This window comes from Salvelinus namaycush, chromosome 1 (assembly GCF_016432855.1).
Source record: "Salvelinus namaycush isolate Seneca chromosome 1, SaNama_1.0, whole genome shotgun sequence".
In the NCBI taxonomy this organism is placed as follows: Eukaryota; Metazoa; Chordata; class Actinopteri; order Salmoniformes; family Salmonidae; genus Salvelinus; species Salvelinus namaycush.
In genome coordinates this window covers 27,458,713-27,524,505 of record NC_052307.1, presented here as the reverse complement: position 1 = coordinate 27,524,505, position 65,793 = coordinate 27,458,713, and the positions used below count along the sequence as shown (strand labels likewise).

At 42.2% G+C, this 65,793-nt stretch overlaps 3 protein-coding genes and 1 long non-coding RNA gene across 5 annotated transcripts; 2 read left to right on the top strand and 2 right to left on the bottom strand.

Annotated features, from left to right (window-relative positions):
• The first annotated feature begins 35,417 nt into the window (after positions 1-35,417).
• LOC120023513 lies at positions 35,418-42,555 on the top strand. Its single transcript, XR_005472701.1, has 3 exons — positions 35,418-35,495; positions 35,763-36,388; positions 42,215-42,555. It is a non-coding gene; the product is annotated as an uncharacterized LOC120023513 (long non-coding RNA).
• A 272-nt stretch (positions 42,556-42,827) lies between these two features.
• On the bottom strand, positions 42,828-51,476 carry LOC120023419 (cyclin-dependent kinase 2-associated protein 1-like). The gene is made up of 4 exons (XM_038967472.1): positions 51,311-51,476; positions 50,527-50,624; positions 49,284-49,410; positions 42,828-43,725 (listed from the first exon to the last, which is right to left on the bottom strand). The coding sequence occupies exons 1-4, from the start codon at positions 51,375-51,377 to the stop codon at positions 43,658-43,660; spliced, it is 360 nt and encodes a 119-aa protein (XP_038823400.1). The 5' UTR covers positions 51,378-51,476; the 3' UTR covers positions 42,828-43,657.
• A 987-nt stretch (positions 51,477-52,463) lies between these two features.
• Positions 52,464-60,963, top strand: kmt5ab (lysine methyltransferase 5Ab). Of its 2 annotated transcripts, XM_038967217.1 has the most exons (8): positions 52,466-52,618; positions 53,155-53,255; positions 53,396-53,546; positions 56,676-56,874; positions 57,021-57,108; positions 58,032-58,091; positions 58,177-58,367; positions 58,830-60,963. In XM_038967217.1, exons 1-8 carry the CDS (start codon positions 52,609-52,611, stop codon positions 59,038-59,040), a joined length of 1,011 nt encoding a protein of 336 aa, XP_038823145.1. In that variant the 5' UTR covers positions 52,466-52,608; the 3' UTR covers positions 59,041-60,963. The 2 variants fall into 2 exon arrangements, with proteins under 2 accessions (XP_038823221.1, XP_038823145.1); XM_038967293.1 differs by lacking the exon at positions 58,177-58,367 and having other exon boundaries at positions 52,464-52,618; positions 59,810-60,963.
• On the bottom strand, positions 60,511-63,931 carry LOC120023322 (RILP-like protein 2). Its single transcript, XM_038967368.1, has 4 exons — positions 63,450-63,931; positions 63,074-63,225; positions 61,393-61,518; positions 60,511-60,942 (listed from the first exon to the last, which is right to left on the bottom strand). Exons 1-4 carry the CDS (start codon positions 63,852-63,854, stop codon positions 60,921-60,923), a joined length of 705 nt encoding a protein of 234 aa, XP_038823296.1. The 5' UTR covers positions 63,855-63,931; the 3' UTR covers positions 60,511-60,920.
• Between the last annotated feature and the right edge of the window lie 1,862 nt (positions 63,932-65,793).

Genomic DNA, 65,793 nt, shown 5'->3' with positions numbered 1-65,793 from the left:
TGTGTTACAGGATTCATCCGACATGCATGCTGGGCTAAAGGCTACAGCTTACAATGAATGGGACACGGACATGGACGCATACAAGAAATCCCGCTATAACCGCAGACGAAACATCCAACATGCATTAGGACAACATAGGAGGAAGGTAAAATCCTATTACACCAGCCAAGACACTGGTCGTATGTGGTAGGGCTTGAAGACGATAACGAATTACAAAAGGGAAACCCAGCCATGAGCTGCCCAGTAACACAGAACTCCCAAACGAGCTAAATGCCTTCTATTCTCTTGTCGAGGAATATAACACTATGCCTTGCGTGAAAGCCCCTGCTTTTCCGGATGACTGTGTGATCTCTCTCTCCATGGCCGATGTAAGCAAAACGTTTAAACAGGTTAACAATCACAAGGCTACCGGGCGCGTTCTCAAAGCAAATATTTTCGATCTCTCCTTGTCCCAGTCTGTAATGCCAACATGTTTCACACTGACTACCATTGTCCCTTTCCCCAAAAGCTCCAAGATAACCTGCCTAAATTACTATCGCCCTGTAGCACTCACATCTGTAATAATGAAGCGCTTTGAAAGGCTGGTCATGACACACATCAACACCATCATGCCAGACCCACTCAAATTTGCATGCTGCCCCAACAGATTACGTAATCTCAATTGCACATCACACTGCCCTCTCCCACCTGGACAAGAGGGGAAATAACTACAGCTCAGCGTTCAACACCATAGTCCCCTCCAAGCTCATCACCAAGCTAAGGACCCTGGGACTGAACCCCTTCCTCTGCTACTAGATCCTGGACATCCTGAAGGGTCAGCCTCAGTTGGTGAGTGTAGGCAACAATACCTTCCCCACGCTGACACTCAAAACAGGGGGCCCTCAGGGGTGTGTCCCCTCATGTACTCCCTGTTCACCCACGACTTCAACACCACCACGGGGGTGATAGGCCTGATCACCGATGGTGATGAGTCAGCCTTCAGGGAGGAGGTCAGAGACTTAGCAGTGTGGTGCCAGGACAACAACCTCTCCCTCAATGTCAGTAAGACCAAGGAGCAGATCTTGGACTATAAGACAAAAGAGGGAAGAGCACACCCCCATCCATATCGACGAGGCTGTTGGGGAACAGGTTGCGAGCTTTAAGTTCCTTGGTGTCCACATCACTAAGGACTTAACATGGTCCACACACACACACACACACACACACACACACACACACACACACACACACACCCCTGCACAGTCGTGAAGGTGTTGAAAAGTCACAAGGCTAAAAAGATTTGGCATGGGCCCTCAGATCCTCAAAAAGTTATACAGCTGCACCATCAATAACATCTTGACTGGCTGCATCACTGCTTGGTATGGCAATTGCACAGCCCTTGACCGCAAAGCGCTAGAAAGGGTGGTGCGTATAGCCCAGTACATCACTGGGGACTAGCTCCCTGCCATCCAGGACCTCTATATCAGGCAGTGTCAGAGGAAGGCCTGAAAAATTGCCATAGACTGTTCACTCTGCTACTGCCCGGCAAATGGTACCGGAGCATCGGCTCTCAGACCAACAGGCTTCGAGACAGCACAATCACTAAACTTTATAATACACACACACACATTCAAATACTACTACGCACGCGCACACACAGAACACAAACAAACATACATACACAAACACACTTTTACACTCATCCTTTGCTGCTGCTACTCTGTTCTTTAATTTATTCTTATCATCATCATCATCTAGCCAGTTGCCTAGTCACTTTACCCTGTATCATGTACATATCTACCTCAAGTACCTCGTTCCTCTGCACATTGATCTGGTACTGGTACTCCCTGTATAGAGTTCCATTTTTGTGTATTTTATTCCTCGTGTATTTTATTTTAAACTCTCCATCATAAGGAAAGGTTCGTAAGCAAGCATTTCACTGTAAAGTCTACACCAGTTGTATTCGGCACATGTGATAAATACAGTTGGAGATCCTGGGCTTAAACCTCACATAACATGAAGCTTAGCACTACTGGAACCAGCAGGACAGGATCAGTAAACACACAAACATCTGTGCATCTTGACTGATGGGTAACAGCACACACACACACAATCTTCCCGTTTAACACCCTCTACTACACCCCACTTATTTTTTCCAGGTAGCGCTCTGTGGCTATTCTGTGGTATTCAACTCCCACGGAGGAATAGGCCTACTAGGGAAGGGCTATTCACGTAATAGCAGCAAAAGCTACGAGTAAAACAAGCTAAACAATAACATTGACCTCTTTCTTCACATAATTCGTATCATAGTGAACACAACATTTACTGTACATAAACACATCTCACAAACAGGCAGTAGGAGCAGTGCGGAACAGCTGGTGCTGGCTGTCGTCACGGCGACATGCGGAATCCTGGGAGGGAGGTGCTGAGTCACAGGAGGCATTTTACCGGTCTCTGTTAATGAAATATAACCTCGTTTCTGAGAGGACGGCTACGAGGGGGAGTGGCTGGGGAGGGTTGTAATGGAAGAGTTGGGAGGGTTCCCTCATGATGCACCAATAATAAAACCCATTTAAATACAAGTGAAAAATGTTGGGCCCTGGTCAGCCTAAAATACCACATATCACTTTCACACAGTCGCCTTGACGTTGCAGGAACAACGTTAGCCATGACAACCACTCCAAACACAGCTCAGTGTATAGTAAGAACCCCATAAGTGGCTCTGTGGGCTTATCTCCCAATCCAGTTAAAATGTCAAAGGCTTAGGACAATAGTCTGTGTGACTCGTGGTAAGAATTGCCAGCATTTCTACCCACCTCCCATGACCAGATAGGAGGAAAACAGATGTGGACATACCGTGACTAGAAAAAACCAAGTAGGAAAATGTATAAATATTGTTTAACAACCATGGCAGCCCAGGGGCCGGGCTCTTGCCATCCCCACAGGGCAGCCTCCCATGGTCCAGACAGTGTGCCATGGAGCAATCAGTCATGGCCTCCCCCTGACCTGTGCCCCTCCACAAGCTGAGCAGGAGGGATGCACAGCACAACCTGCCCTGGCCCTGTCCTCTACTCATCATTCCGCTACGAGGAGAGAGTTAAAAATACTCTACACCCACCGAGCATCTCTTCCATCATGTACCTCCTCCTCCAGCTGACCCTAGTTTAATCAGAGAGAAAGAAACAGAGCTGGATTTTGCTACTCCTATAACTTCTTGATACTCCTATAACTTTGTGTACGTGTTGAGCTACTGAACGCTTCCATGATACGCAGCTCAAGTTGAGCAACAAGTAGGTTGTTAATTATCCACCGACCGTGATCTCTCACTGCACATCAAATCCTGTTGCTAAACCAGCTGTAGTACCCCAATGTAAAACTCACCTTACTCTGATTAGTTAGATGAAGTACGGCTGTAAACATCAGGGGATGAATAAGTAGAAGGGTGCAGGACTAAATTGTTTTACAATGGAGGAAGGGGATAGCCACTGATGATTAGACCACTGTGATTAGTTATTGGACCAGCATCCAGGCCGCCAGGTTGTCATTGGTGTAGTGTATAGTAAACAGATGTTGGAGTGCAGGCATTGATTACAGTGAGCTCCTGCACGCCAATACTGTACTAGTAGCCTACAGTAAGAGGGCATCATTTGGTTTAGGCTATGTTCTGCAAGCCATTGTCCTGCCTTGTTAAGGCCAGAAACCACAGGGTCTCTTTCTAAACTCGGCCCGTCACTCAAATCAACACCATACCGCCACCTGAAACACTGGATGAGGTGAGGTGACCTTGTATGTAAATCACACTTGAATTGATCAGTTAAGTGCCGAGGTAGAATGAAAACTCCCATTGGTGACATTCTGTCCGGGTAGCTTGCTCGAAGAGCTGGAATGTTCTGCGTAACAGAGAACGGCCTTACGTAACTCAAAGACGGAGGGGAAAAACACCCCTGCTGCCATCATTTTTGGCCCTCAGTTCATCCCTGCAAGTCCAACCAGACCAGGTCTCGTCCTGCTAATGGTTTCCCTGTACCCATGCCAAAGTTGTATTTTAGCCTGTAATTTAACATCCCTACTCTTCCTCATTCCTCCCCACGGGTAAAAGTTCCAAACATCTTCGAGCCATTTAGCAGTACATCATAGCAAAACAGAAAAGAAAAACAACCGGCAGAGCAGTGTTAGACACCTCGTAATGTGCTTACAATGAAGTCAAGCAAAAACCTTCAGATTTGGGAGAGACCATTTCCATAGAATTACATATTAATTAATGTCTCTCACTCCATAATTTAGACTTAAAAAACTAACTTACCACCAAAAGGTGTGTGAATTACCACAGTTCTCATGTATTCATTGTTGCCTTGAGTCGAGGTCCTCTGCTACCTATAGCCTAACTCATGTTGTGAATGATATTGCTGCTGTGTCCTGGCAATGAAATGTACTACTATACAGACAATGTAGGAGGAGGAGAGACAACGTGCATATTCTGTGTGATTTTTGGCCAATGGTTTTTGAAGAGGCGGGAAGTATTGCTCTTCTCTTCTATATTGAGCCCCTAAACCCAGTCTATCCTCTCAGTCACTGCTTAAACTGGAGGTTACCATGGAGACATAGAAGGCTCTGTCATGATTGGCTGCTGGGATGCAGTCAGAGAGAGAGGAGAGTGGAGACCAGACTGCCAGAGCTTCCTCCCTCTCTACCCTCTAAAGCTTGTGACAAATAAAATGTTTTCTTTGATTTACCCCTCACTATATATATATATATGTTTCCCCATTCTTCCTAATAGTGCATCAGTTCCATTTTCCCATGTTCTCCCACTTGTTTCCTTCCTCTCCCTCTTGTTGCTATGTTGTGTAAATGTATACACTACGATTCTCACATTCCTCTATGCTATGAAGCCAGTGTCTTGGTCTCAGTGTAGTGCACATCATGTAAATCCACACAATGCAATTTCCCTCTGTTTTATAACATGGTAATAACTTCACAAATATAACCATATATGTAGGCCTATTTGTTGTACAAAATTAAGAATAGAAAATATTAACCACTAGTCCAGGGATTCTCAAAGTTCGGAGTTTATGTAACATATTAAACCAATTTTGGCCAAGGGATCTGTGGAATAAGTTTAGAGGGTGTAATACAATAGAATGTAATATTATGAATCTTCAATTTGTTCTTATGCTGCGTTCATGAGCTAGTCAGAACTATGAGAATTTGCCTCATAGCAAAATGTGTAGAATTGCAGGACATTACCTTGAAAACTGCTAAAATGTTCTCTCCGATGCCAAGAGACGAGCCTTTAAAATGTTTCTTCCCAACGCCAGGGACTTGGTTTGCCTAGCCATGCACTGCCAAAATCATAGTAGAACTCCTTATATGCTATTTTTATCTCACTCAGAAGTTTTCTGATTATGGGAAGGTCCCCTGATGAATTTTCGATCACAAAAGGGGTCCCTGGCCTTAAAACGTTTGAGAACCCCTGCACTAGACGTACCATGGTGTCTCTCTCGTCGTGGAGAGATAGGCACTGTATGAGTCAGACGACTAGGATGATCCCGATAACTTGATTGATTTTATGGTGATTATGTAACTTGTTGGGAAGCATGTCCTGCCATCTCTGTCTGAAAATAGAAGTTATAATTGAATGTAGGCAAGTACTTACTTCAAGCAATACTTCAAGCAAATAGATCTCATCCACTGGTACACGTAGTAAGCACATAAACCCGATAGTTTATCCTTGACCACTTCACATTTCAGTCATTTAGCAGATGCTCTTATCCAGAGCGACTTACAGAAGCAATTAGGGTTAAGTGCCTTGCTCAAGGGCATAGACAGATGACCCCACTCTTCCATCAAGGCACCTGCAAGTTCCCGGACATTTCTGGGGGGAATGGCCCTAGCCCTCACCCTCCGATCCAACAGGTCCCAGACGTGCTCAATGGGATTGAGATCCTGGCTCTTTGCTGGCCATGGCAGAACACTGACATTCCTGTCTTGCAGGAAATCACGCACAGAACGAGCAGTATGGCTGGTGGCATTGTCATGCTGGAGGGTCATGTCAGGATGAGCCTGCAGGAAGGGTACCACATGAGGGATGAGGATGTCTTCCCTGTAACGCACAGCGTTGAGATTGCCTGCAATGACAACAAGCTCAGTCCGATGATGCTGTGACACACCTCCCCAGACCATGACGGACCTCCACATCGATCCCGCTCCAGAGTACAGGCCTCGGTGGAACGCTCATTCCTTCGACGATAAACGTGAATCCAACCATCACCTCTGGTGAGACAAAACCGTGACTCATCAGTGAAGAGCACTTTTTGCCAGTCCTGTCTGGTCCAGCGACGGTGGGTTTGTGCCCATAGGCGACGTTGTTGCCGGTGATGTCTGGTGAGGACTTGCCTTACAACAGGCCTACAAGCCCTCAGTCCAGCCTCTCTCAGCCAATTGCGGACAGTCTGAGCACTGATGGAGGGATTGTGCGTTCCTGGTGTAACTCGGGCAGTTGTTGTTGCCATCCTGTACCTGTCCCCCAGGTGATGTTCGGATGTACCGATCCTGTGCAGGTGTTGTTACACGTGGTCTGCCACTGCGAGGACGATCAGCTGTCCGTCCTGTCTCCCTGTAGCGCTGTCTTAGGCATCTCACAGTACGGACATTGCAATTTTTTGCCCTGCTCACATCTGCAGTCCTCATGCCTCCTTGCAGCATGCCTAAGGCACATTCACGCAGACGAGCAGGGATCCTGGGCATCTTTCTTTTGGTGTTTTCAGAGTCCGTAGAAAGGCCTCTTTAGTGTCCTATGTATTCATAACTGTGACCTTAATTGCCTATTGTCTGTAAGCTGTTAGTGTCTTAACGACCGTTCCACAGGTGCATCTTCATTAATTGTTTATGGTTCATTGAACAAGCATGGGAAACAGTGTTTAAACCCTTTATAATGAAGATCTGTGATGTTATTTAGATTTTTATGAATTATCTTTGAAAGACAGGGTTCTGAAATAGGGACGTTTCTTTTTTTGCCGAGTTTACTTACATGTACATATGACCTTAATTACCTCGACTAACCCGTACACCGACTCGGTACCGGTACCCTCTGTATATAGCCTTTTTATTATTAGTGTTACTTTTTTACTTTAGATTATTTTGCAAATATGTTCTTACTATGCATTGTTGGTTAAGGGCTAGTAAGTAAGCATTTCACAGTAAGGTCTACTACACCTGTTGTATTCAGCGCATGTGACAAATAACATTTGATTTCATTATCGTGTTGATGTATTTCCAATATTCTTTTAAGACTTTCTCTCGTAGATGTTGTCTAAGACCCCTTTTCCATCTGTTTGACCAGAAATCAAAGTCTTTGCTTATTCCTAATTGTTAGGATGGAAGATGGTTGAAATGTATATATGCCTTAATTGATCAAAAATAGACTCTTAGCTTTCATTTGACACCCAATTTGATATGCTCCTAAGAACTTCACGTTGGTGTTCATGCGTCTTTTTAGATGGAAATGCCAGAGAAATCAATAGTATAGCGAGAAAGAGAGAGAGCAGACAAAAGAAAGTAATGAAACAGATAAGGGGAGAAAGAGAGGGGAAGGAAGAGAAGGAGAAAGACAGGAGAGCACATCTTGCCGTGACGCCAAGACCTCCGTCAGAGAAAGAGAGAGAGCAAGGGGTGGGTGAGGAGGGTGGATGCTGGTTTATTTATAGAGATGAGAGATGCCTCTTTTACTTCTTCATTTATAAATTACAGCAGTAAATCAGCCCTCATCCTGAGGGATTTGAGCTCGGAGCTCCCCACAGTGTGCCACTATTCAGGGCTATTTAAAAACACTGCTCCCCTCACTGGGCTCCCAGGTTCTGGAGCGGCATTGCTGCACCAAAACACAGCAGCAGCAGCACCACAACAACCCACTGGCCACTTATGCAACAGGCTAGCACACTCCTCCACCCGATTAATACTCAACCAAGGAACAACACACAGAATGAGAAAGAGTGCTCATCTCTACGCAACACACAGAATGAGAATGAGTGCTCATCTCTACCTGGGTATTTTTGGTCTCCTCAGGAGATGAGCAAAGCAATTTCTTGACATAGAAACTAGGGATGCACCGATATGACATTTTTGGCCGATACCCAATCCTTTCCTTGCCAAAAAAACTATTTTTACAATGTTAGCAGCCTTTTAAGCATTCTAGTAGTTAAATATTTTAAAACACACACACTGACCAAAAGGTTATTTTGTTGCCATATACGTATGTTCCCATTATCAGTAAAACATAACCTATTTCTTTCACTTATTTGCTGTGCTGTTTCGTTGTTCATTTGTTCAGTCATTTCATTCTTAACCAGGATTTCATCATACATGTCAAGCGGTGACGTTTCAGCTCTGTCCATCCGTGTCCTCTTGTCGTGGGTGCTCTTCCATGGTGCGCACTGTCACTGTCCGTTTCCATCTTGTCCAGCTGTATCTAACATTTCACGTAAACTCTGTTTCTTGCAGGCAGCTGTATGCTAGCTGTGAGTGTTTAAAATGACCCACTATCTTCCTACCTGTTGCCACTGTCAGATATGCTGCAATGGGCCAAAACACCTTCGTTTACAGCCAGTTGAGGCGTGTGTGCCATGCATGGCAAACTGGCGACTCCGCATTCTTCCAAAGCCTTTGTCATGTTACGTGCATTATCACGTAGCACAGCATGTACTTTGTTCTTGGGGATTTTCCAAGTTTCAAACATGTTCTCAAATGCTATTGAAATGGCAGCAGCGGTATGAGAACCAGCATATTCTTGAGCATGCAATACGGCTTTCCTTGGTACGAAAAATCCTCGTCAACGCACTGTGAGGTCAGACTCAACATGCTCATGGGGCTGACATCGCTGGTCCAAATGTCAGTCGTGAAGCTAATAGCAGTGACACCCATAGCAAGTAGCTCATGGATGTGCATTTCAACAATACTGTGTAACTCCGGTAGGGCAACATCTGAAAACTAGCGCCTACTTGGTAGTGTGTACCGGGGCTCGAGGTGCTCGACGAGTCGGCAAAAGCAAACATCATCCACAACAGAGAACGGTTGATTGTCAAGGGCAATGAATTCCATTATCTTGGTGTTAATGGATTTCACCTTTGAGTTGTCTCGCTGAAATTGTCTTACTCTTTCAAACGACTGCTGGACTTGAACTTGTTTAGCTGTTGGAAGTGTGCGCTTTGTTTTTTTCTGCTTTTGTTCTCAGTAGTCGCTGAACGTCTGGGGGTGATGCACTTTCAAATGAGTAATTAGGTTTGTGGTATTGAACGATTTCACTTTCTCCCTTCCTCGGGAAATAATAGCAGCACAAACATTGCATAAGGCTTTTTGTTATCTTCCTTTGAAACTTCAAAATAGATCCACACTGCAGACATTGTGGGCTAGGTTAGGAATGCTGTGTTGCACGTGTAGCGCTGTATTTTTCGTGGCTTCATTATGTCATCTACCTACGTTATCCAGGTATGCACGTCACCTTTGACATCGGTTTTCCACATCGGCATTAAACAATACATAAAGCCGAGGTTAGCATTTTTAGCTAATATCGTCCGATTCCGATATGCTTACCGACATATCGTGCATCCCGAATAGAAACCTCTTACTTTTAGGCCTAGTTAGATAAGTCTTGGCAAGTTGGCAAAGGCCTATACATAAACAGTCTTATTCTGCATAGAAACCATGGTTGACTGAGTGTAGGCTATATGACACACAGCTCCATACATCTACAAATTACATTGTAGTCATGTCTGAACAAACTCAAATAAAAAAATGTCTAACAATGAAACCGGTATCCACAGGTCTATGATACAGAGAGATACACAGAGGTCCACAGACAGAGAGTAATGGCAGAAATATGGACTGGTTTTGGCAAGCATGTAGAATATTAAAAATGGAGAACCATGTTCTTCAATCATTTTAACATCTGGGAAACTATAAGCCATTTCAGACAAGGAAACTGTTCACCTTCACAAGGTGTATGCTTAAACAATCCTTATGGCTTATTTTCCAGGCAGCATCCACCAAAGAACTAAAGAGGGACAAATGGGAGATTGGTGTATCTGAGTGATGTCTCATGCACTTCGTTGTGCCAGTATGCACTAATGATGTGGTCACAGTCTTCCCAGAAGGGTACTACTCCGTGTAGTGCGGAATTTCTCCCACTCCAGTAACTCCAATTCATCGGGCCTCTGTGCTGTGGTCAAACTGTTTACTCTCTAGAGAGGGCCCTGTGGCACAGGGAGAGAGGGGATAATGTGGACACTTCCGACAGCAGCATACGCACAGGGAAAATATTGGAGGACGGGGTGAGGGGTGAGGAGATGCTGGTGGTGGGTTCTGTCTATTTTTAGCTACATAGAAGTCAGGTGTCTGTGGCCAGTGGAAAAGAACGAGGAGCGTGGGTAAAGTGACAAGAAGCAGCGCTGTCGCTTTTATTTGACATGATCCCTGTGAGTCAGAGAGCGCCGACAGGCACACTCCACAGGGAGAGGGAAAACACAGACACAAACTGACAGACATACACAGTCAGGCATATACAGTAAAGGAGAGAGGGACACATACATAAACAACATCCAATATACAAATCTAAAAAAATACGAGTGTGTTTTGTTTGTGAGGCTGTGAGTTAGTGTGAAGGCCTACTTCACACTAACGCACAGCCTCACAAATAAAACACACTCCGGTGACAGATAGGCCTTGGCACAGGAGGACCACAGAACGTTGTGATGAGTGGGGGGCGGCAACATTAATTTTAAGCAGAGCGTGAAACTTGCTGATTAAATTTGCCAATCCAGCATCTACCAGGGGATTGAGGTCCTTGCTTCGTTTGAGCAGGCATAATTGCATTTTCTGCTTTAATAGCTGTGCACTTCCCTGATGGAGATGGTGGGTCCCAGAGTCTCTGGGCTCGTCACCTCTCTCCAACCAGCCCTTTAGAATGACACCACATAACACAGCTTCATTGCACAAGACACGTCACTTCCACAAAGGATTTGGCTGCAAATTTGACAAGAACCTACCCCACAAAACATGAAGCATAGATGCCTCTAAAAGTCGGACAAGGCAAAACACACCCCCACCTCCCAAACTTAACACTCAATACCTTTTAGGGCAAAACAACACTACAGAGAGGCAAACCGCAGGATTCACAGAACACAGGACATTTTCACCAGATACCTCTGCAACCTTTCCTTTTTCAGCTGGGATAACCTGTAACAGGTTCCATAAAACATCATGACACACGTTATTAGATAACTAACGTTTAAAGGTGAAAAAAATGACAATTTTGATTACAAAAATTATAATTGTCTCATGGTAGGGTGGGGTATGCAAATAGGTGAATTTATGCACTTCCATCTCCTAAATGTTTTGGCGTTCAGGTCCAAAAAGTTACTTTCTGACCACTTCTACCACAGACAAATATAAATCTAAAAAGTTATGTTCAAATCAAAAGGGGTGCAGTTAAAAAGTGATTGAAATGAAATGGAACGACCCAGGAGAGAGGATGTGGACTACACAGTGAGGGATGAAAAAATAATGACACCCCTCCACCATAGACTCAGTGGTGAAGGAGACAGGGCTAAACAGAGCCCTCCTTAGTTTAGGAGCCCCGTCTCACCATTTTTGGAACAACCACCACCCAGGAGGGGGAAGGCAGAACAGTGTTCTCCTACACCAACACCCCACCTTCTTCCTGTCCCAGACTGCACCTCTGTGGGAGTGTTAGCAGTGATGTGCCATTAATCAGTGGTCTCATCAGGGATGCGAGGGGACAGGTTGTACTACCGTAGTCTCCGTCATCGGCTGAGTGCGCCAGACCAGCATCACCTGTTCTGTTGAAGGGAGGTGAGACAGGGAGCAGGCAGGGAACGGCTGTGTTTGTGGGGGGGTTACAGAGTTTGTGGGGGGGTACAGTAGACGGGGATTGCCATGGTAAATGTGCCGAAGCACAATGTTCCATTCAGGACTTGGCAGCCAAGTAAATGATGAAGGCTCATTTAAAATATTGTCAAGACAACCACTTCAAGGACCAACCGTGGTAAAAGTTACATTAAAACGAGCAGGCTTGTTGTAATAAACTCTGGTACTCAGAGGCACAAACGCAAATGTCACTTACAACAGCACATATATAGAAACAGTACACAGGAAGAAACTGTATCTAAATCTGTGGTCCATTGTCATAATCACATTACTAAGCAGCCCGTCTCTGAAGTCTTGAGGAACATGCAGATATTCATTCAACTCATAACAAGTAGAACAATGCACTTTATTTCTTACACAGCAGATAATGAACTGTGGTAAGAGAAGAACTATGTGCAAATGACATCATCATCATTGCTTGTAGATAACATCTTTGCTGACTAGCACCATGCAAAATTGATAGAGCCACAGACTTCGGTCAATAAGGTTGACGAGGAATGCATGGAAAGTGGACACATCAGAGGTCATAAAAGTGACATAGTGGTCCTTTCAGTTCAACTAGCTACATAAATCCCTGTATATATCTCAGACACTATGCACTGAATCTTATCTGGCCATTAGAGATAATACAGCCTCCAGGGGGAGTGGCGGAGCATGGGAGAGTGTGACAGTAGGGGAGGGTGGGGCTCAGGAAAGGGAAAGGGGATACCTAGTCAGTTGAACAACAATGCATTCAACTGAAATGTGTCTTCCGCATTTTACCAAAACCATTTTAAGGTGCGGGGGGCTGCCTTAAAATTCCCGTCATCTGAGGATGGTATGGTCAGGCCAAGACGCTCTCCTGCCCCTCTCACCGTTCTTTTGCTCCGGTACAAAATAGAACTTGCATAAGTGCTAGGGTGAAATTCCACATGTCAAAGCCAGAAATACACTCAAGGAATTAAGAGGCACTCCAGGTTACCCTGTCTCCCATTGGCTACATAGAAACACCCAACACACACAAACAAACAGGAACACAAACACAGCCTAGTTAGTTATTGATGTGGACCTGGTGACTGAGAAGGGGTTGTTACTTGAGAATGATTCAGTTACAGTGATAGCCTCTGACAAGCCAAAGCAGAAGAAAAAAATGAACATAGAACAGTAAATGGTCGCTGAGTAAAGACAATTAACAATTTTACCTCAGTACAATTAGGACAAATATTGACACCAGTTGTGCACATACAGAGTACATAAGGTTGATGCGCTTAACATGAAGCACCTCTTATAAACCATCTAAGGAGTTTCCCCCAAGAAGGAGCATTTAGGCTGTAAGCTCGTTTGTGTTAAGTCTGTGCACTCTGCCATCTACTGCGATCGATGCTCATCAGTCTCTCTGCTCTCCATGCTCAGTGATCTCATGGTATCTTGTATCTAATCAACTCAAATTATACAGGTTCAAAAGGAACAAAAACAAGCACCGCACAGCCCTGAAAGTCTCGAAAATATCAACTGACAGGAAGTGTGTCTTGTTTTGTTTCCTGAACGCAAATCTGATTATGCCAGTAACGTAGAAAACACTGGTGTTCTAGACAGGCTTAGTGTGGGAGTGATACTTAATGCATTTTGACTACAATTGACTCAAATTATGTCAAGAATGTAGACCTATGTTATAGCTACAAAAGTAGAATGAATTAGGCAAAAGGCTTAATTCAAACATTAGCATGGCAACAATTTAGGTTGATGACTTTTAACAATGCAATCAGATAATTGTATTTGAAGGTGTTCTTATAAACTGCGTATGAACATTATTTTTGTTATTAGGCTAAACGGAGTCAATACACGTACAATGCTGTTTGGCCATGTTTTATTACAGGTGCTACTAACAAATTGCTTTAAGTAAACATGCATTAGCCATAGTGATATATACACTACCAGTCAAAAGTTTTAGAACCTACTCATTTCAAGGGTTTTAATTTATTTGACCATTTTCTGCATGGTAGAATAATAGTGAAGACATCAAAACGACGAAATAACACATATGGAATCAAGTAGCAACCCCCCCCAAAAAAGAGTGTTAAATCAAAATAGATTTTATATTTTATATTCTTCAAATAGCCACCCTTTGCCTTGATAAAAGCTTTGCACACTAGGCATTCTCTCAACCAACTTCACCTGGAATGCTTTTCCAACAGTCTTTAAGGAGTTCCCACATATGCTGAGCACTTGTTGGCTGCTTTTCCTTCATTCTGTGGTCCAACTCATCCCAAACCATCTCAATTGGGTTGAGGTCGGGTGATTGTGGAGGCCAGGTCATCTGATGCAGCACTCCATCACTCTCCTTCTTGGAAAATAGCCCTTACACAGCCTGGAGGTGTGTTGGGTCATTGTCCTGTTGATAAACAAATTATAGTTCCACTAAGCGCAAACCAGATGGGATGGCGTATCGCTGCAGAATGCTGTGGTAGCCATACTGGTTAAGAGTGCCTTGAATTCTACATAAATCACTGACAGTGTCACCAGCAAAGCACCCCCCAACATAACACCTCCTCCTCCATGCTTTACAGTGGGAAATACACATGCAGAGATCACAAAGACACAGCGGTTGGAACCAATTCTCTAATTTGGACTTCAGACCAAAGGACAAATTGCTGTGGTTGCCATGCTGGTTAAGTGTGCCTTGAATTTTAAATAAATCACTGACAGTGTCACCAGCAAAGCACCATCACACCTCATCCATGCATCACAGTGGGAACGACACGTGGCGATCATCCATTCACCTACTCTGCTGGAACCAAAAAATCTCAAATTTGGACTCATCAGACCAAAAGGACAGATTTCCACTGGCCTAATGTCCATTGCTCGTGTTTCTTGGCCCAAGCAAGTCTCATCTTCTTATTGATGTCCTTTAGTAGTGGTTTCTTTGCATCAATTCAACCATGAAGGCCTGATTCACAGTCTCCTCTGAACAGTTGATGTTGAGATGTGTCTGTTGCTTGAACTCTGTGACGCATTTATTTGGCCTGCAATTTGAGGCTGATAACTCTAATGAACTTATCCTCTGCAGCAGAGGTAACTCTGGGTCTTCCATTCCTGTGGCGGTCCTCATGAGAGCCAGTTTCATCATAGGGCATGATGGTTTTTGCGACTGCACTTGAAGAAACTTTCAAAGTTCTTGAAATTTTCCGGATTGACTGACCTTCATATCTTAAAGTAACGATGGACTGTTGTTTCTCTTTGCTTATTTGAGCTGTCATTGCCGTAATATGGACTTGGTCTTTTACCAAATAGGGCTATCTTCCGTATACCACCCCTACCTTGTCGCAACACAGCTGATTGGCTGATTAGCTGATTCCACAAATTAACAAGGCACACCAGTTAATTGAAATGCATTCCAGGTGACTATCTCATGAAGCTGGTGGAGAGAATGCCAAGAGTGTGCAAAGCTGTCATCAAGGCTGTCATCAAGGGTGGCTACTAGAATCTCAAATCTATTTTGATTTGTTTAACACTTTTTTGGTTACTAGTTGATGTTTTCACTATTATTCTACAATGTAGAAAATAGTAAAAATAAAGAAAAACCCTTGAATAAGTGGGTGTGTCGTACTCATATGTACACACGCACACACACTGACCTGTTCAAAACTTTGGGGTTACTTAGAAAATGCCTTGTTTTTGTCCATTAAAATAACATCAAATTGATCATTAATACAATGTAGACATTGTTAATGTTGTAAATGACTATTGTAGCTGGAAACAGTGATTTTTAATGGAATTACAACATAGGCGTACAGAGGCCCATTATCAGCAACCATCACTCCTGTGTTCCAATGGCACGTTGTGTTAGCTAATCCAAGTGTATCATTTTAAAAAGCTAAATGATCATTAGAAAACCCTTTTGCAATTATGTTAGCACAGCTGAAAACTGTTATGCTGATTAAAGAAACAATAAAACTGGCCTTTTTTAGACTAGTTGTCTATCTGGAGCATCAGCATTTGTGGGTTCGATTACTGGCTCAAAATGGCCAGAAACAAAGAACTTTCTTCTGAAACTCGTCAGTCTATTCTTGTTCTGAGAAATGAAGGCTATTCCATGCGAGAAATTGCCAAGAAACTGAAGATCTTGTACAAAGCTGTGTACTACTCCCTTCACAGAACAGCGCAAACTGGCTCTAACCAGAATAGAAAGAGTGGGAGGCCCCGGTTGCACAACTGAGCAAGAGGACAAGTACATTAGAGTGTCTAGTTTGAGAAACAGACGCCTCACAAGTCCTCAACGGCAGCTTCATCGAATAGTATCTGCAAAACACCAGTCTCAACGTCAACATCGAAGAGGAGACTCCGGGATGCTGGACTTCTAGGCAGAGTTGCAAAGAAAAAGCCACATCTCAAACTGGCCAATAAAAATAAAATATTAAGATGGGCAAAATACCAGACACTGGACAGAGGAACTCTGCCTAGAAGGCCAGCATCCCGGAGTCGCCTCTTCACTGTTGACGTTGAGACTGGTGTTTTGCGGGTACTATTTAATGAAATACACTCAATTAGTATTTGGTAGCATTGCCTTTAAATTGTTTAACTTGGGTCAAATGTTTCAGGTAGCCTTCCACAAGCTTCCCACAATAAGTTGGGTGAATTTTGGCCCATTCCTCCTGACAGAGCTGGTGTAACTGAGTCAGGTTTGTAGGCCTCCTTGCTCGCACACGCTTTTTCAGTTCTGCCCACAAATGTTCTATAGGATTGAGGTCAAGGCATTGTGATGGCCACTATATACCAAATACCTTGACTTTGTTGTCCTTAAGCCATTTTGCCACAACTTCGAAGTATACTTGGGGGTCATTGTCCATTTGGAAGACCCATTTGCGACCAAGCTTTAACTTCCTAACTGATGTCTTGATATGTTGCTTCAATATATCCACATCATTTTACTTCCTCATGATGCCATATATTTTGTGAAGGGCACCAGTCCCTCCTGCAGCAAAGCATCCCCACAACATGATGCTGCGACCCCCGTGCTTCACGGTTGGAATGGTGTTCTTCGGGTTGCAAGCCTCCCCCTTTTTCCTCCAAACATAACTATGGTCATTATGGCCAAACAGTTCTATTTTTGTTTCATCGGACCAGAGGACATTTCTCCAAAAAGTACGATCTTTGTCCCCATGGCGGTTTTGGAGCAGTGGCTTCTTCATTGCTGAGCGGCCTTTCAGGTTATGTAGATATAGGACTCATTTTACTGTGGATATAGATACTTTTGTACCGGTTTCCTCCAGCATCTTCACAAGGTCCTTTGCTGTTGTTCTGGGATTGATTTGCACTTTTCGCACCAAAGTACGTTCATCTCTAGGAGACAGAACACGTCTCCTTACTGAGCGGTATGACGTCTGTGTGGTTCCATGGTGTTTATACTTTCGTACTATTGTTTGTACAGATGAACGTGGTACCTTCTGGCATTTGGAAATTGCTCCCAAGGATGAACCAGACTTGTGGAGGTCTACAATTTTTTTTCTGAGGTCTTGGCTGATTTCTTTTGATTTTCCCATGATGTCGAGCAAAGAGGCACTGAGTTTGAAGGTAGGCCTTGATATACATCCACAGGTGCACCTCCAATTGACTCAAATTATGTCAATTAGCCTATGAGAAGCTTCTAAAGCCATGACATCATTTTCTGGAATTTTCCAGCTGTTTAAAGGCATAGTCAACTTAGTGGTACATAAACTTCTGACCCATTGGAATTGTGATACAGTGAATTATAAGTGAAATAATATGTCTGTAAACAATGTTGGAAATATTACTTGTGTCATGCACGAAGTAGATGTCCTAACCGATTTGCCCAAACTATAGTTAACAAAACATTTGTGGAGTGGTTGAAAAACCAGTTTTAATGACTCCAACCTAAGTTTATGTAAACTTCCGACTTCAACTGTATATACATACATACAAATTCAGCAAAAAAAGAAAAGTCCCTTTTCAGGACCCTGTCTTTCAAAGATAATTTGTAAAAATCCCAATAACTTCACAGATCTTCATTATAAAGGGTTTAAACACTGTTTCCCATGCTTGTTCAATGAACCATAAACAATTAATGAACACGCACCTGTGGAACGATCGTTAAGACACTAACAGCTTACAGACGTTAGGCAATTAAGGTCAAAGTTATGAAAACTTAGTACACTAAATTGGCCTTTCTACTGACTCTGAAAAACACCAAAAGAAAGATGCCCAGTTCCCTGCTCGTCTGCGTGAATGTGCCTTAGGCATGCTGCAAGGAGGCATGAGGACTGCAGATAAGGCCAGGGGAATAAATTGCAATGTCCGTACTGTGAGACGCCTAAGACAGCGCTACAGGGAGACAGGACGGACAGCTGATCGTCCTCGCAGTGGCAGACCACATGTTACAACACCTGCACAGGATCGGTACATCTGAACATCAAACCTGCGGAACAAGTACAGGATGGCAACAACAACTGCCCGAGTTAAACCAGGAACGCACAATCCCTCCATCAGTGCTCAGACTGTCCACAATAGGCTGAGAGAGGCTGGACTGAGGGCTTGTAGGCCTGTTGTAAGGCAGGTCCTCACCAGACATCACCGGCAACGTCGTCGCCTATGGACACAAACCCACTGTCGCTGGACCAGATAGGACTGGCACAAAAAGTGCTCTTCGCTGAAGAGTTGCGGTTTTGGCTCACCAGGGGTGATGGTCGGATTTACGTTTATCGTCGAAGGAATGAGCGTTACACCGAGGCCTGTACTCTGGAGCGGGATTGATTTGGAGGTGGAGGGTCCGTTATGGTCTGGGTTGGTGTGTCACAGCATCATCGGACTGAGCTTGTTGTCATTGCAGGCAATCTCAAAGCTGTACGTTACAGGGAAGACATCCTCCTCCCTCATGTGGTACCCTTCCTACAGGCTCATCCTGACATGACCCTTCAGCATGACAATGCCACCAGCAAATACTGCTCGTTCTGTGTGCGTTTTCCTGCAAGACAGGAATGTCAGTGTTCTGCCATGGCCAGCGAAGAACCCGGATCTCAATCCCATTTTGCACGTCTGGGACCTGTTGGATCGGAGGGTGAGGGCTAGGGCCATTCCCCCCAGAAATGTCCGGGAACTTGCAGGTGCCTTGGTGGAAAGGTGGGGTAACATCTCACAGCAAGAACTGGTAAATCTGGTGCAGTCCATGAGGAGGAGATGCACTGCAGTACTTAATGCAGCTGGTGGCCACACCAGATACTGACTGTTACTTTTGATTTTGACCCCCCCTTTGTTCAGGGACACATTATTCCATTTCTGTTAGTCACATGTCTGTGGAACTTGTTCAGTTTATGTCTCAGTTGTTGAATCTTATGTTCATACAAATATTTACAAATGTTAAATTTGCTGAAAATAAACACAGTTGACAGTGAGAGGACATTTCTATTTTTGATGAGTATATATAACATTACACACACATTTGCAAAAAAAAGTTAAGGGGATTGAAAGTGATTACATTGATGGAAGCTACAATCTATCTGCAATATTAAAGCTGATCTCCCCCCTAAAAAGATAAAAACGATTATATGTTGGCAGTGGTTGCAGCCGGATACCAGTCATTTTCTGCAAACATATCCCTAATTGCTGATGGTAAGTATCGACATCATCAAGTGTCATGATGAATGAATGGCTAATAATAATATAATGAATGATTAACTTAAGTCATTACACACAGTAACTGTAATATGAAGTGTAAACGAATCTGGTCAATGATGAATATGAGTTGTACACAAACGTGCTTCTGCTCTTTCCGTTTGTTTCTCCCAGAAAGGAAATTAAGAAAACATGAGCTCCCTGTTGCAGGCGGAACAAAAACAAGAAAAGAGAAATGTCTGATGAGCTCCTGTAAGCACGCACGAATGCACACACAATTAGCCTCCTGTCCACCTCTCCCACCCAGAATCCCACTCAGTGCAGTGGAAAAAGAGAGGCATGCTGTGACCCAGGGCCCTGATGCTCCACTGTGCTGGATACGCTGGACACACACCTCAGGGTGAAGGAGCTCTCAAGTTTCAACCTCCTCACCACTGGCCTATCACACTCCTTGCTTACTCCGAACTTGTTCTCTGTGTGTGTGTGTGTATGTGTGTCTCCAGACTGACCATTTACTCACATTTTGTGACCCTTTGACATGGTTGTGCTAGTTACATTTTTTTTCTTCTAATTGGTCGCATCGGTGCGAGCTGCACATTCTACATGGTCACCTCACTCCAAACTGAAACCATGATTTGGTCAAACAGTTATTCCTGTAATAAAAGTCTCTGCCCTCCACCTGTCTGTCATGCGCCTGTTTCGCTGTGGCCTGCTGTTGTGATGAGCGAGCCACTCTCTCCAGCTCCGCCCGCACTCTGAGGAAAAAAAGTGTTCTGATTGTAGGCTGAATAATGATAAGTGAGAAAGTAAGACGCACAAATATCATAACCCCCCCCAAAAGTGCCAACCTCCCCTGTTATTGTAATGAGAGGTTAGCACGTCTTGGGGGTATGATATTTGCGCATCTGCAACTTTCTCACTCATCATTAACCACATGGTAGCATCCACATTAATGTAGAAGTGTTTAGAAACATATTCTATTCTTATTTACAATAAAAGTGACTCCAAAACGACAATACATTATTTACCATTAATTTCTATTGGGCACAAAATAATCTGAAACACAACCAAAACAAACAGCAAATGCATAGAGTCACAAGCTTGATGTAGTCATTACTTTGCCAGCAGCTACAGCAAACTACACACCGCTGTCTGAGTTAAGAAGTTAAGCTCCGCTGTGCTGCGCATTACAGACTATTTAATTCTCTTCATCTGAACATCGGAGTTTCATCAACAATCATGCATGTCAGTTCAGCGCACACAGCGTAATAGAGAAAGAACAGACATGCTTCTGTCATCTCCAAAACAGAAACTGCATAGACAGGACTTTGAAAGGCTTGAGTTTTAAAAGGTTAAGACTGCCTCCGAGGGGTGTGGCAAACACTAATCTCTAGTGGACATACTACGTAAACGGTACCATAGAACTGTCATAATACAACATGATCCGTGAGATCGACTTGTATTGGTTTCGTGGCTCGGGTTTTTCGTCACTGGTTATTTGGATAAATCACAATTTCGCAGGTGTTAGCATCTTCCAAATTTTAGAAGGGGAGGGGACATTTGGCCCATAGACTTGCCCGTAACTTGCAAAGCGAGAGGGTGGAGCTCTTTGTTTCGTTTCCGATCCTCATTCAATCTCTAGTCTTAACATGTATGGACCCTGAACTTAATTGAGCACCTAACCAACTACGCAAAACTTTAGTTCTGGGTTAACCGAGATTAGACTAACACTGCCTGAGGGAGAAAGGATCCTAGCACTACACATCTGTGCATAACTGCTGTGTGAGAACTAGGGCTGTTGGCTGTCACGAAATTTCATCAGCCGGTGATTCTCAAGCAAATAGCTGTCGGTCTCATGGCAATTGACCATTAATTAACATAAACACATTTAGCATCTCCTGGCTTCCACACATAGCCTACAAGCCACTGATGCAGACCTTTTGGAACATCTACATTTTTAAAAGTCTAATAAATCGATGTAACATAGCCTACATCTTCACAATAAATCTATTATTTATGTTAGACAGTTCTAAAGAAACATGATATGGAGAAAATGTAGTCTATTTCAGAAGAACAGAATAGCATACTCTGATCTGGCTATACCTGTCACGTTCCTGACCTGTTTTCTGTTGTTTGTTATGTGTTTATTGGTCAGGGCGTGAGTTTTGGGTGGGCAGTCTATGTTTTCTGTTTCTATGTTGGTTTTGGGTTGCCTGGTATGGCTCTCAATTAGAGGCAGGTGTTTGACGTTTCCTCTGATTGAGAGTCATATTAAGGTAGGTTGTTCTCACTGTTTGTTTGTGGGTGGTTGTCTTCCGTGTCAGTACATGTTACCACACGGGACTGTTTCGGTTTGTCTGTTCCTGTTCGTGTGTTCTTCGTTTCATGTAAGTTCGTAAGTTTAGGTCTGTTTAGTTCGTTTTGTTATTTTGTTTTCTAAAGTGTTATTTTGTGTTTCGTCGTTTGTCTAATAAATCATTATGTCCACATACCTCGCTGCGTGTTGGTCTGATCCATGCTCCTCCTCATCCGAGGAGGAGGAATATGACGACGATCGTTACAATACCATATGTCTGTGGGCTACACTAGTTAATTTAGCAGAGAAGATTTGGTTACAATTCTGTGGCATTATATTATTTGATAGTATGAAGAATACAATTGAACAAAGCTGAATAAAATAGAAAGGATATTTTCTCCAAAAGATTTGAGGGAGTGTGCACATGCAGCTATTCTGTGTTGAGCGGTTAACAAAGAAATAGGTACTCCCATATGCTTAATTTAGAGTTATTAATGTAACTTTAGTTGTTCTACAAACGTTTGGCTACATGTTTAGATTTTTAATCCATTTTAAGGCTGCATGATGCAACTACTAAAGATTTGAAAAAAAGTTGCTTGAAAAGAATGAGCTCTGCTTTGTTTTTGCGCAGGCTGTACACACTTAAATCAGTCGTTCATAAACAATTTGAAAAACACTTGATAGTGCCTCGAAATTCCCGGCACCATCCCCTGTGTGTGGTCGTAATGCACCCTAAAAAAATCCATGCCTTTTGCGGCCAGTGGCTGTTGTTCCTTTCTCCCTGAATGCTGCGTGCTCTGAAGCACCTCTCACTCACATGGCTCTCTATCATGTGATCGGTTCTTTCTCACAGACTACAAGTGAAGACAGACACTTTGCCAATTTAGAAAAAAATTAAATCAGACCCTTTGCTATGAGACTTGAAATTGAGCTCAGGTGCATCCCGTTTCCATTGATCAAACTTGAGATGTTTCTACAACTTTACTGGAGTCCACCTGGGGTAAAATCAATTGATTGGACATGATTTGGAAAGGCACACCTGTCTATATAAAGTTCCCACAGTTGACAGTGCATGTCAGAGCAAAAACCAAGCCATGAGGTCGAAGGAATTGTCTGTAGACCTCCGAGACAGGATTGAGTCAAGGCACAGATCTAGGGAAGGGCACCAAAACATGTCTGCAGCATTGAAGGTCCCCAAGAACACAGTGGCCTCCATCATTCTTAAATGGAAGAAGTTTGGGACCACCAAGCTGGCCGCCAAACCAAAAACCATCAAGCCCTATGATGAAACTGGCTCTCATGAGGACCGCCACAGGAAAGGAAGACCCAGAGTTACCTCTGCTGCAGAGGATAAGTTCATTAGAGTTATCAGCCTCAAAAATTGCAGCCCAAATAAATGCTTCACAGAGTTCAAGTAACAGACACACTTCAACAACAACTGTTCAGAGGAGACTGCGTGAGTCAGGCCTTCATGGTCGAATTGCTGCAAAGAAACCACTACTAAAGGACACCAATAAGAAGAAGACTTGTCTGGGCCAAGAAATACAAGCAATGGACATTAGGCCAGTGGAAATCTGTCCTAATTTGAGTCCAAATTTGAGATTTTTGGTTCCAGCAGAGTAGGTGAATGGATGATCGCCACGTGTGGTTCCCACCGTAATGCATGGATGAGGTGTGATGGTGCTTTGCTGGTGACACCATCAGTGATTTATTTAAAATTCAAGGCACACTTAACCAGCATGGCAACCACAGCATTCTGCAGCGATACGCCATCCCATCTGGTTTGCGCTTAGTGGGACTATCATTTGATTTTCAACAGGACAATGACCCAACACACCTCCAGGCTGTGTAAGGGCTATTTGACCAAGAAGGAGAGTGATGGAGTGCTGCTTCAGATGACCTGGCCTCCACAATCACCCGACCTCAACCCAATTGAGATGGTTTGGGATGAGTTGGACCGCAGAGTGAAGGAAAAGCAGCCAACAAGTGCTCAGTATGTGGGAACTCCTTCAAGACTGTTGGAAAAGCATTCCATGTGAAGCTGGTTGAGAGAATGCCAGGAGTGTGCAAAGCTGTCATCAAGGCAAATGGTAGCTACTTTGAAGAATCTAAAATCTATTTTGATTTGTTTAAAACTTTTTTGGTTACTACATGATTCCATATGTGCCATTTCATTGTTTTGCTGTCTTCACTATTATTCTACAATGTAGAAAATAGTAAAAATAAAGAAAAACCCTTGAATGAGTAGGTGTGTCCAAACTTTTGACTGGTACTGTATGTGCAGGAGGTTTCTCTCTCCCTGGACAAGATCACCTGACTGTCTATGTACATCACAGAACTGGGGGTTCCTGTCCCCTCCCCTGGCTGAGGTTTGGCAGGCTGGAGCATAAATGTGGTCCATCATATAACAGCCCAATACCACAGCAGACACCAGATGCTGTAGAGCAGGTATTCCCAAACTGGGGTACGCCAAATAAAAATGTGATTCACATATATATATTTTTTAATCTTCACATTTTCAAACTATACAGTACTATACAAACTATGTAGTACTGCTGGTAGTAGCAGTACTACCAGTAGAGCTGGTATGCGTCTCTATGTACGCAGGCCTTACTTTTGTAACCCTTTATCAATTTTAGAGCAAACGGAATGAGCAGCAGCTACGTTTGGCTACATACGGACCTTTAGTGGAATTCCTGCGAGAGAGTAACGGTTAATGTGATTGGATGTTAATTATTCGACTAGGCTACCTGTATTTGACATTGTGTTGCTATTTTGCTTAACACTAGATGGTTTAATTTAATTTTTGGCAGTGATACGAGGCTACTCAGGCGAGAGAAAAAACCTCACCCAAATGTATAGCCCTCTTGGAAAATATAAATGGACTGTTTGAAAATGTGAAAAAAATGTATGTGAATCACATGTTTATTTGGAGTACCCCCGACGGCATTGCGTGTACCCCAGTTTGGGAATACCTGCCATAACCCCACCATGGGGCACTCTGTTCACAATGTTGACATCAGCAAACCGTTCGCTCACACGAAGCCATACACGTGGTCTGCGGTTGTGAGGCTGGTTGGACGTACTGCCAAATGCTCTAAAACGACATTGGAAGCAGCTTATGGTAGAGAAATTGGTATTCAATTCTCTGGCAACAGCTCTGGTGGACATTCCTGCAGTCAGCATGTCAACTGCACGCTCCCTCAAAACTTGTGTTGTGTGACAAAACTGTACACTTTAGAGTGGCCTTTTATTGTCCCCAGCAGAATGTACACCTGTGTAATGATCTTGCTGTTTAATCAGCTTCTTGATATGCCACACCTCTCCTGAATGTTTTGGCATTTTACATCCAAAAAGTAACTTTCTGATTACTTCTACCATGGGCAAATATGTATGGACAGTTCTGTTCTAATCAAATTGGGTGCAGCCAAAAAGTGACTTAAATCCAATGGAACGACCCCTTAAGCATTTTTAATCCCTTTCTTTTCTTTTCTGGCAATAGACATGCAATGTTGACGTCATTGAGGAGAACATCCGCTCTATCAGTGTGTTGAAGCTGTGTGGCTTGAGAGACGCCATGTTGCCCTTTGCACAAGCCTGGAGGGTCTTCACAACCTGCTACAGTAGGGGGGTTCAGCTACTTTGTCAACAAAATAAAGGGAAACGTGCGCCTTTTGGCCCGACAATCATACATTTCCTGAAAAAATGTGCATGCTTTCAGTACGGTGCCACTGGGAGAAGGGGCAACCTTGGGTTGAGTGCCCCTGTGGTAGAGCGGACGCCCATCAGAACAGTGGCATTGCATCAAGTCTGCCCTTCAGTGCAGAACCATCATCTGGGCAGCAGTGGCCACAGCCCCCTTTCAGCACTGGAGAATGAGTCACCCTGTAGTGGGGAGTGCACCTCACCATGGAAGCCCACAGAACCTAACCAAACTGACAGCTGCATGAAGAGACATGGTCAGGAGTTCACAACATAGTACTAACAAAAATTGATGGATAGCACATCACTCTTCAGTTTGGCAGACTAATCAAGCGAAACAAACATGCAGGTGATGCTGCAGTCAGAGCTTAATAATTCTAATTATTAAAAAGACTGATGAGAGACCATTAGAAAACCTGGATGAAAAACACAAGATCAGTCTAAGAGGCTACCATGTATAACTGATCTAATCAATATCATTATTTACTTTTCATAACATAAACAGTTCAGTTGCACAACTTATATTGGAAAATACATTGTGAAAATAGCAGTTGACAAAATATGAACACAGAGACCAAGATGTGTCACGGTGTCAGGAGATAACTGACTAATATTTACACCCTAAAAGACAGAAGGTCAACAAACAGGGCCTTCCTGCTACTGCTCTCAATATTCTTGAGCAGGGATGGGAAACTGTCGGCGCCCACTCAGTCGGGGTTGTAACTTACTGTTGAGAGTTAGAATAGTAGAATATGGGGATGTAGGTAGATACCCGATAGGTTGGACTATTCTCTTCATCACTCATTTTGAAAAAACATTTACTAAAAACTAAGAAATCAATCTACCATCATTTAACACAATGGAAAAATCAAATGATTTATTATTTAAATATTGAAAGTGTGTGGGCTACAGAGAGAAACAAAATGGTGCAGTTTCAGGCCATGTGGCAGAAAGTGATGCGTGCGCTGGAGATACGGTTGTGTGCACTTGTGGTGCTCACTATATATACACAAAAGTATGTGGACACCCCTTCAAATTAGTAGATTTGGCTATTTCAGCCACACCCGTTGATGACAAGTGTATAAAATCGAGCACACAACCATGCAATCTCCAAAGACACACATTTCAGCAAGGCCATTCTACTGGCAAAGCTCAGTAACTTTTAACATGGCACCGTCATAGGATGCCACCTTCCCAACAAGTCAGTTCATCAAATTTATTCCCTGCTAGAGTTGCCCCGGTTAACTGTAAGTGCTGTTATTGTGAAGTGGAAACGTCTAGGAGCAACAATGTCTCAGCCGCGAAATGGTAGGCCACACAAGCTCACACAACTGGACCGCCGAGTGCTGAAGCGCGTAGCGTGTAAAAAATCATCTGTCCTCAGGTTACAACACTCACTACCAAGTTCCAAACTGCCACTGGATGCAACGTCAGCACAAGAACTGCTCATTGGGGAGATTTGTTAAATGGGTTTCCATGGCCAAGCAGCCGCAAATAAACTTAAGATCACAATGTGCAATGCCAAGCGTCGGCTGGAGTGGTGTAAAGCTTGCCGCCATTGGACTCTGGAGCAGTGGAAACGCGTTCTCTAGAGTGATCTGGCAGTCTGACGAATGAATCTGGGTTTGGCGGATGCCAGGAGAACGCTACATGCCCCAATGCATAGCGCCAACCGTAAAGTTTGGTAGAGCGGGAATAATGGTCTGGAGCCGTTTTTCATTGTTCGGGCTAGGCCCCTTAGTTCCAGCGAAGGGAAATCTTAACACAAAAGACATAATGACATTATAGACGATTCTGTGCTTCCAGCTTTGGGGAAGGCCCTTTCCTGTTTCTGCATGACAATGCCCCAGTGTACAAAGTGAGGTCCATACAGAAATGGTTTGTCGAGATCGGTGTGGAAGAACTTGACTGGCATGCACAGAGCCCTGACCTCAACACCATTGGGATGAATTGGAATGCCAACTGCAAGCCAGGCCTAACCGCCCAACATCAGTGCCCAACCTCACTAATGCTTGTGGCTGAATGGAAGCAAGTCCCCGCAGCAATGTTCCAACATCTAGTGGAAAGCCTTCCCAGAAGAGTGGAGACTGTTATAGCAGCAAAGGGGTGGACCAACGCCATATTAATGCCTATAATTTTGGAATGAGGATGTTCGACTAGCAGGTGTCCACATACGTTTGGTCACATACTGTAGTTGATGTTTGTATGATGTTGTCATTTGTATTGTTCATAAAATAAAATCTTACCCAAAAATTATTAAAAGTTTGGCTGTGCATCAGCAGTTTCTCTCTTGTCATGTCAGTCACTCAATTAGCCCATGTCAGCTGCCTAGACTATCTAAACTTGTATTAATCATGGCTTAATTGCAGACCGGGGGCCCCCAATTTATTTTGTCACTCTCTCTCAAAAATCATTAAAAACTGCAAACATTTCTCTCCACCCTATAGCAAAATGTGTAGAATTAAAGGAAATTTGCTGTAAAATTCCACATTCGCTTTCTGCCCATAGCAAAATGTTGACTGGCTACCCAGACTCCTTGCTCTGGCCAATGCTATGCCACGCCCAAGGACATTAGCTCCTTCTCCGTAATGAGCCTGAGTACCTCCCTGACCCTTCACCGAACGCATTTCGGGCCCGTCCGATTGTTCCAGAAACCGATGGGTTGAGCCAGAGCCACGTGAGTAAAGCGGTAGTTTGAAAATTCATCATTGGCTTTTATACTCTGATTGGTTCGAGATGATCCAAATAGCTGATTTCACCGTTTTGTACCATGCCCCTTGTGCCCCTCACCACAAACGACTTCAATTATGACAGTCTCAGACTAAAGTATAAAACAAACGACATAACTTTTTGTGAGTCGTCAGGCTAGGCAAAATGTGTAGAATTGCAGAAAACTTGCTTTAAAACTGCAACATTTTCACTACGCCCCATGGCAAAACGGGTAGAATTGTAGCAAATTCACTTAGGGCCCCCAAAAGGCTCAGGCCGGCTCAGACTGCATGTGTGGGTACACAGACTCACAGCAGCCCCTCAGGATGAGTTTAAAAAAATTGTGGCCCAGTTGCCCATCACTGTTCTCGAGATAAGCATAGGTTGGGCTAAGTTATGCATGTGCATGATGAATTAGAACTGAATCCATAGCTGCAGATTCTCAAGACATTAAAAGGTAGTGTTCCAATTTTATTTACATCTCACATGTGCAACATGTTACACAATCTTCAGATGATAACAAGCACCACTACAAGTGACAGGCTGAGGCAACAATGAAACCATTCCCCAAACCAATTACAAGATTGAGGGAATGAAGTGCTATAATGCGTCTCTTTTCAACAGCATTCAACAAATTCAGAGTAGTTCATTAGTTCTCTCGTGCATTAATTGATCTCTTTAGTGTGCTGATGAAGACATTGTTGATAGTGACTTGTTGACTGCCTTTCTTGGATGTGATAGCCGTTTCTCAGGCTCCCTCTCCGGAATCAAACCCTAATTCCCCGTTACCGCATCGCATCATCCACCTACTAGGCATACACTTACATCTGATCATGAGCTATGATGAGAACATAGTGAACATTTCATTTGCAATTGGATATTGAATTGCTGTTCTCTGTGGGGGGAAAGGACTGACATTGTTCCTAGATTTTCACTGTGATCCAAAGTAAACCCACCATCTTTACACCAAGTCAGTTACCTAGCAACATCACGGCATTATATTCACAAATTAATGGATTGCAATGTTCAGCGCATACCCTGGATAAAAAGGATGCACACCAGTACGCTGAAATAGAATACTATAGCACTCACCCAAAATCAAAGTTCATTGGCCCATTCCCTCTGTTTTTTCAAGAGCGCGTGCTTATTCCTCTACTCAGCAGACATAGAAATACAATACAGGGTGGCATTTAATACCAGCTTGAAATGTTACAATGTACCCCACAATTAATTGAGACAGTTTCCTTTCCTTTGTCTTGAGGCCGTTTGATAGTTTAACGACTTCATGTAAAACAGGAATTAGGGACAGCTGATCATCAGTCTCGAGCTGCATCCAAGTCCTCACATTTCCTTGACCAAATAACTACGGTGGCCCTAAGCTTTATGGTAGTACATCGACGGAAAAGCCATGTACTGAACGTCCTTGACTTCACTGTATCCAATAGTAATTCACACACGAGTTGCCTTCTGCTTTCATTTCAGTTCCCCCTCAAGCGAAATAGACGCTCAGATAGTGCAGCGGATTCAAACACTGGTATAAGAGAAGTTCGTATATCCTCCTGAATCAAGAGTATATGGTGAAGAGACTCGCCATCCTGAGCTTCGGAGAGCCGTCTAATCTTGTTCGCTATTCGTGAACCACAGCTATGCATTTGCTTCCCTCTCGCGCTCAGGTCAAATGGAATGCGCCTCCTGTTGGCCAAATGATCGTGCACAACCCATTTCCGCAAACAGAGCAATATGATGCATTCTTATGAAAGGATAAAGTGACGTCAAGGAAAAATTCAGGTTGTGCATATGACAGTGGTAATGCTATAGCTATACAATCAACCTGGACTCATAACATCACCAGCCGGTCGATCTTCAAGGCATTCCGATCACCAAATATAGAAAACCCAACGATAAAGCCTTGCGTTCCTATTGCTTTTCATTCGTTTCACGCATTGCGGGGGATGCACTTGATTCAGCAGCCCGAGTGCCGGGAAGGCAAATTCTTCCTTTTTTGAACCATTTAATCAATCAATCAATCAATTTTATTTTATATAGCCCTTCGTACATCAGCTAATATCTCGAAGTGCTGTACAGAAACCCAGCCTAAAACCCCAAACAGCTAGTAATGCAGGTGTAGAAGCACGGTGGCTAGGAAAAACTCCCTAGAAAGGCCAAAACCTAGGAAGAAACCTAGAGAGGAACCAGGCTATGAGGGGTGGCCAGTCCTCTTCTGGCTGTGCCGGGTGGAGATTATAACAGAACTATGCCAAGATGTTCAAAAATGTTCATAAGTGACAAGCATGGTCAAATAATAATCATGAATAATTTTCAGTTGGCTTTTCATAGCTGATCATTAAGAGTTGAAAAACAACAGGTCTGGGACAGGTGGCGGTTCCATAACCGCAGGCAGAACAGCTGAAACTGGAATAGCAGCAAGGCCAGGCGGACTGGGGACAGCAAGGAGTCACCACGGGCGGCAGTCCCGACGCATGGTCCTAGGGCCCAGGTCCTCCGAGAGAAAGAAAGAGAGAAGGAGAAAATTAGAGAGAGCCAAGATTTTCAAAATGTTCATAAATGACAAGCATGGTCAAATAATAATCAGGAATAAATCTCAGTTGGCTTTTCATAGCCGATCATTAAGAGTTGAAAACAGCAGGTCTGGGACAGGTAGGGGTTTCGTAACCGCAGGCAGAACAGTTGAAACTGGAATAGCAGCAAGGCCAGGCGGACTGGGGACAGCAAGGTGTCAGCATGCCCGGTAGTCCTGACGTATGGTCCTAGGGCTCAGGTTCTCAGAGAGAAAGAGAGAACGAGAGAATTAGAGAGAGCATACTTAAATTCACACAGGACACTGGATAAGACAGGAGAAGTACTCCAGGTATAACCAACTGACCCTAGCCCCCCGACACATAAACTACTGCAGCATAAATACTGGAGGCTGAGACAGGAGCGGTCAGGAGACACTGTGGCCCCATCCGAAGAAACCCCCGGACAGGGCCAAACAGGAAGGATATAACCCCACCCACTTTGCCAAAGCACAGCCCCCGCACCACTAGAGGGATATCCTCAACCACCAACTTACAATCCTGAGACAAGGCCGAGTATAGCCCACAAAGGTCTCCACCACAGCACAAACCAAGGGGGGGCGCCAACCCAGACAGGAAGATCACGTCAGTAACTCAACCCACTCAAGTGACGCACCCCTCCTAGGGACGGCATGAAAGAGCACCAGCAAGCCAGTGACTCAGCCCCTGTAACAGGGTTAGAGGCAGAGAATCCCAGTGGAGAGAGGGGAACCGGCCTGGCAGAGACAGCAAGGGCGGTTCGTTGCTCCAGAGCCTTTCCGTTCACCTTCACACTCCTGGGCCAGACTACACTCAATCATATGACCTACTGAAGAGATAAGTCTTCAGTAAAGACTTAAAGGTTGAGACCGAGTCTGCGTCTCTCACATGGGTAGGCAGACTGTTCCATAAAAATGGAGATCTATAGGAGAAAGCCCTGCCTCCCGCTGTTTGCTTAGAAATTCTAGGGACAATTAGGAGGCCTGCGTCTTGTGACCGTAGCGTACGTATTGGTATGTACGGCAGGACCAACTCGGAAAGATAGGTAGGAGCAAGCCCATGTAACGCTTTATAGGTTAACAGTAAAACCTTGAAATCAGCCCTTGCCTTAACAGGAAGCCAGTGTAGGGAAGCTAGCACTGGAGTAATATGATCAAATTTCTTGGTTCTAGTCAGGATTCTAGCAGCCGTATTTAGCACTAACTGAAGTTTATTTAGTGCTTTATCCGGGTAGCCGGAAAGTAGAGCATTGCAGTAGTCTAACCTAGAAGTAACAAATGCATGGATTAATTTTTCTGCATCATTTTTGGACAGAAAATTTCTGATTTTTGCAATGTTACGTAGATGGAAAAAAGCTGTCCTTGAAACAGTCTTTAATGTATCTGAAGCTTGTACTCAGCCTACCCGGCAGGCCCAGAGAGCAAATCAGGTGCACCTACAGGTTAACGATGGGCAATCAGATAGCTCAGATCGCGGTGTCGGCAGTTTCCTTGAGCCACAGACTGTTAAAAGCCTCGAAAGCACAGCAAAGTTGATACTGTGGGATTTCAAAACTTTTCAAACCATGACTTGAGAGAGACTCAACGAATACATCAAATAGGTGCTGTTTTTATGTGTACATTCATGTTTAAATTGTTAGTCAGCACCACTGTCAACACTTTGTTCTATACGTTTTATAAGCCATAAACTGCACACGTTTACAACCAGCATTACTGCTGCAATGAATGAGTATAGCAAAGTGTTCCAATAAACTTGCTTTGTTATTATTAGAATATAAGGCGAACGCGGCAAATGTTTCGTGTTCTAATCTCATCATGGACAACTTTAGCATTTTAGCTACTTTGCAACTATTTAGCATGTTAGTCAGCCCTTCCCCTAACCCTTATAATAGCCTAGCTAATGTAACCGTTAGCCAATTAACAACAAGTAATTGAAATTCGTAACATATCACTTCATTTGTATAGCAAATTTGTACTAATTGTAATTCGTAACGTTTCATTTGAAATATATGATGGACGTCCACAAATTAATACATGTCATATAAAACGTAACATATCATGCAAAATGGTGGAGACAGATTTACATTTACTATGTTGGCTGGTGATCACTGCTTTAAAGCAACGTAGGGCCTTGCGGCCAGATGTTGTTGCATTGTTTGTAGACAGACCTTTATATACAGTACCAGTCAAAAGTTTGGACACACATACTCATTCCAGGGTTTTTCTTAATTTGAACTATTTTCTACATTGTAGAATAATAGTGGAGACATCAAAATTATGAAATAACACATATGGAATCATGTAGTAACCAAAAAAGTGTTAAACAAATCAAAATATATTTTATATTTGAGATTCTTCAAAGTAGCCACCCTTTGCCTTGATGACAGCTTTGCAGATGTTGGCATTCTCTCAACCAGCTTCATGAGGTGCATTTCAATTAACCGGTGTGCCTTATTAAAAGTTAATTTGTGGAATTTCTTTCATTCTTAATGCGTTTGAGCCAATCAGTTGTGTTGTGACAAGGTAGGGATGGTATACAGAAGATAGCCGTATTTTGTAAAAGACCAAGTCCATATTATGGCAAGAACAGCTCAAATAAGCAAAGAGAAATGACAGTCCATCATTACTTTAAGACATGAATCTCAGTCAATCCGGACAATATCAAGAACTTTGTTTCTTCAAGTGCAGTTTCAAAAATCATCAAGCTCTATGTTAAAACTGGCTCTCACAAGGACTGCCACAGGAAAAGAAGACCCAGAGTTACCTCTGCTGCAGAAGATATGTTCATTAGAGTTACCAGCCTCACAAATTGCAGCTCAAGTAATTGCTTCACAGAGTTCAAGTAACAGACACATCTCAACATCCACTGTTCAGAGGAGACTGCGTGACTCAGGACTTCGTGGTCGAATTGCTGCAAAGAAACCACTACTAAAGGACAGCAATAATAAGAAGAGACTTACTTGGGCCAAGAAACACGAGCAATGGACATTAGACCGGTGGAAATCTGCCCCTTTGGTCTGATGAGTCCAAATTTTAGATTTTTGGTTCCAACCGCCGTGTCTTTGTGAGACGCAGAGTAGGTGAACGGATGATCGCCGCATGTGTGGAAAAGCATTCCAGGTGAAGCTGGTTGAGAGAATGCCAAGCGTGTGCAAAGCTGTTCAACAAGGTAAAGGGTGGCTACTTTGAAGAATCTAAAATATATGCTTCGTCAACATCTGGAATGTGCATTGTAGTCTTCATCAAGCCCAGGCTGCTCTGTTGTCCATTATGTGAGCGATAATGCCTATTACTACTATCTATACGTTCATCACACATTCACAAAAACACTAGATAGATCTACTTCCCTCACAGACCAAAGTTTGATTGTGAATAGGTCAACAAATTCTAGCATATGGAGGGTGCTGTCTTACTGTTTTCCCAAACAGATCCTGTTTACCATTTGATTATGCTCTATAAAATATTTTTAAGGGGCAAAAGGAAATCATGTAAGCCATGATAGCGTTCACTGAGGCACAGATAGAACAATGAGCCAGATATTTCACCAGATGTGTAAATGTGAAGCATCCGGGTGGCGTTTCCACCCACTACCAAATATGGTGATGAGAGGAAGCCCAGTGGCCGCTAGTGGAAAAAAATGGGCCGAGATGGATTTTGGCCAACATTCTGCACCTTTTCTCATCGATGGAATAGTTTTCTTTCTGTTTCCAAAACTAGAATCTGTAACAAACCGAGTGGACTGCGTTTTGTAGACTTTACCCTTTGCCAAAGTTTCAAAAATTGTTTAGAAGTTATTGCGCACAGAGTAGCCGTTCCCCTAAGGGAAATATGCAAATAAATGTCAGCACGAGCCAATAGGCTCTCACTAGCTCGTGTTTGGTTCTGCCAACCTCCTTGCTTGTTCGGCCCACTATGATACATTTGCTCCCGTTGGAAACGACAGGCTCTGGTCTATCTTGGGTTAGTTATACAAATCTTTGACTGATGTGTTGGTCCGTCTGACTCCAGGTGGTGGCGATAGTGCGCAACAGTATGGAGCCAATTTCACGCCATATGTATTGAATTTAAAATAAAATAAATCGTAAACATGAAAAATAAAGTTGAAAATGCAAACAGTATATTTTCGAGGAAGGGTGAAATAATGGATGTTGAAATCAAAAACCGAACAATTAAAAGCAAAATGTATAGATTTGTAAACAAAAATAATAATGACATCAAAAGCAAAACCTCCAAACTTGCAGGCAAATAATTTTAAAGCGAGAGCTAAGCTTTATGACAAATGATTAAAACAAATATTTGAAAATGAATGCAAAATCGTTTTCAGTTTAACTTTCCCAACAACCAATCATATTGAATCAATTTTGCCTACGCTCTTGCCTGCATTTACTACATTTTGGTTACGTTACTCATATCTTTGCTTTCGATGTCTGTTTTTTTGCTTTCTCTCCCAGTGTTTTCAATACCGAGTTGTGTCATTATTTTTCCGTGAAGGGCGGGGTTTAGAGGGAGGCGTAGACAATGAGTCACCATTGGTCCACTAGTTCTGGAGTGACGGTTCATCCTAACCCATCAATGAACATGATATACAGGATTTTCTGTCTATTGGCTACTTAACCAGACGGCCTGACTCCACTACCACCCGCCAAATCTTTCCCCCATGTACTAAACATGACGAATCAGTTATCAACACTTGCGCCGAACTTTGGGCAACAGGTAATTAATATGTTTACCTAAGTAGTTACATGGTTTGTCATTAAATGTATTAGATAGATAGGCATCTAATATCCGTACATTATTGACCCGTGACTGACAATTTTTGAAGTACGTTAGCTTAGTTGGCTGGCTTTGGTGTCGGACCAGGTAGCCAAGTGGAATGAATCGCAAGACTGCATGTCTGTAACGTTACAGCTAGCCACTGCCAGCCGTAGTGAAAGGTGTGTCTTAGAGAGAGAAACATGCATGTGTCTTATGTCCTCACAGGCGTTATGGAGAAGCTCCTCAACAGATTGCAGCAGGCAATGCAACACCTTCCTCTGGTTTTTGATTAGTTTGCCAGCACCATTGAGATTATAATTATCAGATCACTAGCAAATCAAGTAGACTTGCCTCAAAAGGTAGTGCAGGGTCTTTCCAACCTGTATAGTCTAGTCAATGCTGAAATGGAAGAAAGATGTGCCCCATCAATTGTTGAGTTGGATGGTGAAATGGGAGGTCCTAAACTGATTGTGTCAGAACAGCACCTTCGACAGGTGATTGAAATGGATCTGCCTGTACCTTGCAACTGCTTGGCATCTCATCAAAAACTGACTAACGTAGAATGCAGGAATACGGTATCATGGTGAGGGGAACATACAGCCAAATGATAGACGAGGAGCTGGACAATCTGGTGGACACAATCAAGACAAGTTCACCACAATTAGGATGGTGAGTTAACGTCTGAAAGCACTGGGTCATCGAGTCCAGTGGACCCGAGTGTGGGACTCAGTGCATCGTGTAGATGATGCAGGAATACAGGAAAGAATGGCACAACTTGGATGTGTTGTCAGAAGAACATACTCTGTTTGTCTTTCACTCATACATGTGGACACCAACCACAAGTTGATCAGGTAAGCTAAGACCCCTTCAGCTCAGTGGTACACATTTAGTCATATAACTCATAGCCCATACAATGCTGCATCTGTTGTATTTTACTGCAAGATTGCTGATTTGGCAAGTATACAAAACGGTCTTTCAACAGATATGGCTTTGTAATATTTGGTGGCATACTCACCGGTACTATACTTTCTAGAGTATAGTTAGGTGTAGGCCACCTGCCTAAATTCTAATCCCTACACTGAGTAGAGAAGACAAGCTGTGCTGTTTCATGCATAACTGTTAGTTGGACATGGTGCGACCCTCTTGCTGGTAAAATGTATTGTGCGAGAAATGGCGGTGGAAATGCCTTTTATGCACAAATATTGATATAACCATCATATCGAAGTAAACTTGAAGTCACACGATGATACAGTATGTTGTGGTCCTCCCACTACGACTCCCACTTTGAACAGTTATGGCGGGATGTGTGGATGGCCATGTCTTTGAAAACTCTGTTTATTAAGTTTTACACACACACAGACAAGACAAAGCAATATAAATAATATACTCAACTAGAAAAAATACAAATAATACATATAAAAAAAATAACTTTAAAGATACCATACTTTAGACAAGTTAAACACACCAGGCAGAAGGCTACAAAAGGTTAAAGGGCAATCTATAGTATAGGGACAGAGCAAACACCTCACCATTGTTCCTGTAAACAGTCAAGGGATGGGGTGGAGAAATGCAACCACTCACAGACAGTCAAGGCCACAGACCAACCATCCACTGGACCAAAAATAAAAAGTTTACAATGCTTTAAAATAAAAAATGAATAATAATAATTTTATGTAGGCGTGAACAGAATTAAAAAATAAAAATAACTGGGAAAAACAAGCTCACACCCTAGTCTCTGCCCGGGCAAGATGAACAAGGCATCCGCAGGTCACAATCAATAAGCACATCAACCTTAATGCCCCCCACCCCAGAAAAAAACACAGAGAAATGCTCATCCAACCTCTAAGTCACAGGGGGGTCAAATACAGACTTATTTTGGTTTTAATAGGAATGCCATCAGAGGATGGACTGTTTAAAGTAAGACCGGAATGGAGCCCAAGCCTCATTAAACAGTTTGGGGTTCCCACGTGAATTTAATTTAATTTTTTCTAGTTTCAGAGAGCACAACACATCTCTCACCCAATATTTATAAGATGGGGGAGCTGCCATCTTCCAGTTCTGTAGTATTAGCCGTCTAGCTAAAAGAGTTGTATAAGCAACAGTGTCCGACTGGATTCTTGACAGGGGGGTGCCTATGGGCAGTACTCCAAAAAGGGCTGTAAGGGGAGAGGGATCTATAACAGTGTTATATATATCAGAGAAACATTTAAATATTAATTCCCAGAAACCTGACAGTTTATGACAGCCCCAGAACATATGCAAGTGTGGCTGGTTCAATTTTACATCTGACACAGGTAGGATCAAAATCAGAGAATATTCTTCCAAGTCTGGCCCCAGACCAGTGGATACGGTGAACCACCTTGAATTGAATGAGGCTGTGTCTAGTGCTAAAAGAGGACGAATGCACCCTGCGCAGCACAGATTCCCAGGTGTCTTCCCCAAGTTCCTCCCCCAAATCCTTTTCCCATCGAGTCTTTAAAGGCACCAAAGAAGGGTTCTGTAAGTCATGAATGATTGCATATACATCTGAAATTGCGCCCCTAGGAAGCTTGTTCAGCTCCAGGATGCTCTCTATAGCTGTATTCACAGGCCTATGGGGGAATTCAGGTGTGATAGCTCTGACAAAGTTCCTAGTCTGGAGATAGCGGAAAAAGTGGGATTGGGGGAGGTTGAACCTTTCCTGTAGCTGAGCAAAAGAGGCAAATGTATCATCAAAGAATAATTGGGCTAGTGAGGAGAGGCCTAGTGAGTGCCAGATGCCAAAAGCCCCATCATTCAAAGATGGAGGAAATAAAATGTTCTGATTGATTGGGCCTGATAGAGAAAAGCCTCGGAGGCCAAAGGCTAAACGGAACTGATTCCAAATTTTAAGAGACTGCTTTACAATTGGGTTGACACACCTTTTGCCTAGGGACACTGGGAGAGACGAGCACAACACAGAAGAAAGTGCAGCAGGTTTACACGATTCAGACTCCATCTGGACCCAGATTGGTCTAGGGCCAGTAGGATCAGTCTGCAGCCAGTACAGAAGGGCTCTGAAATTTGCAGCCCAATAGTATGTCTGAAAATTTGGTAGAGCTAAACCGCCCAATGACTTAGGCTTCTGTAAATGTTTTCTACCAATCCGTGGTACCTTGCCATCCCAAATAAAATGCATGAATGTTTGATCCAGTGAAATAAAAAAAGATTTTGGAATAAAAATGGGTAAACATTGAAATAAATATAGAAATTTGGGCAACACACTCATTTTAATGACATTAATCCTTCCGATAAGAGAAAGAGGTAGCGCATTCCAAAAAGTAAAAGATTGTTTCAAACTGTCTGCTAGAGCAACCAAGTTTTCCTGAAACAGATTTGAATATTTCCTTGTCACTAACTCCCAAGTAGGTGAATTGATCCCGGACAATCCTAAACTGAGAACTTGTAAAAGAGCACTTTAAAGCAGCCTTATTTACAGGAAAAAGCTCACTCTTGCCTAGATTCAGCTTGTACCCTGAGATTGATCCAAACCTTTTAAGAACAGATAAGGCGCGTGGCAATGAGGTATCAGGGTTAGAGATAAACAAAAGGAGGTCATCCGCATATAGCGAGACTTTCTGCTCTGAGCCCGTCCGGATTATTCCTTGAATGGCATCATTAGAGCGTAGTGCAATGGCGAGAGGTTCGATTGCCAAAGCAAACAACAAGGGGGAGAGTGGACAGCCCTGTCTGGATCCGCGGTGCAAGGGAAAATAGTCAGAGGACAAGTTGTTAGTCCGTACCGAAGCCATGGGGGAAAAATAAAGAATCTTTATCCACGCAATGAATTTGGGGCCAAAGCCAAATCTATAAAGGGTAGGGATGGCCATGTCAAACATATTTTACAATGTCCTACACAGTTTGGAAGATGAGGGCTCCCTTGACCCGTCAAATAGCCTTCACCTATTCTGTGCGCACTATGTATTCCTCCCGCGCCGCCAAGCAGAGCTAGACACCTTTACCAATGGATGGGATAAACATTCTCTGCACACTGAGCAAAATCTGACCCCCAACCAACTGTGGGATATGGGACAAGCACAGAATCCTGTCACTTTCCGTGGCAATGTAGAGGTATAGATTTAAAGGAGCTAATATGAAAATGTAATTAAGTCTTATCTAAAAAAAATAAAAAGTGGTTGTTTGTAAATTAGCATGATTTTCCATGTTTAGGATTTAAACAACTTGGACGGGGACAATGCCTGCCTCCCGGAGGAGCATGCCCAGGGAATTGTGGTCCCACCAGTGGAGTGCCCACTGACAGAGCAGGATATGACACTGCTCAGAGCAACCATCGAGACAATGGACAAGATATTTATGCATCTGTTTTGAACTATGTGCTGCTACTTATGGCTGAGTTATCCTTATACCTCTGCTTGATACTGTCGCGAGGAATAACTGTCTAGTCCAGTAATTCTAAATTGCTGCAGTGTTATTAAATGTGGTCGCAGCAAAATGAGACCAATTGGCTGATTTTGATTGGTTACTAATGTTGTGGAAAATTTTATCCAAAGATTCAGGTAGATTATTTAATTGTATAATAGAAAAATATTTAATCAAGCAGCTGCAGGGGAGATCTCTGCTTTCACAGGGAAGAACTCGAAGAGTAAATGGTTACATGTCCCTTATATAGTGAGAGGTAATAATACCATCCTATTGTTACACAAGTTATTTATACAAGCAACAGTTCCAGAACACAATGGCCTTGTGTTAGGGTGCAGACATAACATGGGTCTATGAAAGGCATATCACAGTCCAACATAGAATAGGCTACAGAACAGCTCACCCAAATTCTGCCACCACACGATGGACAACATAATCAATGTTTATTTAAATTACTAAAATGTAGTTTAAAATAGAAGTGTTAGAATACAAATAGCTGCAGTCATTAAATGTGAAAAAATTTGAAGGAAAATGAAACGTTATGAGAAAAGGCAATCCTTTTGATAGAAAATAAACCTTCAAATAGAAACAAACAGTGTCATGTGATACATTATGTAATGTAGAAACAAGTGATAGAATTAAACAGGTGGAGTAATGAATAGGATTCTGTGTTCACATGGAAAAGTGATTACTTTTTAACGCTTTATCTGCCGTCCCAATGAAAACTAGTTTGAAAATTCCAAAATTTTATGGAAAAGATATGGATGTTTTTGGACGATGCACCTTGTTGACAAAATGACGGACACTTCATGGGCCATAGACCGATGACCTGCGGCTCAGCATAATCAATAAAACACCAAATCTCACATTTATTTTAGACTAACATTTAATTTTCAACAGCGGAGATTTGTATAAACTTTGATGTCTGTCTCTGACATTTGCAACACTGTTTCAATATTCAAATTCGATCTCCAGCTATCCCATAGTAATGAACCTGTTAGGAAGAGACAGACAGGCAGTGTTTCTCAGCTCGTTGAAATCATGAATCAGCAGAAATGTGAGACGTCTAGATGCTTTTTATGGTGGACATCAAGTTTATAAATTGTCTGGCTGGGCTGATGAGACAGTGGATTGCGCAGTCAGATGGAAAATAGGCATTTTAACGTCATAGATTTAGCCCGTGATAACTTATGGAATAGACACTGGCGGAAATGCTGTTTTAACCAATCAGCATTCAGGATTAAACCCACACATATAATTAAGTGATAATGGCCGAGAAGATGGTGTTTGGTGCCAATATTATTCTCCAAACACCGGCTTCGAGGGCATTATCACTTTTATACAAAGGGTTACCAACATATTCAAATAATGATTGACATATTCCCATAAATGTTGATGAATATATTCATACTTTCATCCTTCCACAAGATATAGTCCAGACCCCCCCCCCCCCCCCAATTGTATAATAGTAAAAAGATATGGGTATTTAAAGTATTTTGCTCTGTGATCCAATCTGATGCACAATTTAACGGTAGAACAGACTTACTTTTTACGTTTGTAGGCTACGAATACTGTAATGTCAAATCCCGAGTAGCCTAGACATTTCATTTGTAAACATAATACATATAACCATTGCAACTTTTCTGGCCATGAGTTAATATTCCCAAAGTAGCCATACAGCCAACAAATTACCATGTGCATCCTTCATTTAATTGGGCCTATTAGATTATTTTTATATATATTTTTTCTCTATGTATCTGAAAGGGAGTGCAGTTTATAACATACAGTAGTATTTTGCATTGAAGCGTATAGGCTACCACTAAGTAGGCCTACTGTATTTTTTTGAGTAGACAATATTTCAGAATTCGGAGGCAGTTTTAGGTTAGGGAGAAAGTAAATGCAAAACATTATTGAATTCAAACGATCTGTTTACATGTCGACAACAGTTAGCAATTGTTTGTGTTTCAGAAACCGTCAGATCTGCCGACACCTCTAAAGACATTTGATCAAGTTCGCCATTGATATTTCTTTTAGATATAGGCCTACAGTCTTGGCCTAATTCCAATACTTCCAAAGTATACAAGCAAGTACAGTATTAGTTCATGATGACCATAACACAACCAATCTTACATATGGAAAACAAGGAGAAACCTAGCAGTATCCTTCCTGAGCCATGGGCATCTGATGTATGGGGTTATTTTATGTCCCCCATAAATTGTACCATTTAGGAGGTACCATAATCTGTCATTTTTATTTCTCATACCTTTCTCCTAATTTAGTGTCATCAAACCAGATCTGTGGACACAAACCGGAAAAGAGCTCGGGAGATAATGAGCGAGAATCTTGAGGTCACCTACAAGGGAGAAGAGCGTGACTTTCTGAAGAATGAGTCAATACAAAGGAAACAAGACGAGGAAAAAGGCAAAAGAGAAGTTGGAGAAGACTGCTCAAAGAGGCACTGTTAGCAGATTCCAAACCAAGGGATGAAAAGGCTTTCTTTTTTTTTTTACCCTGTGAAAGGATGAAAAGGATGCATGAACATAAAATTCAGACTGATCAACAAATGTGTCCTACCTCATTGTGATCTGTGTTGTAAATAAAGAGCACCTATTGAAATCAATTATATTTATCAATCTGTCTAAGAGGAATGATGTCAGTATTTTCTAGCATTTTAATGGAAATAAGTTGTATTTTACTGAGCAATAAATACAAAGATGCAAACAATGACTTTAGTACAATAGTTTATCCATAATGTGGTGTGTAACAGTGTGGTTGGCACTATTCCTTTTGTACATACACTTGAAAGCAACGCTATTGTATTGGGTTGCACAACAATCGTCTGTGGGAAGCCAGACTTACTGTGCCGGTGGACAGGACTTTTGGTCATTGGGGGGGGGGGGGGGGGGGGGGGGTTTAAACAAAATATCTAAATCGTATTATTAAACAGACTTTCCAAACGTGTGTCTGTTGTAGACCCACTTAACTCTGCTTACCCCATGTTTAAAAATAAATAAATAAAAAAGTCCCCCAGAAAGTGTATTGAATAATACCATCCATTAGATAGTTTGTCTCAAAATACCCCCGCCATAATTACCAACAGTCCTGCCCACCGGCAGTAAGATGAAATGGATAACTTCTGGCTTCCCACGGACTGTTTTTGTGCAACCAAATACAATTAAAAGCAACGCAGGTGTATGTAAATACATGCTAAAAGCACCTATCCCTTTTGCTGTTACTCATGCTTAAATATGTTTAAAAGATGCTATAGCTACTATAGTAAAAAGTTACTGTAACTATTATAGTATATGTTATATTTACTATAGTAATATAGTTAGTAGCTACTAAGTATATTAGCTATAGGTAGAACACATCCATTGTCAAAATGCCTTACACTATAAAATCCATGCACGTTTCATTAAATGATAGGGGCATTGCTACATAACATGCATTTTGTTTGTTTTCATAATTTTTTATTCATACAAGTAATATTGAAATTAGGCATTTCCAAGGGGAGCACAAATAAAACCAGGAAATTCATGTCAAGTACAGCTCATGGGTCACTTTTTTGGTCAAAGCCCAACGTGCCATCGCAGTAAAAAAAAAACTTTTAGTTTTTATCGGTCCAATAAAAGTATTGACTAAGAGCTTTGTCTTTTGAGTCTTGTAGATCTTCAGTCTGGAGAGTTGGTCCAATTAAATTCAATAACATTGCACTTTGCCTGTTAGGATCTTGCATTTCTCTCTGTTTCTGCCAAGCATTCACGTACAAGCCCCCTGGCATGAATGATACCTTCAAATAAAAACAATAGAAAAGGTAAAAACACAATTAACTGCTGGAGTCCATGAAACATCAAATTATAACTTTACAGAACCCAATGGTGCATTGTAAGGTTCCACAAGGTAAGCACTAGCTCTCGAGAACCAAAGGGGGCATACAGCCCTCCCTAGGGTTCTCAGTCAAACATATGGACCACAGCTGGGCCAATATGTATTACAGTCCTGACGCTCTGTTTTAACGTTTAGAAATGTTAATAACCCCTGCTTGCGATATGGTTATGGACACCTTTGGAACTTTCACATCACAGAGAAAAGAGAAAATACCAAAAATACACTTATTGTACTCCTTTTTAAAACCGATTCCCACAGGTGTTTTGTGTTGCACATTTTGTGCAACACTTCATAAGCTAATGAAAACTCAGGAGGGACCAAAAAAGGCTTGAAGTTGTGTTACACCAAAAATCTCAGTGGGAATATGTAGTAAATGAGCTAACACTAAGTGTACCTCTACTGGTTACCTTTAAGGACCTGGATTTGTCTTAAGCATTGATTTGGGGAAAATTTTGCCACAGATGGAAACCACTTGCATATTTGACTTCACCCTCTATTGTGATCTCCAAAGTTTTGGCATCTTCCATAAATTGCAGCTGCGAATCCGACATAGAAATAATTAGAAGATGAAGCTCCGGTAATATGGATAACTATTGAAAGATAGCTCATATGCATTTTTCTACATTGTAACGGTCCAAACTTTGGTAGGTAGGCTGCTGGCAGGTTTCAGCCGCGGTACAGCAATGCCAAGTCAGCACATGCTCATGGTTCTCAAAGGGGAAGTGAAATGACAGGCTACAATGACTTTGCTCATGAATGCCACAAATTACATGTAACTATAATTCCTAGAATTTTATTTCACGGGTGACTTTTCATTATCTGGATAGACACTTGTGGTTTCTAGCTAACTTTACACCAATCAAAGCAGTGGAGCGTGTAGTGAAGCAAAACTTTATTGGTCAAAACCATTAATCTTGGCGTGACGGTGGAGTGAGTTTGCAATCATATTGCTCTCATATCACGCAATTTAACCATTTATAAAACGGTCATATACAGTACCAGTCAAAGGTTTGGACACCTACTCATTCAAGGGTTTTTCATTATTTTTTTCTACATTGTAGAATAATAGTGAAGACCTCAAAACTATGAAATAACACATGGAATCATGTAACCAAAAATTCTCTCAACCAGCTTCACCTGGAATGCTTTTCCAACAGTCTTGAAGGAGTTCCCACATATGCTGAGCACTTGTTGACTGCTTTTCCTTCACTCTGCAGTCCCAACTCATTCCAAATCATCTCAATTGGATTGAGGTCGGGTGATTGTGGAGGCCAGGTCATCTGAAGCAGCACTCCATCACTTTACTTCTTGGTCAAATAGCCCTTACACGGCCTGAAGGTGTGTTGGGTCATTGTCTTGTTGAAAAACAAATGATAGTCCCACTAAGCGCAAACCAGATGGGATGGCGTATCACTGCAGAATGCTGTGGTAGCCATGCTGCTTAAGTGTGCCTTGAATTATAAATAAATCACTGACAGTGTCACCTATTGTTCACCTAATACCTTTTTTGCACTATTGATTAGAGCCTGTAAGTAAGCATTTCACTGTAAGGTCTACCTGTTGTATTTTGTGCACGTGACAAATAAACATTGATTTGACCAGAAAAGCACCCCCACAGCATCACACCTCCTCCTCCATGCTTCACGGTGGAAACCACACATGCGTGGAGATCATCCGTTCACCTATTCTGCGTCTCACAAAGACATGGCGGTTGGGACCAAAAACCTCACATTTGGACTCATCAGACCAAAGGACAGATTTCCACCGGCCTAATGTCCATTGCTCGTGTTTCTTGGCCCAAGCAAGTCTCTTCTTCTTATTAGTGTCTTTAAGTAGTGGTTTCTTTGCAGCTATTTGACCATGAAGGCCTGATTCACGCAGTCTTCTCTGAACAGTTGATGTTGAGATGTGTCTGTTACTTGAACTCTGAAGCATTTATTTGGGCTGCAATTTCTGAGGCTGGAAACTCTAATGAACTTATCCTCTGCAGCAGAGGTAACTCTGGATCTTCCTTTCCTGTGGCGTTCCTCATGAGAGCCAGTTTCATCATAGGACTTGATGGTTTTTGCGACCGCACTTGAAGAAACTTTAAAAGTTCTTGAAATTTTCCGGATTGACTGACCTTCATATCTTAAAGTAACGATGGACTGTTGTTTCTCTTTGCTTATTTGAGCTGTTCTTGACATAATATGGACTTGGTCTTTTACCAAATAGGGCTATCTTCTGTATACCACCCCTACATTGTCACAACACAACGGATTGGCTCAAAAGCATTAAGTAAAGAAATTCCACAAATGAACTTTTAACAAGGCACACCGGTTAATTGAATTGCATTCCAGGTGTCTACCTCATGAAGTTAGTTGAGAGAATGCCAAGAGTGTGCAAAACTGTCATCAAGACAAAGGGTGGCTACTTTAAAGAATCTCAAATATATTTTGATTTATTCAACACTTTTTTTGGTTACTACATGATTCAATATGTGTAATTTCATAGTTTTGATGTCTTCACTATTATTCTACAATGTAGAAAATAGTAAAAATAAAGAAAAACCCTGGAATGAGTAAGTGTGTCCAAACTTTTGACTGGTACTTTGAAATTGTAGCAAATTTAATCAAAATAAACAGAAATTCCTTATTTACATAAGTATTCAAACCCTTTGCTATGAGACTTGAAATTGAGCTCAGGTGCATCCTGTTTCCATTGAACATCCTTGAGATGTTTATACAACTTGATTGGAGTCCACCTGTGGTAAATTGAATTGATTGGACATGATTTGGAATGGCACACACCAGTCTATATAAGGTCCCACAGTTGACAGTGCATGTCAGAGCAAAAACCAATCCCTGAGGTTGAAGGAATTGTTCGTAGAGCTCTGAGACCGGATTGTGTCGAGGCACAGATCTGGGGAAGGGTACCAAAAAATGTCTGCAGCATTGAAGGTCCCCAAGAACAGTGGCCTCCATTCTTAAATGGAAGAAGTTTGGAACTACCAAGAATCTTCCTACAGCTGGCCGCCCAGCCAAACTGAGCAAAAGGGGGAGAAGAGCCTTGGTCAGGGAGGTGACCAAGAACCCGATGGTCACTCTGACAGAGCTCCAGAGTTCCTCTGTGGAGATGGGAGAACCTTCCAGTAGAACAACCATATCTGCAGCACTCCAGCAATCAGGCCTATATGGTAGTGGCCAGTCGGAAGCCACTCCTCAGTAAAAGGCACATGACAGCGCGCTTGGAGTTTGCCAAAAGGCACCTAAAGACTCTCAGACCATGATAAACAAGATTCCCTGGTCTGATGAAACCAAGATTGAACTCTTTGGCCTGAATGCCAAGCGTCACATCTGGAAGAAACCTGGCACCATCCCTACGGTGAAGCGTGGTGGTGGCAGCATCATGATGTGGGGATGTTTTTTTAGAGGCAGGGACTGGGAGACTAGTCAGGATCGAGGCAAAGATGAACGGAGCAAAGTACAGCGAGATCCTTGATGAAAACCTGCTCCAGAGCGCTCAGGACCTCAGACTGAGGTGAAGGTTCACCTTCCAACAGGATAACGACCCTAAGCACACAGCCAAGACAACGAGGAGTGGCTTCGGGACACGTCTCTGAATGTCCTTGAGTGGCCCTGCCAGAGCCCAGACTTGAACCTGATTGAACATCTCTGGAGAGACCTGAAAACAGCTCTACAGCAACACTCCCCATCCAACCTGACAGAGCTTGACAGGATCTGCAGAGAAGAATGGGAGAAACTCCCCAAGCTTGTAGTGTCATACCTAAGAAGACTCTATGCTGTAATCACTGCCAAAGGTGATTCAACAAAGTACTGAGTAAAGGGTCTGAATACTTATGTAAATATAATATCAGTTTTTTATAGATTTGCCCCAAAAATATAAAACCTGTTTTTGCTTTGACATTATGGGGTATTGTCTGTAGATTGATGAGGGGAAAAAACTATTTAATACATTTTTGAATAAGGCTGTAACGTAACAAAATGTGGAAAAAGGGGACTGAATACTTTCCAAAGTCACTAATATATATATATATATATATTAAATACACCATGACAGCGCAATACACAAGGGGTGGAACAGTGGCAAAGGTACCAACAGGACAAACAGAATAATATTAGTCTGAGGAGATATTAAATAAGGGAATTAAGTCTCGAAGGGAAATACGTTTTATTGTAATTTACGCCTCACACTTTCATTAGTCGGATCCTTTTGTGATATTTGGGTAACCATAATTCTTTTTATTTATATATATATATATATATACACACACATAAAATAAAATACAATTATACAGACTAGCTCAAAATTAAGTGAAAATTGACACATTATCCAATGCATTATTATAATTATTCCCCCCCAAAAAGTGGAGGTGCAAAAACATAAGTTTGCTCCCCCTATTTTAATTTGCTCGATGGCTCAGTGGACACGGTTTGGCTCAGTCGCAAAGAGGATTAACTTTGCAGTGGTTTCTGATTAATAAACAACGCCATACTGGTGGGTGGTAACATTCAAATAAAACCCAGCCCTGAAACTAGATGTAGGTTGGAAATAATTTGTATTACATATCATGGGAAAAGACACCGCATTCACACAGATTTGCACGAAGTGGGCAGTTCGGATTTGTCACTTCAAACTAGAGTGGTGATGATACCAGTATTGCAATATTTTTTCTATGGCAAAAATTACAACATGAAGCAGACCAAACCATTTGATCCTTTAAAAACCTGCTGCATGTAATATATTTGAAAATAAATAAATGTGACTGGATGACAACATAATGATGTTCGTTTCCAGCATTTGCCGTTTTCCTAAAGAAGTTTAATCCGCTTCGTGCTTTGTTTCCTTGCCACGACACTAAAGAGTATCGCAATACTGGTATCGTCCCAGTCCTACTTCAAGCCCAAATATATCATACTTTTGACTAAAACGATGACTTATTGACTTAAATAGTTGTGCAAATCATAAGCTCTTTGGCGTTTAAAGCGGAGATCTGCATTTGTTGAAACATCGCCATTGGTCGCACCAGTCGCATTTGTTATTATTTTTGAAAACGGGGCAGAGGTGCATTCTGCATTGTGGTAAAAAAAATAAAAAAAAATAAAAATTGTAGTACATACATACTGTACTGTTCTACCATGCGTGCAATGGTGTGCAATGATGTCAGAGGGAAGAAAAACTATATTTGTTGTTTTAAGTAACATCTTTGTTGTTGTAATATCGCAAACGGATGTGGCAGTTTCAACGCTACAGATTCCAACTTTCAGTTATTTTTGGATGATAATTAAGTTGAATTTTCAAAATGTAAAAAAAAGTATTGCAAGCGAGGGTATTGAACCATATTGCAAGCGAAGATTAACATTTTGTCAGAGTGTCTGGGCATTTCCACCGCACGGGCAGATAATTTTGTGAACGGACTAAGGCGCTAGCATTACAGTGCATGAATAGGCAAGCACATACCTCGCTTTAGTCTCTCCATGGCACTTTTGCTCCCAGCATAAGTTGGTCTTATCTCCTTCCCAAGCTCTTCAATAATGGATAGCAGTTCTGCATATTTACTCTGAGGCACTTGACTTCCACTTGAACTCTGTGATACAATGAAAGAATGGTTTGAAAATGAAACAGTGTGACTTATGTCAATTACATTAGTCACCAACATACACTCAGTGGCCAGTTTATTAGGTGCACAACCCCGTTCATGAAAATGGTTCGCTCCTACAGACAGTTAGTCACATGGACGTGGCTTGCTATATAAAGCAGGCAGACAGGCATCCAGTTACTGTTCGATTGAACGTTAGAATGGGCAAAACGAGTGACCTCAGAGACAGAGTGTAGTATTTCAAAAAAAAAAATTGCCTTTATTTATCATGCCAGGCACGCCAGTTCCATTATCTCAGAAACGGCCGGCCTCCTGGGCTATTCAGGCACGACAGTGTCTAGGGTTTACCGAGAATGGTGCAACAAACCAAAACAACATACAGTCAGTGGCAGCCCTGTGGGCAAAAACAGCTCGTTGATGAGAGGTCGAAGGAGAATGGCAAGAATCGTGCAAGCTAACAGGCGGGCCACAAACAGGCAAATACCGGTGCAGTTCAACAGTGGTGTGCAGAACGGCATCTCGGAACGCACAACTCGTCGGTCCTGGTCACGGATGGGCTATTGCAGCAGACGACCAAACCGGGTTCCACACCATCAGCAAAAAAAAAAAAGAAAGAAGAGAAGCTGCTCCAGTGGGCACACAATCACCAACACTGGACAATATTGAGGAGTAGACAAACGTCGCCTGGCCCGATGAATCCCAGGTTCCTGTTGAGTCATGCTGATGGCAGAGTCAGGATTTGGCATAAGCAGCATGAGTCCATGTCCCCATCCTGCCTGGTGTCAACGGTACAGGCTGGTGGCGTAATGGTGTGGGGAATGTTTTTCTGGCACACGTTAGGTCCCTTGATACCAATTGAGCAACAATTCCATGCCCAGAAGAATTCAGGCTGTTCTGGAGCCAAAGGGAGGTCCAACCCAGTACTAGATGGGTGTATATAATAACTGGCCACTGACTGTAAATGATACCAGAAATATTCTATGGAAATTCATGCTTTGTGCTGCAAAAAAACATTTGGCAACATTTAAAATGTGTGGTATAATCTATCACATTAGATAATGCATTGCCATCATCCAAAACATATTTTACAATTTCAGTCTTTACCTGTGAAAAGCTGAAAGATGGTGGTCCATAGTCATTCACTACTGGCCTGTAAGATTGTAGTGTTGATATGCTTGTTGAAGTAGAGTGAACAACAGCAACTGTTGAAGGAGTGAAAAAATTAAAAGATATACAGTATACTATATGCCACATGCAATACATGCATGCATTATTAAATTGATTTGGAATGAATCATTTAAAGTTGACCAGGAATAAGTAGCTGAAACGTTAGACATTTTTGTTATTTATTATTTACGGCATTGTTTCAATGAGTGTGTTGCATTACTTTTGTCCATTTTAACTTGACATACATGGAGACTAATGGAGGCTGTATGGGGGGGTCTGAGATGGAGATGCAATGAGGCTCAGAGAACACTGGGTGTCACCAAAGGGTCAAAAAACAGTCCACATCCAGATCAATCATTAGCCTTGGTGAAACAATCATGGAGGAAGCCGTACGGGTAGAATTAAGAAGCCAAAGTGATACATTTAATATACACTGTTACAGCATCCAACCTGACAGAAATTCCGACAATAGAGTACGCATGTTCTGTTTTGGTAGACGAGTGAACAACCGAATTATAAACTTTACGGATGCACGAGAGGGAAAGGGTTTTATGATTAGTGATAATGGCGGATATGAATCAGCTCTCAGGATCTGACCCTATACATATAACTGGACAAAAACTACAGTCACGGGCTTCCCCCAGGTATTCATTACAACATCGAATTTTACAACCGACAAAACAGAGTGAAGACTAAACATTAACTGAAATGTCCTCCTCACCTTGGTTCACGGAAGTTCCGAGAACATGCTGATGGAGGTTGGGCTTGTAAGACATTCCTAAAGACATTGTAAATTAAAGAAATAAAAATCGTCCTAAAATCCAATGAAGCGTCTCTGTCTCCCTCAGACACTTTTTGTTTACAGCAGAGCAGCACCGGCAAATATGGCTGTCACTTTATATTGACACCCACAATGCAATATATCCTCACAATAGCAAATACATTCTTATTTGACCCCAAAAACTACTTTCTTACGATAACTATTACAAAATTAATTTAAAAAAATACACGATTTATTCAATTATTTTTCTTTAAGCTTTTTGTTATAGTGTATTGGGTTATAGTTTTAAGGCAAAATATAAAAAAGTTCATGTCAAACTCGGATGACTGAATAAAAAAATTTGATGACTGACCATACAGCTCCTGTAGCCTGTGCTAGTAATACCGATAACGTAACTCAAAAAATATTGCTATGCAATGTAATAAGGATATTATTACAATTAAATAAGTATTATCCAACGCATATTGTTGTTACAGTATAATGTTTAATAATGAAAAAATATATCCTAGGCGTAGGCCTACTCTACGTCATTTACGCTACATAATCATGACATACGTATTAAGCAATTAGTTACGAGGTGTGGTATATTGGCCTTATTGCTATTATAAACTGGCTACAAACATATTTAGAACATTAAAAATATATATTTTGTCATACCCGTGGTATATATCTTAAACCACGGCTTTCATCCAATCAGAATTCAGGGCTCGAACTACCCAGTTTATAAAATGTGAATAATAAGCATTGAACTACTTTGCTTGAGGCTGTGTGGGGGGGGGGATTAGCTGGGAAAGCAGGTCCTAAAATAGATAGGTAATAGGTAACATTGGTAACATAGGTAACATTTATCGTTATCAGATGAAAATATATATCAATTGACACATATTGGGAAAACCGAAACATGATGTAGCCTACTTGCTTACTGAGATTTTGAATAGATTTGCAATGCACAAATTTGTGCTTTTTTTTAATCAAGTCAAGGACAGACACATTTATACATTTTGGCTTCTGACGTGTTTCGCGCCATGCCAATCACACGCTACTAGAGTAGTGTTTAACCAATCAGGGACGCAGTAGCTAGATTTTTAAATAGTTGTTATTGTGGGCACAGTGCGTGGTGGTGACTTGGTTAGTCGGTTTCTGGTTATGCGTTTGTTTTCTAGCTAGCGTAACGAGGAACACTGCAAAACCTATAACGCAAATTCGTGCATATACTGTCTAGTTGTTGGAGATTTGAAATGGCGAAAGGTAAGTAGCGAAACAGGGAGTTTTGAGGAAGTTAACTTAGTTAGTTATCCAACGTTACTGTATCTAGCCAAAGACGTTAACGTTACTTAGTACAGTCGTAGCACGTTGCGTCTCTAATTTGACAAAAGTAAACTAGAGAGAGACGTTAAATGTTTTTTTATTTTGATAAAATTGACAAGCTACATTTGAGATATATATTCATAAATGTACATTTTCAAAGATGCCCAGATTTCAAGGCTTCAGTCAAGTAACGATTAATTTGTAGTTTTTACTAAATTGCCTCAAATTACATAACTAGTAACAGTGCATTGTACAGTACAAATAATATTTGATGTATGATGAAATGCGATCTGTCCTCATTTTATTAATATTTTTCTGTATGGTGGCTTTTGTATTTATGTGCTCTGCTCTCGTGCCCGACTTGTTTATTTGTCCCCAATTTTTGGGGACTAACTAGCTAGCTAAAATAAACCTTGGATATGGTATGCTATATCAAGGTCAACCTAGCTAACCTCCTGACATGTTTGCCTTCAAAGGGAAGAAAAAAATGCTGACCACCTACAAGGGACCCGAGGGAACCCTTCAGCCCAAACAAGTCGAAAAGGAGACAAAGGAAAATAAACCAGAATTGAATGGGGTAACTTGTTATTGTGTTGGAAATATAGCACTAATACAGGCTGGTATTGGTCATCAATACTTTTCAGGTGTTAGCTAGCTAAGTTACACCAGTGCATGTTGCATACATTCACCCATTATGGAAACATTAATGTGTTGCAGGATGCAGGTAATGGTCAGAGCACTTTACCAAGTCTTCGGAGTCCCAGCAAACATAAATCTCCTCTCTGCAACAACTCAAGTTCTCTCAGCCAAGAGGAAAATGTGCCTGAGAAATTGACTCTACAAACTGAGAAATCAAAGCAAGGGAAAGGTAACCCACCATTTGTTTTTCCCATCCACCACCAATAATGACAATGGACTTTTACCATCTCGTTTTCTAAACCATACAATATTGATTATCGTCTGAAATAAGACCTTAAAAACCCACCAGATGTCAAATAAAATTGTCTTGCTCGCGTATACGTATTTAGCAGATGTTATTGCGGGTATAGCAAAATGCTTGTTTTGTGTTCCTAGCTTGAACAGTGCAGTAATATCTTAATACACACATGTAAAAGTATGGAATTAAGAAATATAAATATTAGAACGAGCAGTGTGTGTATGCACTACATGACCAAAAGTATGTGGACACCTGTTCATCAAACATCTCATTCAAAAATCATGGGCCTTAAATTTGGTATTGCCCCCCCCCTTTCTGCTACACTATATACAAAAGTATGTGGACACCACTTCAAATTAGTGGATTTGGGCATTTCAGCCAAACCTGTTGCTGACAGGTGTTTAAAATTGAGTCATGCAATCTCCATAGACAAATATTGGCAGTAGAATGCCTTACTGAAGAGCTCAGTGACTTTCAATGTGGCACCATCATAGGATGCCACCTTTCCAACAAGTCAGTCCGGTCAACTGTAAGTGCTGTTATTGTGAAGTGGAAACGTCTAGGAGCAACAACTGCTCAGACTCATAGTGGTAGGCCACACAAGCTCACAGAGTGGGACCACCTAGTGCTGAAGCACGTAAAATAATCATCTGTCCTCGGTTGCAACACTCACTGAGTTCCAAACTAACTCTGGACGCAACATCTGCACAATAACTGCTTGTCGGGGGCTTCATGAAATGGGTTTGTGTGGCCGAGCAGCCGTACACAGCCTAAGATCACCATGATCAATGCCAAGTGTCGGTTGGAGTGGTGTAAAGCTCGACGCCATTGAACTCTGGAATAGTGGAAACGCTTTCTCTGGAGTGATGAATCACGCTTCACCATCTCGCAGTCCAACGGACGAATCTGGGTTTGGCGGATGCCAGGAGAACGCTACCTTCCCCAATGCATTGTGCCAACTAAAGTTTGGTGGAGGAGGAATAATGGTCTGGGGCTGTTTTTCAAGGTTCAGGCTAGGCTTGCTAATGCCCCCGTGCAAAAAGTGAGGTCCATACAGAAATGGTTTGTCGAAATTGGTGTGGAAGAACTTGACTGGCCTGCACAGAGCCCAGACCTCAACCCCATCGAACAACTTTGTGATGAATTGGAATGCCGACTGCAAGCCAGGCCTAACCACTCAACATCTGTGCCTGACCTCACTAATGCTCTTGTGGTTGAATGGAAGCAAGTCCCCACTAAAATGTTCCAACATTTAGTGGAAAGCCTTCCCAGAAGAGTTGAGGCTGTTATAGCAGAAACGGGGGGACCAACTCCATATTAACACTTACTTTGGCCGCCTTTCCTTCCAGTTCTCTGCTGCCAATGACTGGAACGAATTGCAAAAATCACTTAAGCTGGAAACATATCTCCCTCTAGCTTTAAGCATCAGCTGTCAGAGCAGCTTACCGGTCACTGTACCTGTACACCGCCAATCTGTAAATAGCACACCCAACTACCTCATCACCACATTATTTATTTTCTTGCTCTTTTGCACCCCAGTGTCTCACTCCAGTGTTAATGCTAAATTGTTATTATTTTGCATCTGGCCTATTTATTGCCGTACCTCCCTACTTTTAATACATTTGCACACACTGTACATAGATTTTTTTTCTATTGTGTTATTGACTGTAGGTTTAACTTTTGTTGTGTTGCTTTGCTTTATCTTGGCCAGATCGCAGTTGTAAATGAGAACTTGTTCTCAACTGGCCTACCTGGTTAAATAAAAAAATTGAATGCCCATGATTTTGGAATGAGATGTTCGAGCAGGTGTCCACATACTTTTGGTCGTGTGATGGAATGAATAGACTATAGGGCTAGAATATGTAGTATATGTACAGCGGTAGTTATAGGATGGGCCTTGACTAGAATACAGTATATAAATATGAAGTGGGTAAAACAGTGTGTACCGTAAGCATTATTTAATGTGACCAGTGTTCCATGACTATGTACATAGGGCAACAGCCTTTACTGTGCATGGTAGTGTAACCGGGTGGTAGTCGTCTAGTGACAGAAGTTCAGGGCAGGGGCCAACTAGTGGTGACTTTAACAGTCTAATGGCCTTGAGAGAGAAGCTGTTTTTCAGTGTCTCGGTTCCAGCTTTGCTGCATGTGTACTGATCTAGCCTTCTGGATTGTAGCGGGGTGAACAGGCTATGGCTTGGGTGGCTGAGGTCCTTGATCTTCTTGGCCTTCCTGTGACAGCGGGTGCTGTAGTTGTCGTCCTGGAGGGCAGGCAGTGTGCCCCTAGTGGTGCGTTGGGCAGACCGCACCACCCGGTGGTTGCAGACGGTGCAGCTGCCGTACCAAGCGGTGATGCAGCCGGACAGGATGCTCTCAATTATGCATCTGTAAAAGTTTGTGGGTCTTATGGGCTGCTGTTGCACCTTCACCACCCTGTCTGGGTGGACCATTTCAGATTGTCAGTGATGTGTACGCTGAGGAACTTGAAGCTTTTCACCTTCTCCACTGCAGCCACGTCGATGGCCACGTGCTGTCTCCTGAAGTCCACAATCAGCTGTTTTGTTGAGGGAGAGGTTATTTTCATGGCACCACTCTGCCAGGGACTTCACCGTCGTTGTTGGTAATAAGGCCTACCACTGTGTCGTCTGCAAACTTGATGATTGAGTTGGAGACGTCGTGCGTGGCCACGCAGTCATGGGTGTACAGGAGGGGGTGGAGTATGCACCCTTGTGGGGCCCCTGTGATGAGGATCAGTGTAGTGGTGCTGTTGCCTACCTTCACCACCTGAGCGGCAGCCCATCAGGAAGTCCAGGACCCAGTTCATACCCAGGGCCTCGAGCCATGCAACGATTTCGCTCCATATGTTTTGTTTACCTCTAAATTCTTTGATAGTCAGGAGATCGAAGTTAAGTGACCTTCAGAATAATTTCCTGTGTGTGCATAGCAGCAGTGTCCACTGACCTATGTCTTATGACACAACTAATTGTTTATTTAGGCAGTATATTTTGCTTATGAAACCAGGTCTGATGTACATTGCTTCATTCCCAACTATTCTATTCAGTGAGACAGAATCAAGTTAAGTCTCAAGCTGGCGTGTCTCGGCAAGAGGAGAATAAAGTGAGGACCTGCTTGGCTCTTCGACCCAGAGAAACAACTACCTTGAAGATCAAGGAGGATCCTAAATCGCACCCCAACCCAGGGCTTGCGCCAGATGTCCCCATGCCCAAATCTAAGGGGGGAGCTAGTCAAAAAGTCAAAAAGTAAGTAGTGCTGACACGTCAATAAAATATTTGTTTAAATGGAGGACAGTATTTGTTGGTCAGGCCAGCACTTCATGACCAGATCATCTGACCATTGGCGCATACGCTTGTTTCAGAATGGATTAATGTATTCTCTTTTCATCCAGAGCACAAGGCAGTGCTGCCCAAAACAGGAAGGTCACAGATTATTATCCGATTAGACAGAGTTCCAGAAAAAGCAAAGCTGAATTGAAGGTCAGTATATAATGCCAAAGTGAGTTGTGCTTCAGGATCACCCATACTACCCCCACAAAAAAGTATTGCTCAGAATTGAATAATGTGTAGTAGATGGATGCCTCTTGAACGCTAAACTTCCTACAATGATTTTAATCAGAACAGGACATCCATTCATCTAGTGTGTGGTGGTTTTTAGTTTTAAAAAAAAAAAAATGAAAAAATGTAATTCTCAGGTCAGGATTTAAGCAAATGCTCTCAATTCTAGTAGTAGCAGCTTGAACTAGTTAATGTTGAAGAACATGGTTATGAATAAGTAGCCTAGGCTACATCTAATAGCTGTATTACATACATGAACTCAGACCTGGCTGATCAGGGATTGTCTTCTGTGGAATTCATAATTGTTGGACAGGTTTAAATGTTTTTTCTTATCGTAAACCCTCCAATTCGAACTTGGGAGAGGATAATTTAGAACGCCTGAAGCTTAGAGTACTTGTGTTCACGCAAGTGTTAAACTTCAAGAACATTGATCCTTCCTTTACAATCAAAGCATAGTATGCCTGTAAATGTAACCTTTATTTAACTAGGCAAGTCAGTTATGAACAAATTCCTATTTACAATCACTGGCTAAACCTGGACGACGCGGAGCCATTGTGCGCCGCCCTATGGGAGTCCCAATCACGGCCGGATGTGATACAGCCTGGATTCGAACCAGGGACTGTAGTGATGCCTTGGCTTACACTGAGATGCAGTGTCTTGAACCGCTGTGCCACTCGCGAGCAACACAATGCGCTGCTTTTTAAAATGGACAAATCTTTCTTTAGGGTCTAATTTGAGCAATTTCAAACTACAGAGTCAATTAAAAACATATCTGTATTGTTTGACAGCCTCAATATTTATTGAGTCACTATAATTACTCATTAAAAACCACACTCTGCCAACAGAACGAAGAACACCGACATCTTGATGACCTGATAAAACAAGGAGTTGAAGAAGGACTGCAGGTTGGTTTTGAAATGAAAGTCATATTTTACTGACCCTGATCATCTGAACCTGGAATTTGATTTTTACCTACTTAAACCCCAATAGGTAAAACATATAGAGGGGAAGGGAAGAGGAGTGTTTGCCGTCAGATGTTTCAAGAAGGGTCAATTTGTAATTGAGTATCATGGTGACTTGTTGCATCTGACTGATGCCAAGAAGAGAGAGGCTCTGTATGCCCAAGACCCTGGGACTGGCTGCTACATGTACTATTTTCACTATCTCAGCAAAACCTACTGGTAAGTCATCTACACAAACTTAATTTTCAGTTTATATTAAGTAACCCTGACATACACGGAGTACACCAAACATTAGAAACACCTTCCTAATATTGAGTTGCACTCCCACACACACACAAATGGTGTGCCTGGCACCTACTACCCTACCCCATTCAAAGGCACTTAAATCTTGTCTTGCCCATTCACCCTCCGAATGGCATGTAGATGACAATCCATGTCTCAAGGCTTAAAAATCCTTCTTCAACCGGTCTCCTCCCTTTCTACACAGAGGGTTTAAAAAATATATATATATATAATGATTTTTGAAGTAGATTTAACAAGTGACATCAATAAGGGATCATGGCTTTCACCTGGTGTCATGGAAAGAGCAGGTGTTAATGTTTTTGTATACTCAGTGTACGTATTGCCACAATATTGTCAGCTAGCTCATGGATGTTTTCAAATCTTTCATTTCCTTTACAGTGTTGATGCTACAAAAGAATCAACTCGCCTGGGAAGGCTGCTAAACCACAGTAAAAATGGCAACTGCCAGACCAAGCTCCATGACATGGATGGAATACCTCATCTCATACTGGTGGCTTCCAGGGACATTGTGGCAGAGGAAGAGCTGGTTTATGACTACGGAGACCGTAGCAAGGAATCAATATGTGCTCACCCATGGCTCAAATACTGATGTGCCACCAGAGTATTCTCTCAAGAGAATGACTAGGTGCATTAATTTCTTCAAAAAGAGAACCTGTTCTCTTTTTGTTTTTTAAAAATCCATTCCATTGGCCCTAAGGTGCAAACTGCTTTCCGGTGAGAAAAATTAAGTGCGCCTGATGTTTTTCTGTCTTCTGCTTTTTCAAGCTTTACTTTTGGGCAAAACAGTGGCAGTATGAACAAGGTGGAGGACAACCTTTTAAGATTGCACATGGGTTAAATTTGTTTTTAAAACTATGAATTTATTGCTGGATTTGGATGGAGTTTTTATACATATTTAGGCCAGTGTGTCCATGACGTGTGAAATATATTTTTTAACATACTAGCTATTGTTTTTACGTTGCTTTTATATAAGTGATTCATTTATCAAGCTAGGTATGGTTCTAGTTGACGCAACAATTTTCATATGAGCGTCAATGCTGTCCTGGCTTCGGGGAGAACAGCTTATACTTGATTTGAAAATGTAGCTTTTGTTGCAATGGGTGAAACATCCTAATGAATTTTGAATACAATGTAAGTTGCTCTTTTTGAGCATAAATGAACTGTGTACATAGACAAATATTTTCATAAATCTGGCTAGCATGGAAGCTCAGTTTGCAAAGCATAGAAAGGCAAGCTTATAAATATTCAGACGTGCAACAGTCCAGCATCCTTGTATGAGTATTTCACAACGTGCAACAGATTAAATATATTTGGTGTGATTTTCTAACAGTAATATTTTTAAATGGTTTTATTTACAGGTGCTCTATTGTTTGAGAGGTCAAATGGTAGAGTTCAAAAGCCCTTTGCGCTAGTATAAAAGTTATGTTCAATCACTCAGTAAAAAGCAAAGAAAATGTCCAGAACTTGCATTAAAAAAAATTCGGGGTGAACACTTTTTATATAGGCTCTTATACCTTGTGGTGCCCCCCTCCCCACCTGCCCTCAGAAAAGACTAAATTTGTCATGTCATAAACTCTACATGGTGTCAAGCGTTCCACAGGTGTGCTGGCACATTGACTCCAATGCTTCCCACAGTTGTCAAGTTGGCTGGATGTCCTTTCGGTGGTGGACCATTCTTGATATACATGAGAAATTGTTGAGTGGGAAAAAACCTAGCAGCGTTGCAATTCTTTGACACAAACTGGTGTGCTTGGCACCTAATACCGTACACCGTTCAACGGTAATGGTCTTGCCCAGTCACTCTCTGAATGGTACCCATACACAATCCATGTCTCAAGGCTTAAAATCCTTTAACCTGTCTCCTCCCCTTAATCTACACTGATTAAGTGGATTTAACAAGTGACACCTATAAGGGATCATAGCTTTCACCTGGTCAGTCTCGTGGTAAGAGCAGGTGTTAATGTTTTGTATACTCAGTGTACATTTAAAAAATAAACTATTTGCTAAAACATTCCAATGGCAGTAGGGTGCTCATGTAGTCTTGGAGGTCCTGTCTCTACTGTTGTAACCCCCCGGCTTGAATGTTGGTCTTTGCAAGGTTCCATCTGTTCATCCAGAGTTTGAGCCAAATAGTGATGAATGTTCAACCAAAAAGGAATCCTGTTACAGCTCATTTTTGTACAAAGTTCAAGGAAACATGAGTTTGGCGTGCATCTACCATGTTATCTACCTATAGTGCAGAAATAGGAATTTTCCCTTAACTATTAATGACATGACACAAATCTATAAAAACAATGCCGAGATACTTTTAAAAGACGTAATTGTTCTAGAGTTTAAAATTGCCATTAATTCATAAAAAAATGTAAAATTATTCTAATACAAAGAAAGCATAGGGGGGAAAAGTGTGCATAAAAATGTTTGGTTTATCGTTAGTATTAATGCTTTAGGTCCTTCTCACACTGGTTGTCCTCATTTCCGCCTGAATGAAAACCTACAAATAAAGACATTAGTTCAGAATGCATTTGAGAAAGCTTGCTCTGCAATCTTTTTTTGCCAACACAATTTAGGTTCCTAGAAGCTACTGGTCTTTACAAAGGAGGTGAAGGGGGAGTGCAGACCATAACAATGCTGACCACAACAGCCAAGCTGGCCTCGAAGTGGTCAGCAACAGTTACATCTGCTTTCTCTCTTCATTCAATCACACAGCATCAGCACAAACAGCCAGCCGGTCACAAGCAGGTCATTATAAGGCAGAGATGGACTGTGAGAACAAACTACCCCTGGTTGTCCATCCTGTGATACCATGATGAATGTCTCTGAAATACTTAATGTTTTTTCAGAGTGTAAATCAACCTCTTCAAACTACATGCTTTTCACACACTTCACTATGGATGTTAAATTGTTATGCAACGTTCATTTGTGAAAAAAGCTCATTGCTTACAGCTTTCTGATGGTATTTTCCTCTTTTGGTTCCTCTTTAGTCTCATCTGTTGTGTCAGGAACCGAAGGGGATGGAAATTCCAGGTCAGCCTTTACCATGGCATGCTTGCCCTGTGAGTGCATCCCACTGCAAGAACAGAGCACTTCATTAAAAGGGGAACAGCAGCAAATTTAGGGAATTTGTCTAACTACCTAAACTTCTCTGAATTAGTGTTGGACTATCTCAAAGTGCCTCTCCCCTGAGGAAAACAGCAAATCTACTGACAGTAATTACATTCTGTCAGCGAACATGCACTGAACAAAAATATAAATGAAACATGTAAAGTGCTGAAATAAAAGATCCCAGAAATGTTCTGCACGCACTAAAAGCTTATTTCTCTCAATTTGTTTAAATCCCTATTAGTGAGCATTTCTCCTTTGCCAAGATAATCCATCCACCTACCAAGTGTGGCATATCAAGAAGCTGATTAGACAGCATGATCATTACACAGGTGAACCTTGTGCTGGGAACAAAAGGCCACTAAAATGTGCAGTTTTGTTACACAACACAGTGCCACAAGTGTCTCAAGTTGAGGGAGCATGCAAATGGCATGCTGATTGCAGGAATGTCCACCAGAGCTGTTGCCAGAGAATTGAATGTTAATTTCACTACCATAAGCCGCCTCCAATGTTGTTTTAGAGAATTTGTCAGTGCGTCCAACCAGCCTCGCAACCGCAGCCCAAATGTAACCATGCCAGCCCAGGACCTCCACATCTGGCTTCTTCACCTGCAGGATTGTCTGAGACCAGCCACCTGGACAGCTGACAACTGGGTTTGTACAACCGAAGAATTTCTGCACAAACTGTCAAATTGTTTCAAGGATGCTCATCTGCGTGCTCATTGTCCTCACCAGCGTCTTGACCTGACTGCAGTTCACCGTCGTAACCGACTTCAGTGGATAAATGCTCACCTTCGATGGCCACTGGCATGCTGGAGAAGTGTAATCTTTACGGATTAATCCCGGTTTCAACTGTACCGGGCAGGTGGCAGACAGCATGTATGGCGTCATGTGGGCGAGTGGTTTGCTGATGTCTACGTTGTGAACAGACTGCCCCATGGTGGCAATGGGGTTATGGTATTGGCAGGCATAAGCTACGGACAATGAACACAATTGCATTTTATTGATGGCAATTTGAATGCACAGAGATACCGTGACGAGATCCTGAGGCCCATTGTCGTGCCATTCATCCGCCGCCATCACCTCATGTTTCAGCATGATGATGCATCGCCCCATGTCACACAGATCTGTACACAATTTCTAGAAGCTGAAAATGTCCCGGTTCTTCCATGACCTGCATACTCACCAGACATGTCACAGATTGAGCATGTTTGTGATTCTTTGTATCGACGTGTACGACAGCGTATTCCAGTTCCCGCCAAAATCCAGCAACTTCCCACAGCCATTGAAGAGGAGTGGGGCCTAAATAATTTAATTGACTGATTTCCTTATATGAACTGTAACTAAGTAAAATCTTGAAATTGTTGCATATTGCATTTTTTTGTTCAGTGTAAATTCAGGAAGCCTAATTGATTAAGATACCACAAACATTCAGAGGTTTAGGCACTTCTTAGACAGAGTTCCCCTTTAAATATGTGTAAATGTTGGTTGGGGGGACTGGTCAGGTCTGGCTCTGTATTCTACCTCTTGTAGAGCTGCAACTCTTCCTGGGCCACCAATAGCTGTGCCTTGAGCTGGTTCCTCTCCTGAAGCACCTCCTTCAGCTCCTGCATTGTGAAGCGTGGTCTGTTGGGATCTTTCATGTCTACCACCAGTTTGTTTGGTCCTAGTGTTTGCTGAGAGAAGGTATTGATTAAAGGGATAAACTCATAACAAAAAGGAGTCCACACAACTGTGTGTTGCAAAGTAGAGTGTATAGCAACCCAGTGAAACGTAAAACAACCTTTACATACCCTGACAGAACCTAGTCCAGTTAGACATGACCACGTTATGGGAAATTAAATGTATCGATTCTGTCCACAACTGTTAAAAATTCCTGGTCTGAAAACATCAAACTCACCTCTTTCTGACCGACAGAACTTTCTCTCACGATTCTATCCAGTTCACTTTTCAAGTTGTCTCGTTCCATTTTCAACTCCTCCAGCGATAGGTTGTGCTTATTCACTAACGTTTCAAACATCTCCAAAACACGAACAATTTTGTATTGCAAATCTGAGACTTCCTCGCCTGTATTAATTATTTTCAACAAATCTCTGCCAATGACGTATGAAATGTCATAAACATCTTCCACTGTCAGCCCAAATGCGTCCTTCTCGAACGCAGAAGCGGGTGAGGACTTGGACTCGTTCAACTCTTCCATTTCTCGTGTTCCAAAAACGCACCGAATTGGGTTGAAAGAAACACGAATATCTTTTCTCAACCGGTGGGACCGATTTCTCAAATCCACCGTTATGACATTTAACATATAATAAACGTATGAGCTGTAATAAATGTAGTTCCATGCGAGCTACAGTAGCCACTTCAAGTTAGTAACTGAATGGACCATCCTCTTTGAAAATGTTCAATGGTTGACCAGAGTATAGTGACATACAAATAAGCCAATAGTGATAGCCTGTTCCGCCGCTTGTAACAAGAGAGCAACGTTTCCATGGCGACCGTGAAGCCATGCGCATAATCGGCTAAACAGCACGTGATGTTTCCCCGTTATTTTCAACTTTGTACTTGGAACTTCAATGTCTGAAGTTAGATTGACATTCCGTCAACCAGGGGGCCTTGTGGGCATCAGAAAGCTTGAAGGGATCCCTGAAAAAGCAGCGATAAAATCATCAGAATTAACAAGGCAAACAAATATGCTAGAACTGACAGGCATTAAAACATTGTGCAATTTTATGTTTGAGTGTCCAACAATTGAGCAAACACTGAGAACAGGTTGAAAACAATATCTATTGGAAAAAATAGCCTTTGATCATAGTCACATCACATTAAAAACACTGCAATTCTATATGTTTGAGTGTCGAAAATTGAGCAAACATTGAAAACTGGGTTGAAAACCATATCTATTGAAAAAATAGCTTCTGATCATATTCACATCACAGGTAGTCAACAATATGCCAGCTTGTAATACAGTCTACTTACTGCTAGTATAAAGCACCATATCTGTACAACAAAATATTTATTGAAAAGGCACAGGATATCTCAGATAGCACATTCTTCTCTCCAGAATGAATCTCTCATTGTCCCATCAGGACAACTTTGTCCTGACAATCCCACTTGGCATAATGCTTTTTATGACTTTCTTCATAGGTTCATCTTACTCACTTTAGGCCTCAAAACACCAAGCTCTCCTGTCAAATACGCCCTGAATATGAGTCATCTGACTATCCCAGCCTGAGCACATATTTTTGGTACTGTATTCAACCAGTACTCCAATAATTCACCCTCTGGCGCTCCCCTACACCCTCTGGTGGTAACTGGCTGTTGGACATTCCCATGACAATTGTTGGTGCAAGGACTCCCATGACAATTGATGGTGCACGGACCACAAGCCCATTCCTGTACTGTTTGTACTTGGAGACCACCAGCACGGGACATTATAGGTCCCAGCTAATGGATGCTTCAGTGCCTCCTGAGCCTGCTTCGTGTGCAAATAATCTCCTCTCTTCCACATATCTGGCACCTCCTCTGGTCGCCTCATGTCTCCGGAGAAGATGCTGAACCTGGAGAGGTGCAATGAGAGAAATTAAAAACTCAGGTTACACCCTGCCAATAAATGTCCTAGCCATGCCAATACTACTACTGAGATCAATAGCAATACTTTGGTTACACTTAAGATTGTTCATGAAGTGATAACAATGAGTTCTCCAGGGAGGACATCATGCATGTGGATTTGTGGCTTGTGGCACATGTGGCCTTCTAAAATGAATGGAAGATGGAGGTAGTAATAGTGAGTTGCTTGATTAGTATATTGGCAAAGGAGGTGAAAATATTAATGATCATGGCATTTATTATGATGAGCTGATTAAAGATCTGAATTAAGATCTACACATTATCAGCCAATAAGAATACTCCCACCACACATCATGCAAACATGATCACAAGGAAGTATTGCATTTGAGATTACATGAGGTACTGTGCTTTGGTACAGTGGAGGTGCTTGGCTCAAGAACAATGACATCAAAAATGTTGAGAAAATACAATTAAAGTTCATACAAAGGACATAATATTCTGATTGGCTGTAACGTTGGCTCGTCTGCAATCAACCCTGCTGCTACCATCGGCATTACTGCAGTGAATATCCTGTCCAAAGAAGCACAGACGGTGACATAAGTGAAATTACTATTCAGAGTTGTGGTGTAATGTGACTTCTTTACAACACTCAGGTTGGCGAGGTAGGCGAGCCAGAC

Excerpts from the sequence above, each read along its gene's own strand:
- kmt5ab (XM_038967217.1), top strand. Across the intron at positions 57,109-58,031 it reads AAAGCAAAGCTGAATTGAAG|AACGAAGAACACCGACATCT; the intron begins GTCAGTATATAA and ends CTCTGCCAACAG. Across the intron at positions 58,092-58,176 it reads GAGTTGAAGAAGGACTGCAG|GTAAAACATATAGAGGGGAA; the intron begins GTTGGTTTTGAA and ends AAACCCCAATAG.
- LOC120023419 (XM_038967472.1), bottom strand. The coding sequence starts at position 51,377 with ATGTCTTTAGGAATGTCTTACAAGCCCAACCTCCATCAGCATGTTCTC. Across the intron at positions 50,625-51,310 it reads CGGAACTTCCGTGAACCAAG|TTGCTGTTGTTCACTCTACT; the intron begins GTGAGGAGGACA and ends CTCCTTCAACAG. Across the intron at positions 43,726-49,283 it reads CATGGAGAGACTAAAGCGAG|GTATCATTCATGCCAGGGGG; the intron begins GTATGTGCTTGC and ends TTTTATTTGAAG.
- LOC120023322 (XM_038967368.1), bottom strand. The coding sequence starts at position 63,854 with ATGTTAAATGTCATAACGGTGGATTTGAGAAATCGGTCCCACCGGTTG. Across the intron at positions 63,226-63,449 it reads GTTCTGTCGGTCAGAAAGAG|CAAACACTAGGACCAAACAA; the intron begins GTGAGTTTGATG and ends ACCTTCTCTCAG. Across the intron at positions 61,519-63,073 it reads GAGTTGCAGCTCTACAAGAG|TGGGATGCACTCACAGGGCA; the intron begins GTAGAATACAGA and ends CTGTTCTTGCAG.